The sequence below is a fragment of the Hippoglossus hippoglossus genome, chromosome 10 (assembly GCF_009819705.1).
Source record: "Hippoglossus hippoglossus isolate fHipHip1 chromosome 10, fHipHip1.pri, whole genome shotgun sequence".
NCBI classification, from domain to species: domain Eukaryota; kingdom Metazoa; phylum Chordata; class Actinopteri; order Pleuronectiformes; family Pleuronectidae; genus Hippoglossus; species Hippoglossus hippoglossus.
This window is the reverse complement of record NC_047160.1, coordinates 26,789,944-26,854,943: the sequence shown is the minus strand read 5'-3', so window position 1 is coordinate 26,854,943 and position 65,000 is coordinate 26,789,944. Positions and strand designations below refer to the sequence as shown.

Below are 65,000 nucleotides of genomic sequence, written 5' to 3'. Positions count from 1 at the left end.
TCGCTGCGGCGGCTGGATTCAGGTGCAGCTTGTTCTCAATGTGCTGTTAGTCAGCTGAGTGGTCAGAGCGTGTGCAGGCCTGGATGCACTGCACCTGCTAATGCACTAAACATGCACTGCCCCCCCCCCGTTCAGGTGCTCCAGCAAAGCACCGGGTCACTTGCTTTGTTCTCTGCTGGAACATCGTGTCCTTGTGCGAGCACTGAGAGCGCCACTGCCTGTGAACCGCTGCGTGACCATCGACCCGCCACCTACTCACGCCACGCAGCAGCGAAAACAAACACCCCCCCCCGAGCTTCAGCTACATGGAAACTGACTGGAGCTGAGTCCATGGACCCGAGTATAAACAGGGAAGAGGCAATGAATACGATGCAAACCCAGTTGCATTGTGGGACTTCAAGTGACGCAGCCTGACTGACTTTTATTATTCTTATGCTCTTGTGTTTGACTGTTTTGTTTGCTACTCGATGCCTAAATTTCCCTCTGGATCAATAAAGTATCAATTTATCCATCTTATGAAAAAGAAGAATTAGTATTTCATTGGAAAACTATTTTAAAAAACATGTTTCTGTGGCACAAGCGAAAATAAAAAAGTGCTTCTTGTCAGAACGTCTTGTTGATGATAGAGAACGTGCTGGAGGTTTATATCAACCCTCCGTGACGTCACCTGCTGGTTTGTGAGCTGCTGTTTTAAAGCCTCACTTTGACAGTTTGTCCGGCGCCATCTTGGTTTCTTGTCACCAGAAGTAACCATATTTGGAGGAGTTGGGGGTGGAGCCTAACTGAGAGGTTAAGGTCACCTGCACGCCCACCTGAACCTATTGGATGATACTCGCTGTCAGTCACACTCTGTCCACGCCCCATTGCACACAAAGGTTTATCACGGTGCTGATCTGCGTCATGGTTACTTTCATAGAATCACTTCCTCTTTAGCTAGTTGTTTTCAAAGTAAAAGCACGATGTTTGTTTTGTTACTGTTTCATATCGAGAGGAATTACAGAGCTTTTATTTTGAAAAGCTGGGTCTGAAGAATGTGTCAGTTGCTTGAACAGAAAACTTCAACAGGGACGAAACATTTTATATTAAACAGAGGAGGAGAAACTAATGTAAGAAACAGCTCAGAAGTCAGGATGGAGACAGATGTGGATGCAACTTAACTCCAGATGTTACATTCTTCATAAAACAGACATTTAGACCCACTAACAAAAAATAAATAACACAGCAACAATATTCCAGTGATTGTTTAAAGGGAGTTCACATCAGTGACAGTGTAAAGCACTAAAACACGAATGTGATTTCCCTCCAAGCGTTTCTGTGCTGACGCCTCACACATCCTCTGCCTGAGTGCCTCGGTGTTGTGATCCAGGTGGTGTGAGCGTCTCTCCCCTGTCGCCTCCATGTTGCACGACACGCCGCCGCTGAGAACCAGGAGGCTTCTGAGGCCCAGAGAGCTTCAGCAAGTTCCAGCGAAATGAAGAAACACATTAGTAAGCAACATTATGAAAATATATCAGGCGTGTGAAACGTGTCAGTTAGAGGAAAGTGGGAGGAAAGAATGTGGAAAGCTTCCTCGAGTGGAGCTGTGGCACTTAGGCCCAATTAGAATGCATATTTTAAGTGGAGTTAAACCTGGTGAAATATTCATGATGTGTCCCGTTGCTGCTGGAGGAGGAGGAGGAGGAGGAGGAGGAGGTGGAGGAGGTGGAGGGATTGGCCTCTGGGGGGCGCCATGCTCCCATTGAGTGGCGTGAAGAGGAGAGCGACACCGGTGCTGCTGCTGCCCACACATCCTGCTGCAGAGAGAGAGGGATGAGAGGATGGAGAGAGGGGAGGCAGGTATGTGATGGACAGACGGAGGAGGAGGAAGAGGAGGAGGAGGAAGAGGAGGAAGAGGAGGAGGAGGAGGAAGAGGAGGAGGAGGAGGAGGGCTCTGCTGACGCTCTGATACTCTGGATTTATTGTGAAGAGCAGCAGCAGCTTCAGCTCCTCCATCCTCTGGTCACTACGTCCTACTGTAACAAGACGGAGTCAGAGACCAGACCAGACACCAGACCAGAGACTAGAGACCAGACCAGAGACTAGAGACCAGACCAGAGACCAGAGACCAGAGACCAGACCAGAGACCAGACCAGAGACCAGACACCAGACCAGAGACTAGAGACCAGACCAGAGACCAGAGACCAGACCAGAGACTAGAGACCAGACCAGAGACCAGAGACCAGAGACCATATCTAAAAATGATTCCACCTCCTTCCACTTCCACAGTTTATCACTTACTCATTTATACTTATTCAAACCTTCGGATCAGCACAATAACTTCTTTCACACGAATGTTCGCAGGGAAACAGTTTTTTTGAAACGTGGGTAAACCTGCTGATTAAAGGTGATTGACTCCTTTCCCATTGTTGAGGAGTTTGCCTCCCTGGAGGAAGAGCGTGTCGTCCTGTAACCAGAAGGTTGGTGGTTCAATCCCCGTCCAACCGATTCCACAAGGTGGAGACCGAATGCTGAAGTGTCCTCGGACCAGATACTGAATATATGAATGTGTGTGATAGAGAAGGTGCTGCACACAGAAGCACAGTCTGAATGTGTGTGAATGGTGAAACTGTAAAGTGGCTGGAGTGATTTAATTAAGACCATTTACAAACAAACTGAGAAGCTCTCTCAGATTCTGCTGGGATATAAATGTGAGGTCGTCATCCGCTGCAGGAAGTAGCAGCAGCTTTTCATTGTGTTAGCATCGTGTTCATTATCATTTAAAATACAGTTAAACTGCTGCTGAGCTGCAGATACACATGAAGTTTATATTAATACATAAGAGATTCAATTCTAATGTCTCTTTAAACGTGCACTGAGCGCTCTCTGACCAGACCTGGACACGTGCACTCTTTAAACGTGCACTGCGCGCTCTCTCAGCCTCTTCGTGTTTCTGCTTGAGGGTGTTAGTGGCGTGGAGGCTTCGGGGCGCTGACCTCGCTGTGGCAGGTGTCTTCTGCAGCGAGGAGCAGACTCGGCTCAGACAAGGACACAAACTCTAAAAAGCTGCTTGTTTGCTGAGAACTTTTCAAGGTTCCTTGTGAAGAGAGTTTACGTTGCCATCGGAGTGACGGCACATCGCTCCCACATTAAGACGACTAACCAACTCGTCCTTGGACGCCTTCTGTGCAGGAAACGGGAACCTGCAAAGAAATCTCACGACTGTCGGAGCACGAAGCGTCGGACGTGACTTTGCTCTGATCCTCGTTAAGGACTTTTTTTTACCAGCTGTGCAGCATGTGGGAATTTATTTAAAATGTTCCTGTCACAGAACAATTAGGATGAGATGTTGTTCAGGGACGTGTTGTTCCCTTCATCGTGTCTCTGGTGGCAAACATCGAACATCACTGACGTCACACGGTCATAATTCAGGAGGTTTCAGGATCATCTGATCTCAGCAGCAGGAGAAAGAACCAATCAGCTGAAGGTTGAAGGTGCTTCAGGATTTCCCTCCTGCTCTCATCAACTTCTCATTCATACTAACGATGAACACAAAGAGATCAATTCTATGTTTCCCGTCACATTACGATGAAACACAGCAGTAACTGTTGAGTTTGCATTTCCTGTGTCTCCTTCACAATAACAGTGTTTCACCAGTTAAATGCTCTTAATGTGAAGCTGCTGCAGGAGGAAATGTTCAGTGTTCATCAGCAGGAGTCTCTGAATGCATCAGCGTGCAAGTATCTGAATATACAGATGATATTTGAGAGACTTTGTGTCAGGGAGCATTGAGTGACCTCAGTCCTCGATGGATCACGACTCCACAGATAAATCTCTGGCAGCTTTAACCTGAACATGATTAATATCTCTGAAACCTGTAATTACCATGATTCCAGTCTGACGTGCAGCAGGAATCCTGATGTTCTGTGAGTCTGATCTTTATCTGTTCATTTTTCTGAGTCATAATTTGCTGCTGTCTTTTGAAAGGATTTCTTTCCACACACATTCTCTCTGCTCATAAAATCTTCCACTTTCCCTTTGACAACGTCCTTAAAGAGACGGTGCAGAAGAGATCTCTTCATCCTCCATGTTCAAATAAGACGAATCGAGTCGAGCTGCTGCAGGAATGAAGTCGAGTGAAGTGGAAACTTCAATGTTGGACACATTCATCACAAATGTAGATTTTTAACCATAAACTCAAATCTTTCCCGATCACTTTATATCCTGTCGTCATCGTGTTCTGCAGAAAAACAGAAATTATAAAATGTTGGACATAATGTGCTAATGTCAAATCTGTTGCCTCCACTCAGCATCCATCAGAGTTTACCCAGAACGAGTCGGTGCTTCATCTCTGACCTGGTGCACCTCATGTAGGTGGAGGAATTATTACTGACATTTCATGCTTTTATTTTTACATCCATATCAAGTGGTTTGGATCATTTTGTGAAGTTTGTTTGTCTGAGTGATATAACACCACAAGAACAGGATTCCTGCAGGGTTTCAACATTTAAGATTTATTTCACATCTGTTCTTGGTTCCATGTTGTTTTTGTACTTTTGTTACAGTAACTTCAACTTTAAGATCAACTTTTAAACTTTAATCCTCACAGACGAACAAACGCCTGGACACAGATTCTGATTCTTTCAGTCGGTATCGAGTGTTTTTCATGATTCAGTGGAACCTGTTGTTTCTTTCTGCTGAACTGTAAAGTCACAATCATTCATTAGCTTTGTGTGAACAACCATATTTTAATATCTGAGAAAAAAAACACAGAGTCAGAAAAGCTGGATTTCTTAGTTTTTGCTAAATTGTTGAACAAACTTGTTTCGTTTTAACTCCATCGTCAAACAGGGAATGTTTATTTTCTGTGTGATTGAGGAAACTGGTTTCTGTTCCACGTTTCTGCACAAACCATCGACTGTAAATACAGAAAACACGTCTCTTGTTCTTCCTGTCGACAAAAATAAAGCCACATTATCTTGGATACGCGTGCCGCCATCTTGTGCTGATGACATCATTTGGACTCTGAGTCTGACCAGGAGGTGTTTTCATGTTTTTCTCTGCAGAACATTTTAAACTGAACAAAACTTTTCCTCTTTTCTCTTGTCATAACAGAAGGAATTAAGACTCTGTAGAAAACACATTAGAAAAAAGCTGTTAATTAGAAGGAGACTATAATAACTACATGAAAACCTGCGTGTACATATATTTCCTGTCAAAGCTGAGGTAAACGTGCTAAAGCTCCTCTGACCCCGACACTTTGCATCAGGACGTGTTCTCGCCTCGTACGCAGGGAAGCGGCGTCTCTGTAAAGTCCTCGCAGGCTGCGAGCGCAGTCAGCTGCCAAGAACACAGAGACGCTCTGCAGGTGAAACAGCAGACAGTTTAAGAAGCGAGCGCGTGGAGCTGCAGAGAGCAGGAACAGGCCAGTTAGAACAAATGGAGACATGTTGTGTTCTGAGGAACGACCGAGACCTTTACACTCAAACACCGGGAGCTGCTGCAGGCGGAGAGAGAGACGGGAGGAAGAGAGTCTCCACGAAAACACACAGACAGGTCGGCCTGAGACGGACAGAGAGACTTCTATTCTGAAACACAGAGCTGCTGCACGACCGAGAGACAGACAGAGAGACAGAGAGACAGACAGAGAGACAGACAGACAGACAGACAGAGAGAGAGAGACAGACAGACAGACAGACAGACAGACAGAGAGACAGACAGACAGACAGACAGACAGAGAGAGACAGACAGACAGACAGACAGACAGACAGACAGACAGAGAGACAGACAGACAGACAGAGAGAGACAGACAGACAGACAGACAGACAGACAGACAGACAGACTGAGAGACAGACAGACAGACAGACAGACAGACAGACTGAGAGACAGATAGACAGACAGACAGACAGACAGACAGACAGAGAGACAGACAGACAGACAGACAGACAGACAGACAGACAGACAGACAGACAGACAGACTGAGAGACAGACAGACAGACAGACAGACAGAGAGAGACAGACAGACAGACAGACAGACAGACAGACAGACAGAGAGACAGACAGACAGACCGACCGACAGACAGACAACAGACCGGCTGCTGAGGCAGGAAGACACACTGAACTTAATTCTGCATATAATATTTAATATAAACATATTTTATACTTTGTGCATCTGCGTAGCGAGACTCCACTGTCAAACTTGACATGGTTGTAACCGTGCCAACTGCCCATGGACACGTATGTTTTCTTCCAGTTTGCACACACATAGAAACAAACACATCTACAGAAGACACACGCGTGGTCAGATACTCATTCCTCCAGATTTAATACGATCATGATACTGATACAGCTCAGATTCAATATTATGATTTATTGGGATTTTGTTGAAAAGTTGAATCATACGTGAAGACACTGTATATTTAGTTATTTGTCCCAAGACAACGCTCATCACACGTCAGTCAGTGTTTTATTTCAGCAGCTTTTCGTTGCTATTAACTCCTGGAGTGGAGAGGTCAAAGGTCATATCAGTCCTCTCCCTGTTAGTTAGACAGGACGTTTATACATTAAGAGATGTTGGAATATTTGTTCTCGACTGAGAAAATGTAAATCTTCAGAACCATCTCCAGTCGGAAACAACAACTCGGGAAGTCGGTGAAACTTATAAACCAATGAACATAAGTTTCTAATCTGCTCTCGGCAGGAAGACGCCCGGGCCGAACTGGATGTGTGAGCGTTTCCTGTGAAGTCTGGTGAAAAGACAGCGAAGAAGAAGGAGTGCAGAGGAGCAGAGAGACAGGCGGTCAGACAGACAGGCAGCAGCCATGGCGGCTCCACATGTTAGCTGGAAGAGGCCATTTAATCATGTTTCAGCAGCAGTTGGTGGCGAGCGAGCAGCAGATGCCTCGCCATCCGACGGCGATTAATCCTCCCACCGGCCGTCAGCCGGCGGGCCACGAGCCTCCACCGTCACCACGACGACGGGAGACGAGAACACACGGACAAGGTGAAGGTGGGGACGGAGGAGACGGGGACGGACGATTCACCGGAGGGCGTCTCCCTCTGTTTCCTCCACCGCTCGTAGGCCGTCTGTTTTCCTACAGACGGCAGGAGAACCAGCTGGGTTCCTCAGTTAGTGTGTGTGTGTGTGTGTGTGTGTGTGTGTGTGTGTGTGTGTGTGTGTGTGTGTGTGTGTGTGTGTGTGTGTGTGTGGCTGTGTGTGTGTGTCTTTACTCAGCACTAAAGTCAGAGACTCAACATTTATGAAGAAATTAAATTCTGTGAGGCTGCATCTCAGATTGAGTTTGATTGTTGATGTGAGGGAGGAAACACGAGTTGTTTCCAGACGTGAACTGAAGCAGGAAGTGTCGAGCGTCTCACTCCGACATTTACATTCACACATGATCCTCTAAAGACAATGAGGAGGAGTCATGTCTGAAAGAAGCTGCAGAGACTTAAAGGGGACATATCATGCAAATTCCACTTTGTTAGTGCTTCTACAGGTTAATGTGGGTATCTGGCTCATGTCTACCAACCCAAACACTCTGGGAAAAAACACTCACGCGTTTTGTTATAGTTCCTCTAAGTCAGAAACGTCATGCTTGAGTGACTCGAATGAGCTTCCTGGGTTTTGTGTCGTAACAAGGAACTGGAAGTCTCCCTACGATTTCCTGTGACACTGTCTCTCAGGTGATCAGCTGAAGTTACGTCTTCCTCCTCGTCTTCCTCCTCGTCTTCCTTCTCGTCTTCCTCCTCGTCTTCCTCCTCGTCTTCCTCCTCGTCTTCCTTCTCGTCTTCCTCCTCGTCTTCCTCCTCGTCTTCCTCCTCGTCTTCCTCCTCGTCTTCCTTCTCGTCTTCCTCCTCGTCTTCCTTCTCGTCTTCCTCCTCGTCTTCCTCCTCGTCTTCCTCCTCGTCTTCCTTCTCGTCTTCCTCCTCGTCTTCCTCCTCGTCTTCCTCCTCGTCTTCCTTCTCGTCTTCCTCCTCGTCTTCCTCCTCGTCTTCCTCCTCGTCTTCCTCCTCCTCCAGCGTTTCTGTGTTGCAGCCAGCAGTTAGCACCCTGTGGCTCAGCTGGATGCTAACTGTGTCCTGGCAGCAGCGCGGCTCCTTACCCTGTCAGTCAGGTGATGCATGTTCTGCATGGCTGCTTCATAATGCGATGCCGAGCGCGGCTGCGTACCGAGGCCTGATAGACGAATACACTCGGTCGATCACGTCGCTTGTCATTGCGGCGGCGGCGGCATCTGGAGGGCTGCAGAGGTGGTAATCTGTCAGCATACATATGTATGGAGGGATATTCATAATGTTTCTGTGCCGGGGAGAAGCAGCTGCCGTCTGATGTTGCTGTTAATTCACTTCATCGATGCCAGAGAACAAACACTGTGCTCGCCCCATCCAGGAGGTCAGAGAGGAGCATGCTGGGACATTTTGATTGAGTTTCAGGCCGTGCTCACACCTCACCTGTGCGGTGGGGGTGAGTGAACTCTGGTGTGTTCGTCCATTCAGTTCGGTTCATTTAGGAGAAGCTGCGTTCACTCGGGTCATTAACAGAATAAACCTGAGATCTGGATTTTAAAAGAACACGAGAAACATTCACACGTTCGACAGAAGCTGACGTTTCGCTGCTGAAGCCTCATCACGCAATTCTTACATCGTTAGATACTGTGTGAAGTCTGATAAACGTCCTCAAGTGATGTCACTGGAGGCGGCGTGGGTTAGTCTGTGGGCGTGGCTTAAGACAGAAGTGACCCCGTCAGTGTGATGAGAAGGAAACCATCTTTGTATCTTTGTATGCAGTCGTGATCATGGAGTGGAGCCACACACAGACACACACACTCACACACACACACACACACACACACTCACACACTCACACACACACACTCACACACACACACACACACACACACACACACACACACACACACTCACAGTGAAAGTGATTCCACCTCCGGGCTCCTCGTGTGTTTTTAAAGACTCGATTACCCAGAGATCCTATTGGCTGTTAATCCCTGAAGCTTCATTCATTCAGTTTAGCATGAGAGCATCAAGAATCAATTCTGAACTTTAGAGTCTCGTCCTGCTCCCATTCAGCTCCGAGAGCAGGACTAACACTCATCTCACTGTGTGTGTGTGTGAGTGTGTGTGTGTGTGTGTGTGTGTGTGTGAGTGTGTGTGTGTGTGTGTGTTCTAAATCATGCTGCACATACACAACCTGCAGAACATGTCAAGTGTCCACATCCTTACGGCCATGAAAATAAAGATGGAGTTTTCCAAACATAAACGACAAAAGGAGGAAAATGTATTAGTTGAATGAATCATCTGCTGATGTATAAATGTTTAAATGCTCTGTGTGTGTGTGTGCTGGAGTGTTGTGTTATTGTCGAGCAGTGTGTGTTTGAGCTGAGTCTGCAGCCTCGTCCTCCTCCTCCTCCTCCTCCTCCTCCTCCTCCTCCTGCTCCTGCAGCACATTCAGCAGCTAACCAGGTTACGCCTGAATTGGATTATCAATTTCTGGGCTAAGTTGAAATCTACAGATTGCGGGCCGGAGCAGGAGTGACGGGCTAAGCAGCGCGCTGTCAGGAGGGATTGATGGAGCTGCTCATTCACAGCGACACCGGGTCCATTTATAAAGCCGTAATTGCTGCTGTGATATCGACACTCTTCCTGCTTTCGACCTTAACCCTGCTGCCCTCCTCCTCCTCCTCCTCCTCCTCCTCCTCCTCCTCCTCCTCCTCCTCTTCCTCCTCCTCTTCCTCCACTCATGCATCTCACATCGCGGCCTCATCTCGTCCCACAGCTTCCTTCTGTAAATCAAACGGGGGATTTCTCTTGTTAGCTCTGCACCGCTACATACTAACTACGTATTGTGTCCGTTATATTGAACCTTTAAAAACATAACTTTGAAAAACTATCTTGGATAAAAAGTCACATGACTAAACTAGAACAGAGACATATTAACGTAGCTTTTGATTGGATGATGATGAGACCCCTAGTGGCTGAAGTTACATATTGTGCATTTAACCAAAAAACAACAACATTTAGTTTAATTATTTTCAATATTCAAAATGATAATATTTTAAAATGGAATAAATGATTTACTCCGTGTGTGATGCAGAACGTTTCCTTTGCATCAGCTAACCAGCTTTAACACGACATGATTATATTTCACTGTTATTCTCTCTCATTATATTTGATATTTAGATATTTATCTAATCTGACTCAGTTTCAACTGATTTTCTTCCTCCTGTATTTTTAAATGTTGCAGTTTTTCACTTCACTGATAAATGTGAAGCTCCTGTTTTGTTTTGTATAATAAAAATCATAAATACCAAAATGTTCTACGATTCAGACAAAAACCATGTTGGGTTTAAAAAGCAGAAAACAAACTCGTCCCCTCTTCCTCTTCTATCCTCACTTCATCACCACGTCTCCTTTATCTCGGCCACTAATGATCTCTGCTGATGAGATAATGGAGCTTTTTACAACTCAATAATATCCTGAATGGTTCAAATGGTCAGCGGAGGGGAGGGGGAGGAGGACCGGGGGGGGGGGGGGGGGGGGGGAGATTACCGAGCATGGCGGCGCTCGGCTGTTCCTCAGAGCGACACTCACACGTTTAGTGCTCTGACTCCACGCCGGCTCTGATCAGATGTGTTATCAGACGCTGGAGTGAGGGAGATGTGATGCTAATTTAAACCTGCAGGGGGGCGGGGGGGGAGCCATTAGGACGAGTCGACAGAATGAAAAGAAGAAATAAATCACCAGCAGTTTCCAGATCAGATTTGGCTCTAAAACCTAAAACCACATCTCCTCAGTGTTTGCACTGCAGCGCCCCCTACAGTAATGTAGCCTCCATTAAAGTACCAGGTGTAATTTATTTCACATCAGTTTATAACTTATAAACCTCAGACTCTAAATAAAAGATGGACGATATGACGGCTCCTAAAAGTGAAGCCAGAATACCTCAATCCCCCCCTGGTGGCTGACTGCAGTATGGACCAGAGACTGTAAATAAAGATGGAGACACATCTTCCAGAAGAGAAGCTAAACGAGCTCAGATACAAACGCTGCCATCTTGTGGTGCAGTACTGATCGTGGAGCCGCGCTATCGAGGTGTTAAATAAAGATCATTAGACTTTTAAAGGATCCTGAATAAAACAGGAAGTTCCTCAAAAGGTGAGAAGATGATGTGGCTTCACTTCTGGTGGCTGACATGTCGTCCATCTTAATTTACAGTCTGTGGTTTGACCTGTTTTGTTGTTGTGTGTTGTTGTGTGTAGTTGTGTTGTTGTGTGTAGTTGTGTGTTGTTGTGTGTCGTTGTGTGTAGTTGTGTGTAGTTGTGTGTTGCTGTGTGTTGTTGTGTGTTGTTATGAGTTGTTGTGTGTTGTTGTGTGTTGTTGTGTGTTGCTGTGCGTTGTTGTGTGTTCATGTGCGTTGTTGTGTGTTCATGTGAACCATGTTTCCTTACGTGTGGAACACAACCTGAACAGAAGCTCTCTGATTTTATCTCCTTTCATTTTCTCGTCTTCAGCGAACAACTGATTCCGGGGACAGAACGTCGGACGAGTGAAGATCTGGACTGAACGTGGTCGTCATGGTGCAGAATTATAATAACTCTTCTAATTCTGTGTTCTCTGTCTCTTCCTGTCTCTTTTTCTTGCAGCGGTGCGCGTTGAGCCGAGCTGCCAGTTCTCATCCTCTTTCATTACTCCCTCCATTATTCCCTAATTTCCTTCCCCTCACTCTTCAGGCACCTTTTGCACAAAGCAATCAGCCGGCAGTAAATGGCCGGGACTATCCCGCTCTGAGTGTCTGCTCTTTATTCTTCTTCTGTTCTTTATCTCTCTTCTGAGGAAATGAGAGGAGACAAAAGCAGGAGCCGCCGTCGCCACCTTGGCCCTCGTCCTCGCCACGATCCTCAGAAATGAGTCTGTCGAGTGGATGGTTTCGTCGGAGTTGTTTTATCGGATTCGCAGAGTAATGAGTGTGTTTGTCTTTCTGGAGACGCTCGCCCCCACCCCCCCCCCCCTCAGTGTGTGAATCACTCAGATGACAACAGGAAGCAGCAGGTGTTCAGCAGCGCCATCTAGGGACGAGGACATGACGTGTGATTTATTTACATGTCAATGTATGAATGACATTTTAGTTTCATCTGAAAACATTTAGGGAACAGTAACTGCAGGTATCCATGGCAACAACAAAATGGATTCCGCAGGTATCACCATATCAGGCATCCTATGCTTTGGGGCGTGGATACCACAGTGTGATTGACAGCTTGTACCGTCCAATGGGTGCAGGTGGCAGGTGTAGGTGGGCGTGTAGTTCCCTCAAGCTCTCAGTCAGGCTCCACCCCCCCACTCCTCCAAATATGGTAACTTCTGGTTTCAGACAAATGTCAAACTGGATTAATGTCAAACGTGACGTCACGGTGAGAGACGGACAGAAATCAAACTGTTAATCAAACTATTGTTTTGTTATGTTTACCCTAACCCCCCCCCCCACGCACACACACCTTCATCTTCATCATCCCACATCATTAACCTGTGAGCGATCTTCCACATCACACCTGATCTAACGGTCACATGTGTCGTTATCGTCTCTTCACCCTCCTCCTCCTCCTCCTCCTCCTCCCCCCCCCCCCCCCCCCAGCCACTCGTAGGCCTCCTCTAATCCTCAGCGTTATTGTCGACACGTTTTCATTATCTTTGAGAGGCTCCGCGCTCACTGTGCTTTGATGAGTTTATGAACAGTGGCACCTCTAATCCGAGGGAAGATGCTCTGGAGAACGCCGTGATCAGCGCACATCACGGCGGCGGCGGCGGCGGCCGGGGGACGAGCTGATGTAATTTCACATTCGTAATAATAATCTGGGAAGTCTTTAATGCGATTCAAAGACAGGCCTGTCAAAAATAATATAATGCAGTTTATATGAGGTGAGGGGCTGTGGTGGTGGTGGTGGGGGGGGGGGGGTGCTGGTGGTAATTGAGGGCTTTGTTGTTGCCTTGTCCACAAATGGATTTCTCATTACAGCGAATGCAGCAGCATGTTCTCTGCAGTACACGGTTGCCATAGAAGCTGTAATAACACGTAATGCTGCGTGACCCCCGGCTGCTTGTTTCCAGAGATGTCAGAGCATGGACACAATTAGACGGCCATTTGCAATACAGAGAAAAATACATGCGTCTGAGCCCATGAAGAATAAACACAGGGTTTATTCCTGTTATCCACACGTCCACAGACTCTCACCACTTTAATCACGTCTCTCAGTTTCCTGCCAAATAAACGTTTTCCACACAATTACATTCATGGTTACAACTTTTTAATTTGTTTATTCAATGATTAAAATATATGCTAAATGCTGAACCGTTGAATTTCTGAGTCATAGAGGATTTTACAGGTTTCAAAAAGTTTCCTAAAATGCTGGTTTTAGAAAATCTTCATGTATTGTGAACTTCACATAAACACTGCTGATCTTTTCTCTGCTGCTGCGTCCGTCTCCGGCGCCGCAGCCGAACCCGGTCGTCAACACGTCCACAGACACGTCCCCGACGAGTCAACACTTTCATCAGCTCTTTCACTTTCCTGCCAAATAAACACTTTCCCCACAAATTGCTCTGCATAATCACAGGTGAGAGCAGCAATCAGAGCCGAGGAGCAGGAAGAGGAAGGCGTCCTCGCTCCTGGTCAGCGCGCAGGTCTTATCTGTCCATGTTCAGGGCTCTAATCTGCTCTCGCTCTGTTATTGTTCGTACGAGGAGTCAAACTGCTGAGGCCCACACTCCCGCCTGTCTGCCATGTGCTGTTTGTGTTGCCATCTGTCCTCTTAACATTTCATGAGCGATGCTGTTTCTGGAGCCGGAGAGCACATGGAAGCACAGAGAGCAGGAGCTCCAGGAAATCTATAATTCACATCTTCGCAATTTGTCCCGACGAGCTGCCGTAGCTTGTTCTCCCCTCCTCCCGCTTCCTCTCACAATTAGAGAACAAACGCTCTTTGAATGGTCTCTGGTTGATAATTCATCCCTCCGGTTTGTTCTTCCTCCTTTTTGTTTCTCTGCTGGGTGCAGCTGTTCCCGCTGACTGTTGGTGGGCCGACTACAGTAATTAAGCACCAATTTTCCCACCTTCAGAGCTGTATTAACGAGGCTCGACAGCCCGCGGCTGGGGCAGCAGGCTATAATCACCCAGCGGCCCCTCGGCAGGATAATGGTACTTACCCACTCGAGTCAGCGCCGCATCAGATGAGCTGCGTGACTTTCAGCACGCTGTTGATCTTCTTACCTCCAGTGAGTCTGCTGAAGTGCGCTGACTCCTCCGTAAATAAGCTCTTTCATCCTCCTTCCATTGTGTGCTCGCACTTCTTTTTATTTCCTTCCTCTGGCGACCCATAATTAGTGCTGTAAAAACGCTGTGATGATGCAAACAGCTCGTTCCCTCCAGAGTCCAGAGTCTGCAGCTTCTCTGTCCGAGCCAACGCAGCAACATCTCCCATCACTTGTTGCTGAGAAGCTCATGATTCATTCTGCTGCTGTTAATGGGAACGTGTGGAAAACATCTCGAAAACAACAGGAGCCGACTGGTTGAGGCTGTTTTTTATTCTCCCAACAAACTTCATCCCAAAATCCAACTCCGAGTCCGATAGTCTCATATTAACAGATACATCTAAAACAATAAAAGCACAATCTCAAGCTCCTCAGAGGATGAACACTCCACAATCGTCTCTTTTATATATTTAGCTCTGCTGAATCACATGTAAATAATATTATATATTCATATAATTTATACTGTAGACACAGTGTGAATGTGTTGGAAACCGTTTCCTCTGGATCTGCCTGAAGGACGTTGAACTGTTGTTTTAAAAGTTCCTCAACATTTCATTTAAAGGATCATTAATCTTGTGGCCTCAGATATTTGTGGATGAAACCTGTTCGGTCTGTTCGTCACCTCGGGCGCTGTGACACACAGATTTGGTCCTGGTGAAAAGTGTGAGGAGGTCGAGCCTGTGGCGGTGGCGGCGGCGGCGGCGGCGCTGGAACGGCGAGCGCTCCACCTGCTCCAGTCATCGGGCGGGAAACCGACAGCTCCAACCGACAGAGGCTTTCATCCGCTCGGAGGCGCAGGTGACCGAGGTCCACCCCCTGACAGCCAGGAGGCGTCTGTTTATGGAAGCTTCCACCTCTGACCTCACAGATTGCTGCTTTCGGGGAGTGATTATTTGCCGATAGAGACGTGCCTTTACATCCCTCCTGCCCCTGTCAGCCCGGAGGACAGGTGGCGGCTGACAGACGGGGTCGACCCCTGGCGCTCAAATGATGCAGACCTGGAGAGATAATTGGTGAGCAGCGAGGTCATGTTTGATGGAAACACACTTTGCAAATTGATCTGGTGAGAGCGGTGTCAGAGCAGCAGCAGTGCTGCAGTCAAGCTGTGTTTAGAGCTTCCTGTTCTCTCCTCTTCCTCCTCTTCCTCCTCTTCCTCCTCTTCTCTGCTGAGACTTCTTAGTTTGGTCCATGTCTCATCTGCTAACATGGAGGAGGCGGGTTTATGGGGGAGATGCTTTGGATTTGCTTTCATTCAAATTTCTTGTTCTGTAAAATTCTCATTTCAGAAAATTCTCAACGGTTAAATTGTTTTTTTTATAAAAATATCTTTGTTATTCAATTTTTTTTAAATTGTCATTTGTAAAGTTCCTGTTTCAGAAAATTCTTGTTATGTAAAATGTTTGTTTCGTTAAATAATTTTTTCGTAAAGATCTTTTTTCACGGAACAAAATAAAGCTTGATGTGAAAGTTCAGGTCCAAACATCTCGATGATTAGTGATCTCGAACGCTCCATCATCCCGACGCCCTCGTCACTGTTACTGTTTTAACATTAAACTTATCACCTGCTTTGAAATGTCCGAGAGTAAAGTCGTGTAATTTGTTCGCTGAAGAATTTGATCCCATCACATGTTCTTCATTCATTTTAATTTTCCTCACAGACACAGATTCCTGAATGAAGCTTCTTATTCACGTATATAAATATAATTATTACGTGTATTTCTCATTAGATTGTCTCTCTTTACTGTCCCAACACAGTTCCCTGCTGTGTCAGATTCTCCTTGCCGGCCCCCGGGGGCCACGGCCTCCTGATCCCCGCTCGGTGTTCTCCAGTGACGAAACGTGGCTCCAATCTTTCACATCTTTTTGTGCATCCGAAATTATCTTCGTCATTATTTCACCCCCCGGAATTTCCGCTGAATATAAAAACAAACATTTTTACCAAACTGATTTTTAAACTGTTCTTTAATTGTGTTATAAAACGTCAACATGAGTGATTGGCCCCTTAAAGCTGTTAAATCTGCGGCTCCTGTCCTGCTCCAGCTGCTGCCTCCGGTTAAATATCTTATCTCCTCATTTCCATTCACACTCTGTGGTTTCCATTGAAGAGGGGAATCCATTCCCATACTGGGCTATTGTGTCATTCTGCTAGATGAATATAAATTGCATCAGTTTCCAGTGATAAATGCAGAGACATTGTGCTGTGGATGCAGCATTAGTGAATAATTGGGAGGAAATGTCAGGAGCACATTACAATATGCAGCAGGATACTAATGTGTTTACGTGTTGGTCGTCTGTCGGAGGCTGAAGCTGTGATTCAGGGAAACTGCATCAGGACATGTTCTCATTATACTGGAGCTGAGATGATTGACAGCTGTCGGCATCTGTTAAAGAATCAGGTTCAGCTGCTTCGTTTTAACAGGTAGTTTGAAAACTGCAGACTGTAAATCAAGATGGACGACGTGACGGCTCCCAAAATGAGGCCAAAACCTGTCGTAGCCCCCTGGTGGCTGCCTGCAGTATAGGTCACAAACATGGCCTCCTCCACGTTAGCAGATCGGACGTGAAACAAAGATAAATGTTTGCCAAAGGTGGTTTCTGTCCTTTTAGGTCGTTTTCATCACACTGATGTTTGTTCAAGTGTTTCTCATCAGTTTGGTTTTAATTAGTTATTTGACGTCATGATTGACACATGAGACTCGTTATTGGTTGGGTGTGTGTGGGGGCGGGACCTTGATAATGTGGCTCCACTCCACGACTGCAAATGACGTCATTGACACAAGATGGCGTCCACACAACTACAGAGTTTGAGATTCTTGTGAACGCTGCTGGTCTCGTTTAGTTTGAACTTTTCTGTCCAAACCATCCGAGACAAAGAGGAAACCCACTGAGCTAAATATTGTTTAAACTATTCTTCCAGTCATATTTGTGGAAGTTAATCCAGCACAGATCAGTGAGATTTGATCTGACCTCCTCCTCCTCCTCCTCCTCTTCCTCCTCCTCCTCCTCCTCCTCCTCCTCTGTTCACACGTGACTCTGCTCTACAGCAGCAGCAGCGTTCAGGCTGGTGAACGTCTCGTCTCCATGTTGCAGGTCCGTCCGTGGTTTCTGCTCCAGCTGACTCCACTCGGTCCGCTCCGCACTCAGAGGGATTAAAACCATTAACACGATTTATATCAAACATCCCCCCCCCCCCCCCCCCCGTCCCTCCAGCTCTTCCTGCGTCCACAGATAATCTAATTGAGGCCGTGGCTGTGGGCTGCGGATCGTTACGGCTCGGATGCTCCTGAACGCAGAGAAATCAGAGCTTCATTAGAATAAGATGGATTGACATCAGGGTAAAAAAAAGAAAATTAAAAAAATTAAAGAGGAGGTAGCGATGGGGGGGTGGAACAAATCAGCTTTGATTGGGTGGGTGGTCGGTGAACTGTTTGCCAGCGGTCTGAGTGCGGGGGGGGGGGTCATGCATGAACTGAACCAAATCAAGTTCGAGATCCTCGAGCCGCTCATTAAAATTAAAGCGCTCATTAAAGCTGATGGCCAATTTAAGGAATCTGGAGAATTTATCCTGCTCGCACCTCGCTCTCGATCTCACCGCCTGTCAATCACAAGAAGCGGAAAAAAGGACCCCGCCCCCCCCTCTACCAAACACCTCCTGGAAACGCCCCCACTTAGACTTTTATTTTGAAATTCAAGCTGGAAAACCCCCTAATTTTCTTTGTGACGCAGCAAAATATGTTTTTTCATCAGAGACGTCTGGAAACACGAGGAGGTTCCAGATCTTCTGGTGATGAGGGCCGACGCCGGTGTGGATGAGCTGTAAACAACAACACTGATCTTTCCACAGCAGAGTTTATACGTCATGTCCCGCCTCCTGCTGCTCTACAGGCTCCGCCTCCTGCTGCTCTACAGGCTCCGCCTCCTGCTGCTCTACAGGCTCCGCCTCCTGCTGCTCTACAGGCTCCGCCCCTCGCCCGGATGTTCCCACATGTTCCTGTGTGAACGAGTCGGGACCCAACAACCTGCTGCTGCTGCTTCACAGACACCAACACATTCACTTCATTTTTACGACACAGCTCATTTCACAGTTTTCGTGAATGGAAGACGAACCAGCAGGAGGTGACACGACCCTTCGCTCTTTCTCTTCCTACCTGTTGTATATCAGCGATAGCAGCTTCGGCCTTGTGCCGGTTTCGACAGGCCAGGGTCACTCTGGCTCCCTTCCTGGCCAGGTGCAGCGCCGTGGCTTTACCGATGCCGGTGTTTCCTCCTGCAGGAAACAAACTGTTACCAAACATCCAAGTTGTTCTATGTTTGATCGATGGATAAAAGTTTAAATCAGACTGTAAATAAAGATGAACAACATGTGAGGCCAACACATCTTCTTCGCCCCCTGGTGCAGCACAGGTAAGAAACCCTGAAACACTCTTCAGAGGCCTGAACTACGAATCAGGATTTGCTGTATCGAGGTAAAACTTCAGGTTTAGTTCAGAGTTTTCAGTCCTACGAAGCTCGTTCACTTCCTATTCCTAAATCGCCATGGTAACTTATGCTGCACAGCTAACCTGCTCCAGGTTAGGTTGGAGAAAAGAGATCAAGCAGGATAGAAGCTCCGCCCACTGACCAATCTATTCCTGTGAAACATGACATCATCGTTCTTAGAGGATCCGTGTGGCAAATAACGTCTCTGTAACTTACACATTGTCACAATCAGAGGTTTTACCAGATGTTCGTCCTGCGTTTAGCAGCTGTGACTGTTTCTTTTATTCTGGATCAGCTGTTTGTACTTATATTGTTATTACACAACAGTTTGACTTAGCCTGGAGCAGGTGAGCTGTTCAAGTTACCATGGTGATTTACCGATAAGTGCAAACCCAGCTTCGTAGCACAGACCCCTCAGGTGGATGAAAAGATCCTTCTAGAAGACAGAGGGTGACTCGTGATACGAGTGAATGAAAGTGTGCGTGTGGTCGACACTCACGGGAAAAGGCCACTGAACTGAGAGATGAACTTCTTCTTCCTCCCGCAGGAAGTGAACCGTCCTCCTGCAGCTCCTGACGTAACAGCGACACACGCCCCCTTCTTCTTACAGCTGCAGCAAGTCTGAACCACACACAGTGACACACACAGTGAACACACACAGTGAACACACACACACAGTGAACACACACAGTGAACACACACACACAGTGACACGCACAGTGACACGCACAGTGAACACACACAGTGAACACACACAGTGAACACACACACACAGTGAACACACACAGTGAACACACACAGTGAACACACACACACAGATTCAGATACATTTGTTTCAGGTTTTACAGGTTTTATCATCCAGCATCTCAAGCTCCACCCTCTCCTGACTCACCTGAGAAACCAGGACGCATCTGTTCCTCCCTGAAGAGACGCAGGCTGAAAACCAGACGATCACATTCACCTTCCAAACCAAACTGAACCAAACCAGACCAAACTGAACCAAACCAGACCAGACGTCCTGAGTGAGTCCAGCTACAGGAGAGAAGAGTCAAACTACAACCTGCCGACGCTCCACACACTGACCGTGAGTTTAACAAACACCTCGACTCAGAGAGGAAGTAAACCTCAGTGAAGTTCGTGGAGCTGTGACTGACTGACTGTCTGTTTTCAGCTTCACCTGGAGACTCGATGGCTTCCAGATCAGAAGAGGATCTCTGCTGTCCCGTCTGCCAAGATGTCTTCAGAGATCCTGTCCTTCTGTCATGTAGCCACAGCTTCTGTAAAGACTGTGTGAAGAGCTGGTGGAAAGACAAAGAAGTAAAAGAGTGTCCACTTTGTAAGAGAAGATCTTCAATGCCTGAACCACCTTGTAACCTGGCGTTAAAGAACCTGTGTGAGACCTTCTTACAGGAGAGAGATCAGAGCTCTTCACATGCTCTCTGCAGTCTGCACTCAGAGAAACTCAGACTCTTCTGTCTGGACCATCAGCAGCCAGTGTGTCTCGTCTGCAGAGATTCAGAAAAACACAGCGACCACAGATTCAGACCCATCGATGAAGCTGCACCACAACACAAGAAGCAGCTTCAGGAAACTCTGGAGCCCTTGAAGGAGAAGTTACAGTGTTTTGAACGTGTTAAAGTAAAGTTTGAACAAACAGCAGAACACATTAAGGTCCAGGCCGGACTCACAGAGACGCAGATCAAGGAGCAGTTTAAAAAGCTTCATCAGTTTCTGGAGGAGGAAGAGGAGGCCAGGATGGCTGCACTGAGGGAGGAAGAGGAGCAGAAGAGTCGGGTGATGAAGGAGAAGATCGAGTCTCTGAGCAGAGACATAACGGCTCTTTCAGACACAATCAGAACCACAGAGGACGAGCTGAGAGCTGAAGACGTCTCGTTCCTGCTCAACTACAAGGCTGCAGTGGAACGAGTCGAGCAGCGCCCCCTGCTGGATGATCCACAGCTGGCCTCAGGAGCTCTGATAGACGAGGCCAAACATCTGGGCAACCTGAGCTTCAACATCTGGAACAAGATGAAGGACGTGGTCTCCTACAGTCCTGTGGTTCTGGACCCAAACTCTGCTCATCCATGGCTCGTCCTGTCTGAAGATCTGACCAGTTTGAGAGAAGGAGAGAGACAGAAGCTTCCTGACAATCCAGAGAGGTTTGATCATTACCCATCAGTCCTGGGATCTGAGGGTTTTAACTCAGGGACTCACAGCTGGGACGTCCTGGTTGGAGACAGTACTTACTGGTCACTGGGTGTAAGAGCAGAGTCTGTCCAGAGGAAGGGAATCAAATTGTCTGGAACATGGAGAATATGGTTCGATGAAGGTAAATACAAAGCAGTGTCACCATCAGGATCATCTGATCTCTCTGTGCAGAAGATCCAGAGGATCAGAGTGAAACTGGACTGGAACAGAGGAGAACTGTCGTTCTCTGATCTTGATACTAACAAACACATTCACACCTTCACACACACTTTCACTCAGAAGATGTTTCCATGGTTTTACACTAGAGATCACTTGAAGCTGTTACCTGTGAATGTCTCTGTGACGCTGGATCAGAGCAGTTAGAGAGAAAGATTTTATTCATCATGTTTATTTCTTCAAGAGAAATCTGCTGAATTTAAAAGTTAAACTCGTTATTCTAAAGCTTTGTTTATTTCTCCTTTTACTTCTCACTCGTTTTTATTTCTCCTGTCAACTTTTCCACGTGTGTAAAAAGATTTCTTTATTTTCTGATCTTTATCTTTGGTTTGTTTTTTACTTTCATGGAAAATGTTTTCTATCATTTAGATTTTGTGTGGATCCATGAAGTCGAGCAAACTGATGAAGATCCACATAAAAACACATTTATCAATAACAGCTGATCATTGTTCACATTCAACAAACTTTATTAAAACTCACACATGAGACATGATTCATGTTTAATCACATAAAGTCTGTTCACATATGAAATAATCCAACATATATGAACATTTGTCTGTTTGATGTGATGAAGCCAAAATGATTCTGTCTGTAAAAGTGTTTATTCAACAGCAGCCTGGTGATGTGATGTTAATATTGTGATCAAAATAATAAAAACTATGAAACAGAAACAGAGTTCTGACCTTGTTTAAGTTGTAGATGCTGCTGTCACAAACCGCTGAAGATCAGAGTTTGAACTTGGTGTCGTCTGCCCCAGTTTCAGGTCAGTGGTAAATTAGACTGGTTTATAACCTGCTAATCACAGAGAAGCACACTGGAGCTCTGGACCTGCTCCGGATGTGACGCTGCCATCAGCTCCATCAGCTGCCGAGCGACAGCTCGAGGTATACAGACATACTCCTTCACAGTATACACAGTATACAGTAGTATATGTTTGTATTGGACCTGTGGTTATTGGTATTTACTGAATTTAAATGTATTGTTGCTCTTGTTGCACTGCTGAGCTGACCCGTCCTCCTCGTCCAACTCGTTCCACTGAACTGTTGATCCTGTGTGGAATCCTGCAGCAGCACAGCAGACACACACACACACAACCAGGCGATGGCGTGACGCTGAAACATGCAGGAAGGAGGAAGCACTTTCAAAAATAACAATAACAACAATGGGCCGCTGGAAAATCCCTGAATAAATGTTAAATGTTAATTTTACATTTAGCATTAACACTTGAAATCGTGTACAGTGCAGTCCGAGAATATGTACAGTGAATGTATCTGTGGCACCTGTTGAAAGATTTTTTGAATACATGTCCAATCCCTTTAATTCAACATGTTGTTTACTAACACACTGTAATACTTCTGGTGTCAATTCCACATTGTTGCACTTGCCTATAGGGGGCAGAGTAAGCTGACTGTGAGACATTACTGCAAGACACACAGAAGAAGACAAGTTGCAGAGATGAGTCGAAGCCCCTGGTCTGTTATAGGTGTGTGTTGTGTGCTCGGTGCTGCTGTTCCACCAGCTTCTAGGTTTTGCCAAGTCTTGCCACGTAGGTTATAAAAGTGAACGTTTTCTACACCACTAACTGTCACAGTGTGAATAGTAAACATATTGCACAGGCAGATGAATCAGGCACAGTGAAGAGTTAAAGTGTTAGAGAGCAGTCCATAAGGGGGGGGGGGGGGGGGGGGGGGGTGCATAGTTTGTACTGGGAGCAGAGCTGCTGGTACATTTGTTTCAGGTTTTACAGGTTTTATCATCCAGCATCTCAAGCTCCACCCTCTCCTGACTCACCTGAGAAACCAGGAAACATCTGTTCCTCCCTGAAGAGACGCAGGCTGAAAACCAGACGATCACATTCACCTTCCAAACCAAACTGAACCAAACCAGACCAGACGTCCTGAGTGAGTCCAGCTACAGGAGAGAAGAGTCAAACTACAACCTGCCGACGCTCCACACACTGACCGTGAGTTTAACAAACACCTCGACTCAGAGAGGAAGTAAACCTCAGTGAAGTTCGTGGAGCTGTGACTGACTGACTGTCTGTTTTCAGCTTCACCTGGAGACTCAATGGCTTCCAGATCAGAAGAGGATCTCTGCTGTCCCGTCTGCCAAGATGTCTTCAGAGATCCTGTCCTTCTGTCATGTAGCCACAGCTTCTGTAAAGACTGTGTGAAGAGCTGGTGGAAAGACAAAGAAGTAAAAGAGTGTCCACTTTGTAAGAGAAGATCTTCAAGGTCAGAACCACCTGTTAGCCTGGTGTTGAAGAACCTGTGTGAGACCTTCTTACAGGAGAGAGATCAGAGCTCTTCACATGCTCTCTGCAGTCTGCACTCAGAGAAACTCAGACTCTTCTGTCTGGACCATCAGCAGCCAGTGTGTGTCATCTGCAGAGATTCAAAAAAACACAGCGACCACAGATTCAGACCCATCGATGAAGCTGCACAACAACACAAGAAGCAGCTTCAGGAAACTCTGGAGCCCTTGAAGGAGAAGTTACAGTGTTTTGAACATGTTAAAGTAGAGTTTGAACTAACAGCAGAACACATTAAGATCCAGGCCGGACTCACAGAGACGCAGATCAAGGAGCAGTTTAAAAAGCTTCATCAGTTTCTGGAGGAGGAAGAGGAGGCCAGGATGGCTGCACTGAGGGAGGAAGAGGAGCAGAAGAGTCGGATGATGAAGGAGAAGATCGAGTCTCTGAGCAGAGACATCACGGCTCTTTCAGACACAATCAGAACCACAGAGGACGAGCTGAGAGCTGAAGACGTCTCGTTCCTGCTCAACTACAAGGCTGCAGTGGAACGAGTCCAGCAGCGCCCCCTGCTGGATGATCCACAGCTGGCCTCAGGAGCTCTGATAGACGAGGCCAAACATCTGGGCAACCTGAGCTTCAACATCTGGAACAAGATGAAGGACGTGGTCTCCTACAGTCCTGTGGTTCTGGACCCAAACTCTGCTCATCCATGGCTCGTCCTGTCTGAAGATCTGACCAGTTTGAGAGGAGGAAAGAGACAGAAGCTTCCTGACAATCCAGAGAGGTTTGATCATTACGTCTCAGTCCTGGGATCTGAGGGTTTTAACTCAGGGACTCACAGCTGGGACGTCCTGGTTGGAGACAGTACACGCGGGGCACTGGGTGTGTCAGAAGAGTCTGTCCAGAGGAAGGGAGACGATCTGTCTGGAACATGGAGAATAGGGTTCAATGAAGGTAAATACACAGCAGTGTCACCATCAGCATCATCTGATCTCTCTGTGCAGAAGATCCAGAGGATCAGAGTGAAACTGGACTGGAACAGAGGAGAACTGTCGTTCTCTGATCCTGATACTAACAAACACATTCACACCTTCACACACACTTTCACTCAGAAGATGTTTCCAATCTTTATCACTGGAGATCACTTGAAGCTGTTACCTGTGAATGTCTCTGTGACGCTGGATCAGAGCAGTTAGAGAGAAAGATTTTATTCATCATGTTTATTTCTTCAAGAGAAATCTGCTGAATTTAAATGTTAAACTCGTTATTCTAAAGCTTTGTTTATTTCTCCTTTTACTTCTCACTCGTTTTTATTTCTCCTGTTGACTTTTCCACGTGTGTAAAAAGATTTCATTATTTTCTGATCTTTATCTTTGGTTTGTTTTTTACTTTCATGGAAAATGTTTTCTATCATTTAGATTTTGTGTGGATCCATGAAGTCGAGCAAACTGATGAAGATCCACATAAAAACACATTTATCAATAACAGCTGATCATTGTTCACATTCAACAAACTTTATTAAAACTCACACATGAGACATGATTCATGTTTAATCACATAAAGTCTGTTCACATATGAAATAATCCAACATATATGAACAGTTGTCTGTTTGATGTGATGAAGCCAAAATGATTCTGTCTGTAAAAGTGTTTATTCAACAGCAGCCTAGTGATGTGATGTTAATATTGTGATCAAAGTAATAAAAACTATGAAACAGAAACAGAGTTCTGACCTTGTTTAAGTTGTAGATGCTGCTGTCACAAACCGCTGAAGATCAGAGTTTGAACTTTGTGTCGTCTGCCCCAGTTTCAGGTCAGTGGTAAATTAGACTGGTTTATAACCTGCTAATCACAGAGAAGCACACTGGAGCTCTGGACCTGCTCCGGATGTGACGCTGCCATCAGCTCCATCAGCTGCCGAGCGACAGCTCGAGGTATACAGACATACTCCTTCACAGTATACACAGTATACAGTAGTATATGTTTGTATTGGACCTGTGGTTATTGGTATTTACTGAATTTAAATGTATTGTTGCTCTTGTTGCACTGCTGAGCTGACCCGTCCTCCTCGTCCAACTCGTTCCACTGAACTGTTGATCCTGTGTGGAATCCTGCAGCAGCACGGCAGACACACACACACACAACCAGGCGATGGCGTGACGCTGAAACATGCAGGAAGGAGGAAGCACTTTCAAAAATAACATCAACAACAATGGGCCGCTGGAAAATCCCTGAATAAATGTTAAATGTTAATTTTACATTTAGCATTAACACTTGAAATCGTGTACAGTGCAGTGTGAGAATATGTACAGTGAATGTATCTGTGGCACCTGTTGAAAGATTTTTTTAATACATGTCCAATCCCTTTAATTCAACATGTTGTTTACTAACACACTGTAATACTTCTGGTGTCAATTCCACATTGTTGCACTTGCCTATAGGGGGCAGAGTAAGCTGACTGTGAGACATTACTGCAAGACACACAGAAGAAGACAAGTTGCAGAGATGAGTCGAAGCCCCTGGTCTGTTATAGGTGTGTGTTGTGTGCTCGGTGCTGCTGTTCCACCAGCTTCTAGGTTTTGCCAAGTCTTGCCACGTAGGTTATAAAAGTGAACGTTTTCTACACCACTAACTGTCACAGTGTGAATAGTAAACATATTGCACAGGCAGATGAATCAGGCACAGTGAAGAGTTAAAGTGTTAGAGAGCAGTCCATAAGAGGGGGGGGGGGGGGGGGGGGGGGGTGCATAGTTTGTACTGGCAGCAGAGCTGCTGGTACATTTGTTTCAGGTTTTACAGGTTTTATCATCCAGCATCTCAAGCTCCGCCCTCTCCTGACTCACCTGAGAAACCAGGAAACATCTGTTCCTCCCTGAAGAGACGCAGGCTGAAAACCAGACGATCACATTCACCTTCCAAACCAAACTGAACCAAACCAGACCAAACTGAACCAAACCAGACCAGACGTCCTGAGTGAGTCCAGCTACAGGAGAGAAGAGTCAAACTACAACCTGCCGACGCTCCACACACTGACCGTGAGTTTAACAAACACCTCGACTCAGAGAGGAAGTAAACCTCAGTGAAGTTCGTGGAGCTGTGACTGACTGACTGTCTGTTTTCAGCTTCACCTGGAGACTCAATGGCTTCCAGATCAGAAGAGGATCTCTGCTGTCCCGTCTGCCAAGAGGTCTTCAGAGATCCTGTCATTCTGTCATGTAGCCACAGCTTCTGTAAAGACTGTGTGAAGAGCTGGTGGAAAGACAAAGAAGTAAAAGAGTGTCCATTTTGTAAGAGAAGATCTTCAAGGTCAGAACCACCTTGTAACCTGGTGTTGAAGAACCTGTGTGAGACCTTCTTACAGGAGAGAGATCAGAGCTCTTCACATGCTCTCTGCAGTCTGCACTCAGAGAAACTCAGACTCTTCTGTCTGGACCATCAGCAGCCAGTGTGTGTCATCTGCAGAGATTCAAAAAAACACAGCGACCACAGATTCAGCCCCATCGATGAAGCTGCACAACAACACAAGGAGCAGCTTCAGGAAACTCTGGAGCCCTTGAAGGAGAAGTTACAGTGTTTTGAAGGTGTTAAAGTAGAGTTTGAACTAACAGCAGAACACATTAAGGTCCAGGCCGGACTCACAGAGACGCAGATCAAGGAGCAGTTTAAAAAGCTTCATCAGTTTCTGGAGGAGGAAGAGGAGGCCAGGATGGCTGCACTGAGGGAGGAAGAGGAGCAGAAGAGTCAGATGATGAAGGAGAAGATTGAGGCTCTGAGCAGAGACATATCGGCTCTTTCAGACACAATCAGAACCACAGAGGACGAGCTGAGAGCTGAAGACGTCTCGTTCCTGCTCAACTACAAGGCTGCAGTGGAACGAGTCCAGCAGCGCCCCCTGCTGGATGATCCACAGCTGGCCTCAGGAGCTCTGATAGACAAGGCCAAACATCTGGGCAACCTGAGCTTCAACATCTGGAACAAGATGAAGGACGTGGTCTCCTACAGTCCTGTGGTTCTGGACCCAAACTCCGCTAATCCATGGCTCGTCCTGTCTGAAGATCTGACCAGTTTGAGAGAAGGAGAGAGACAGAAGCTTCCTGACAATCCAGAGAGGTTTGATCATTACTCCTCAGTCCTGGGATCTGAGGGTTTTAACTCAGGGACTCACAGCTGGGACGTCCTGGTTGGAGACAGTACACGCTGGGCATTGGGTGTAAGAGCAGAGTCTGTCCAGAGGAAGGGAATCAAATTGTCTGGAACATGGAGAATAAGGTTCAATGAAGGTAAATACAAAGCAGTGTCACCATCAGGATCATCTGATCTCTCTGTGCAGAAGATCCAGAGGATCAGAGTGAAACTGGACTGGAACAGAGGAGAACTGTCGTTCTCTGATCCTGATACTAACAAACACATTCACACCTTCACAGACACTTTCACTCAGAAGATGTTTCCATGGTTTATCACTGGAGATCCCTTGAAGCTGTTACCTGTGAATGTCTCTGTGACGCTGGATCAGAGCAGTTAGAGAGAAAGATTTTATTCATCATGTTTATTTCTTCAAGAGAAATCTGCTGAATTTAAAAGTTAAACTCGTTATTCTAAAGCTTTGTTTATTTCTCCTTTTACTTCTCACTCGTTTTTATTTCTCCTGTCGACTTTTCCACGTGTGTAAAAAGATTTCATTATTTTCTGATCTTTATCTTTGGTTTGTTTTTTACTTTCATGGAAAATGTTTTCTATCATTTAGATTTTGTGTGGATCCATGAAGTCGAGCAAACTGATGAAGATCCACATAAAAACACATTTATCAATAACAGCTGATCATTGTTCACATTCAACAAACTTTATTAAAACTCACACATGAGACATGATTCATGTTTAATCACATAAAGTCTGTTCACATATGAAATAATCCAACATATATGAACATTTGTCTGTTTGATGTGATGAAGCCAAAATGATTCTGTCTGTAAAAGTGTTTATTCAACAGCAGCCTGGTGATGTGATGTTAATATTGTGATCAAAATAATAAAAACTATGAAACAGAAACAGAGTTCTGACCTTGTTTAAGTTGTAGATGCTGCTGTCACAAACCGCTGAAGATCAGAGTTTGAACTTGGTGTCGTCTGCCCCAGTTTCAGGTCAGTGGTAAATTAGACTGGTTTATAACCTGCTAATCACAGAGAAGCACACTGGAGCTCTGGACCTGCTCCGGATGTGACGCTGCCATCAGCTCCATCAGCTGCCGAGCGACAGCTCGAGGTATACAGACATACTCCTTCACAGTATACACAGTATACAGTAGTATATGTTTGTATTGGACCTGTGGTTATTGGTATTTACTGAATTTAAATGTATTGTTGCTCTTGTTGCACTGCTGAGCTGACCCGTCCTCCTCGTCCAACTCGTTCCACTGAACTGTTGATCCTGTGTGGAATCCTGCAGCAGCACAGCAGACACACACACACACAACCAGGCGATGGCGTGACGCTGAAACATGCAGGAAGGAGGAAGCACTTTCAAAAATAACATCAACAACAATGGGCCGCTGGAAAATCCCTGAATAAATGTTAAATGTTAATTTTACATTTAGCATTAACACTTGAAATCGTGTACAGTGCAGTGTGAGAATATGTACAGTGAATGTATCTGTGGCACCTGTTGAAAGATTTTTTTAATACATGTCCAATCCCTTTAATTCAACATGTTGTTTACTAACACACTGTAATACTTCTGGTGTCAATTCCACATTGTTGCACTTGCCTATAGGGGGCAGAGTAAGCTGACTGTGAGACATTACTGCAAGACACACAGAAGAAGACAAGTTGCAGAGATGAGTCGAAGCCCCTGGTCTGTTATAGGTGTGTGTTGTGTGCTCGGTGCTGCTGTTCCACCAGCTTCTAGGTTTTGCCAAGTCTTGCCACGTAGGTTATAAAAGTGAACGTTTTCTACACCACTAACTGTCACAGTGTGAATAGTAAACATATTGCACAGGCAGATGAATCTGGCACAGTGAAGAGTTAAAGTGTTAGAGTGCAGTCCATAAGGGGGGGTGCATAGTTTGTACTGGGAGCAGAGCTGCTGGTACATTTGTTTCAGGTTTTACAGGTTTTATCATCCAGCATCTCAAGCTCCACCCTCTCCTGACTCACCTGAGAAACCAGGAAACATCTGTTCCTCCCTGTGTGGAATCCTGCAGCAGCACAGCAGACACACACACACACAACCAGGCGATGGCGTGACGCTGAAACATGCAGGAAGGAGGAAGCACTTTCAAAAATAACAACAACAACAATGGGCCGCTGGAAAATCCCTTAATAAATGTTAAATGTTAATTTTACATTCAGCATTAACACTTGAAATCACAAACGTCCTCAGGTTGGTTTGTTCCGGCTCCTCCCTCGCTTCCCTCGTCTCGCCGCCATTTTTCTTGCTGTCAACGCAATGCATGATGGTACATTCTGCTCAGTGACCATCATGATGCATTGTGGGAAACACTGACTTCACTATTTAGGGTATAAAAACTTCACTAAATATTTGGATATTACTACAGAATGAGTGAGTGATTAAATTAAAAGTACTTGTAGAGTGATTAAACGATCTGCTGAGTCATGATGTAATACTTGTTGTGTATTACTTGATGTATTACTTGATGTATTACCTGATGTATTACTTGATGTATTACTTGATGTAATACTGTTGGTGTATTACTGTTGGTGTATTACTTGATGTACTACTTGATATAACCTGAAGTATTACTTGATGTAATACTTGATGTATAACCTGATGTATTACTTGATGTAATACTTGATGTATTGCTTGATGTATAATCTGATGTATTACTTGATGTAATACTTGATGTATTACTTGATGTATAACCTGATGTACTACTTGATGTAATACTTGATGTATTACTTGATGTGTTACCTGATGTATTACTTGATGTATTACTTGATGTATAACCTGATGTATTACTTGATGTATTACTTGATGTATAACCTGATGTACTACTTGATGTATTACTTGATGTATTACTTGATGTGTTACCTGATGTATTACTTGATGTATTACTTGATGTATAACCTGATGTACTACTTGATGTAATACTTGATGTATTACTTGATGTGTTACTTGATGTATTACTTGATGTATAACCTGATGTATTACTGTTGATGTATTACTTGATGTATTACTTGAAGGAGGCGGGGCTTAATGTTACCTGCTCGCTCTGATTGGATCAGATGACAAATACCCATCAAATTACTAATCATCTTTATATATATAAAAAAACGTGTATTTGAGTAGAAAGTACATATAATTGATGATATATGTAGTGAAGTAAAAGTGAAAAGTACCTGAAGATAAATCTACTTCAGTACAGGAAGTAAGTAGATGTACTTCGTTACATGTGACAGTGAAACACGAGAGGAGTAGTGGAAATAAACGATGCAGACAGAAGGTTGTGATGAATGTATTCACAGTGGAACAGACACAGGAACAGTTCATGGTCACTGAACAGTCCAGACATTAAGAGAGTCCACTGAGCCTCTCGCTGACCTCCCACAGTTTACGGGCCACCGCGTCATCTCTGGCCCGGGCGCACACTTCCTGTACGTCCGCTCAGAGGTTCGATTCCCTCCTGCAGGGCGCAGTGCAGCGTGGTCTGAGCTCCGGCCTCCGGGTCGAGGAACAGCAGCCGAGCAATGGGCTCGATGAAAATCTTCTGCCACAGGCTGACGTATCTGGACAGCTCAGTGCGGACGACACCTGCAGGGGTCATGTGACATCAACGATTACACTCATCATTTAACACAACGTGACAGGCGTCACTCAGATTCACTTATCCATCATTTCAACACTCTCAACATCATTATTCATCCTTCCAACAATGACTCTGCAAACACTGACCATTGCGCTCTGACCTTCACCACCAGAGGCAGGTTTCACACATCGTGTCTCAACACAGCGGTGGACAGAAGCTTTTTACCGCCGACGCCACGGGTCAGCCTCAGGTACCCTCAAGTTCGGCTTGTATCATTGATCACAAGAACAAAACACTTGAAGACACTAAGATACACAACTGAAGTTATGTCTCTAACATCTGCTAACACCAGCTAACACCTGTTAACATCTGCTCACACCGGCTAACACCTGTTAACATCTGCTAACACCTGCTAACACCAGCTAACACCGGCTAACACCTGTTAACATCTGTTAACACCGGCTAACACCTGTTAACATCTGCTCACACCGGCTAACACCTGTTAACATCTGCTCACACCGGCTAACACCTGTTAACATCTGCTCACACCGGCTAACACCTGTTAACATCTGTTAACACCGGCTAACACCTGTTAACATCTGTTAACACCGGCTAACATCTGTTAACACCGGCTAACACCTGTTAACATCTGTTAACACCGGCTAACACCGGCTAACACCTGTTAACACCTTTTAACATCTGTTAACACCGGCTAACACCTGTTAACATCTGCTAACATGTGCTAACACAGGCTAACACCTGTTAACACCGGCTAACACCTGCTAACATCGGCTAACACCTGCTAACATCGGCTAACACCAGTTAACACCAGCTAACACCTGTTAACATCTGCTAACATGTGCTAACACCGGCTAACACCTGTTAACATCTGCTTTCTCAATGACTTCAGTATCTCTTCTCATCTAGTCCTAAATTCTAAGATGGCTCAGTATCGGTTTCGTCTTTGCCGATGTCTTCTTCATGTTTCTCTTTTTCATCCTAACATGTTTGTGTTCGTTTGAATTTTTCCGTTTTGCGTCCGGCACCTTTTAGAAGTGTCATCAACACGTCCAGTCGACTCCTCACACGGCTCATTCAGCCTTTACTCTCTGCCTCTACATGAAGGAGCTGCTTTATGACCATGAACTGAACCACAGACGTGTTCCTGACGTGTTCCTGACGTGAAACTGGAAGAACACAAACATCTCAGGATGAAGAAGAGGAGCCGTACACGTAGAAGACGAAGACGTCAACTTGGAAACACGAGGAGGTTCCAGATCTTCTGGTGATGAGGGCCGACGCCGGTGTGGATGAGCTGTAAACAACAACACTGATCTTTCCACAGCAGAGTTTATACGTCATGTCCGGCCTCCTGCTGCTCTACAGGCTCCGCCCCTGCTGCTCTACAGGCTCCGCCCCTCTACCCAGGCTCCGCCCCTCACCTGGATGTTCCCCACATGTTCCTGTTTGAACGAGTCGGACCCAACAACCTGCTGCTGCTGCTTCACAAACAATTGAAAGTCGCCCTCTGCTGCATTTACTTCACTTTATGGAAGCCTATAGTTCATAGTTATTTATTTTATTTGATTTATTTCTATTAAAAACATTTTGTGACTGTGTAACTGGATTCTCTTCATGTTTGGAAAAATGCTGCATATTTGGTTTTAAATTTTTCTTTTTTTTTTTTACAGTTTTATTGATATTTTTACTTAATTATCGTTATTTATCACAGAGGAAAACCAAACCAAAACCACAAAGTGCATCAACCACAATGTCACATAATATAATAATTGTATTCTAATAATATTAATCTTATTAAACAGGTTGAACACAACCAGGAAATGATGAATGTGATGTTTTGACCAATTATAAAAACATATTAATTCAAGGTTCACATATGAATTAAACATCAGGTCAGAGTCGACAGTTTCTGCTAAAATCACAAAAACAAAACACTCTCAGGCTACAGATTTAAAGCTTAAAATAAAACTTCACATTTTACATGTTTAGACTTTTTGTCATAAAGATGCTGACAGCTGTCACTCACACCGAGTTCTGACGTCTCTCCGCCCCCGGATGATCGCGGCTGAATTGCAGCCAGTTACCGTCGGTGATGCCAGATTTCAGTTCCTCTTCCTGGAAGCAGGTCGGCCCTCAACGCTGCCCCCTCCCTGCTAACAGGAGCGGTGCACCGGCCTCGCAGCAACGGGACCAGTCGACGGCCACGCCACCAGGAAGGGGGGGGGGGGAGGCGGCCTCCGGCATCCGCGGCAGAGAGTCATTAATTTCAGCAGAGCTGCTCCAGGCAAAGTATGAGTTTACACACAGAGGACACACTTATAGTACATACCACACACAGACACACACACACACACACACACACACACACACACACACACACACACACACACACACACACACACACACACACACCTGAGGCAGAGGCAGAATATCAATAACGTGTGAAGCGGCAGCAGCTAAGGTGAAACACACCTTGGATCAGTTTGGCTTTCAGCGAAAACAAGCCGCCGGCTGCTTGTGAACAAGCTTTCAAGCTCGTGTCAGCAAGGTCGACCCGCAGGAACAAACCGGCGTACACGTTTCCGCCGGCAACGCCACCGCCACCGCACATCGATCCAGAGAGCGCTCCGTCGATGGCTCGCTGGAGGTCACACCTGCCTTCCACACACAGTCAGATAGTGTGTGCAGAGAACAGACGGGAGTTGATGTGTGATTTATTTTCCAGCGTGGACGTGTGTTTATGATGAATGATGCGTGAGCAGCTACTCGCCACGACTGCCATGAAACACACTGTGAATATTTATGACCTCTGACCTCCCGCCGGCTGCAGCATCCGGTCAGAATTCACACGTGATTGATTCCACGCGTCAAAAACCACAGGATGGATTAAACTTTAACTTCCTCAATGGAACTTCCTGGAAACACCTGATTCCTGGTGACTGGTTCAATCTTCAGGTAGAAACATTCACCTGAGAATTGGTGAGAATCGAACCAACGGACAAACCTTTAAATAACCATATGATAAAATATATCATTTTAAATGCGCTCACGGCGTCAGGATCACACGTGTGATTCGTCTCGTTTATTTTAAAGATGGCCGCCGCCTTCAAGTCTCCACGGAGAGGTGTCGTTTATTGAAGCTGCTCTGCTGGAAATGTGAACGGCATTCTGGGAAACAAGTCAGCAAAACCTCATTGTTCACCTGCACACACACACACACACACACACACACACACACACACACACACACACACACACACACACACACACACACACACACACACACACACACACACACACACACACACACAGGCCCTAATAGACTTGGTGCATATTAACATGTATGTTTTGGGATCTTAATTACTCGTCGGCGTGCGAGGACGCTCGGTTTATAACGAGCTCCCGGCTGCGGCGCTTACCTCGGCGAGCTTCCACTAAACGGGATGATTACTCACTTGGGCCGGTGTAAACATGACGAGCAATAATTGGCTCTTGCAGATTTCACTTATTAGTATGATGTATCGATCCGTCTGAGCCCTGAGCCGCTGAAATCTATAACCGCCACTTCCTGTTTGTTATCCACAGTTAAAGGTCAGAGAGCAAGAGAGAGCAAGAGAGAGCGAGAGAGCGAGAGAGGGAGAGAGTGAGCGAGAGAGAGAGAGAGGGAGAGGCAGAGACAGAGCGAGAGAGAGAGGGAGAGAGCGAGAGAGAGAGAGAGAGAGAGGGAGGGAGAGAGAGAGAGAGAGAGAGAGAGAGAGAGAGAGAGAGAGAGAGAGAGAGAGAGAGGGAGAGACAGAGAGAGAGAGGGAGGGAGAGAGAGAGAGAGAGAGAGAGGGAGAGAGACAGACAGAGAGAGAGAGAGAGAGAGAGAGAGGGAGAGACAGGAGTTTGTAGGTCAGGTTTTTATTACTTCTTCACGTTCCACACAAATCCAGGAGGTTAAAACAACATAAGATGATGAAAATCTTTTCTGGTAATTTAGACGACAGCGAGCTCATCGTGTCGGGGTCGTGATGGGCGGGGCCTCCTCCTGAGGGGCGGGACTTCCTGCCCTGTGTTTTGACATTCACACCTGATCACAGGACGACGCTCCTGCTCCTCTTCCCTCCGCTCTTCCTCAGGAAGAGTGATGAGAGACGAAGGAGGGAGCGAAGGAAGTGGCGGCGAGCGCTGGGACAGGTGGCAGCTTCGATTAAATGTTAAATGATGAAGAGGTGGGGGGGCCACGCTCAAGCAGCACCTGTCAGCCCCCCCCGGTGGCCCCTGCAGTCGGCGGCAGGAGCGGCGGACAGGCTGATTCATGACCTCGCCGGCAGGAGACTCTCCAAACAATTTGGGGATAAAGTATCGTCATTTTTAAAGCCCCCGTCGCTCCGTTCTGCTCGTTTAACGCCCGACACCACATGTCTTCTTCTCCTCTCGCCTCAGCGCCGCTCTTCTTCTGTGGTTAAAGACTGGCTGCGCTGGTGACCTGATCATTTTGTCACAGGAGGAAGTGAAGCAGGAAGTTTCCCTCTGACGCTGGACTCAGTTTGTCTTCACAGACAGAAGAACAAAAACTCTTGTTTGAGGAAGTTATTCACGACCGACGCAGGTTTTTCTTTTCTTCTTTTCTGTCTCTGATGATCCTGAATCCAAATGTGATGCTGCGGAGATTATTCAGTTTGTATGAAGATGAAAAATAATGGTTTTAATTCACCTGGAAATGACGTCATGACATTTTGTCGTTAACGGTGAAGCAGAGCACAAAATCACCATCTTTGTTTTCTTAAAAGACTCAAGGAGGATGTTTCCATCATCGTTTATTCACACATCTCTGATCCCCAGAGGATGAACCCCACTGACTGTGGTGATGCTCTTTCCACAAGGGATTCATGTTCCCCTCAGGATGAACTGTGAAAACTTCATGATAACTGATGACGTCCCATCAGCCTCAGCTGGACTCACTAATCTCTGAACGACACATCTGTCACCAGAGTTTCCTGCTCGTTAATGATGAAACAGATGTTGGTTATAATTTGGTGAAAGTTTGGATTAGATTCTTTAAAAAACTTCTACATCTCATATCTCATATCTGTATTGTCCTGCAGGTTCAGATTATGATCTGGAGTAGAAACGATCCAGCGGTGGAAATATATGATAAAAGATTTTAACTTGTTTATTATAGAAGTTCAAAACAGAAGGATTATAATTTGATCATTTGTTGACATGTGGGATCTTCATTAGTTGACATTTTATTTTGTGAATATCAAACCCATTAGTCAACAGGAAGTGGGTGAATGTGAACACAGGACGTGGATGTGGGATGTGTGTTGAGTAATGAGCCTCTGCAGCTTTCATCTTAATGAGAGAAGAGGAAAAGAGCCATTCGAGTGTCGGCGGAGAAGAGACTGTGCTTCTCATGTGAATGTGAAACAGAGGAAAAGGTTTCCAGGTCGTTTGTGAGGTCACGATATGAACCAATGAGCCGCAGCTGAATCCACACGGGATTAGAGACGACGCCTCTGGATTTAAAATCAGGTGAAGGACAGTTCACTGTGGTTAATCTCACATTATTTAAAATGAGAAACTGAAAATTAAGAATAAGACTTTGAATGAAAGGTCAAATCAAATAAATTGTTCATGTGAAGGGAAACTGGTTTTGGATTTGGTTCATTTTTATTCTCGGAAAATAAAAAGACTACTTTAGAGTCTGGAGAGATTTGTCATAAAGGATCTGATATAAACAGTTAGAGAATAAAAACAGTAAAAGCTGAGACTTTGTTTAAGTGGAGCAGCAGTGAGGGATCATGGGAGTTGTAGTCACGAGAACTGGAGAGAGAGAACTCTCTCAGTCCACGTTTCTTCTTTTAAACGCTGGAAACAGAAAACAATGTTCGTAATAGACTTTGTGAGCAGCGTCACACTCAGGAGTTGTGGAGAGAAGCTGTGAAACTCGACCACGACTGAGCTAATTCACTCTTTTATTTAGACGACACACACAGAAACACACAGGAAATGGACTAATTACAGTGATTCTTCACAGTGAATCGTGTTTAATCTGCTCACTTCTCTTCTCCATGCTGCAGGTTCTGAAGCTGCTGCCTCCTCGTGATAACCAGTCTGAGCTCGGCCCGGCACCAGAGAGTCGTCCTGTGATTTGTGAGGAAACATGTGAACGTCATGCAGAAGAAGAACAAGATTCATTCTGTGAAAAATACACAAATACGAATTTCACAGGAAGAAGAAAGTTTCTTTGTCTGACGGCAACAGGTTTGATTCCTCAACTGATGTCAACGTGTTCCTCAGGATGCATCAGGTCATTGTGACATCATGGTGGGTAGGTGTGTGTGTTTGTGTGTGTGTGGGTGAGGGGGGGAGGGGGGGGGGGGGGGTAACGAGTTGCCACCATAGCAATGGGCTGTTGCCCCTCCCTCACTGCACGCCGCCCGCCAAGAGGGCGGAGGACGAGGTCGCTGTCAGAGAGCTCCTCCATGTCAGCAAGCTCACATCAGAGAGCAGCTGAAAGGCATGCTGGGAGAGCGAGGGGAACACACACACAGACACACACAGACACACACACACAGACACACACAGACACACACAGACCAAACGGGCATGTGTCAATACATCCTGTAGGTTACAGTGTCATGATGTAGTGTCAGCTGCAGTGCACACACACACACACACACACACACACACACACACACACACACACACACACACACACACACACACACACACACACACACACACACACACACACACACACACACACACTCTCTCTGCCGCCCGCGGTGGTGTCACGGTCGCTCTGGTTCACTCTGCAGGAGAAGCCTCATTAGATCCGCGTTCAGTGTCGGTCACGCGGCTCTGACGGGCTCAGCAGGCACATCACGGGCCTGCAGCGCCCCCTGGCTCCACCACTTACATCACAGCTGCAGGCAGAGTCTGAAGTGGTGTCGCTTTAAGACCATGAACCATGCGACTTTACTTGAGCTCCAGGAAATAAAAAGTTTTTACTCCTCGTTAAACTGGACAAAGTGACGTGATGGATTTTAAATGCACAGATACAGTAGCTAGCTTTATTTATACAGCAGGAAAAACCTGAATATGATAGAATCTGCACTCGTTCACTCTCTGGATTCACGTCTGTCCATAGATCCTGTGAACAGACACTAGAGCTCAGATCTGCAGATACGTTCTTCACTCATGCCTTGACACAGTGAGGTTCAGAACAGCTTAAGTCATATTGTACAACAGAGGCTTTGTTTAAAATGAAAATACCAGATACCAGCAGGTGCATCTTCATATGCTCTAATGCTCGTCACGGCAACGCACACACCGACAGCTGAAGCTATGACGAGGTAGGACATTCTGTGAGGACGGTAAAGATCTATCTCCTGGTGCTGCCGATGGAGAGAGAGAGAGGAAGAGAGACAAAGACGAGAGAAGCCGAGTTCAGGTCTTTGTTTTGGCCTCAGTCGGACGATAAGAGCAGCGGAGATGTTTCTGCATCTTGTCGTCAGTCTAGTGATTTGAATCTTCAGTGTCATCAGCGTTTCTTTGTGGCCGGAGACTTTCAGTCATGTTAAAATCTCTGGTGTCGTTTCTGCAGGATTCCAGAGGTCAGAGTTCAAACTAAACAGAATCTAAGTTCAGCAGAGAGAAAGTTGTTGTTCCTGCAGCAGCTGATTGACTGTGTAATTATGAAAGGAAGTCAGTCAGTACTAACAGAGATTTAAAGCTAATGAGAAGACAAATGGAGCGGAGGTGAATTTTCTTCCCCTGAAGCATAATCAAAACATGTTGACTCATTAAACACATATAATTACCAAGTCATACTCATGTGTAACAGGAAACTTTGCTTAGTTTTCTATCCAAACCGTGCATTTGACTTCACTTTCAGAACGATACCTTACTTCCTCCTCTCCCTGCTCTGCATTGTATTCTGCCATTAGTCTAATACTATATAATTGCATTTTAAAGAGGTGATAGATTATAAATTCGCATAATGAGGACTGCCACTTTATTCACGGCATAAATCTCTGTCAGCGTAATGTGTGTCCTTAATAATGCTTGTTCACAGGCTGCCGAATTAATTAAAATCAATTTAACCTGTCTCATGAAATAAGGTAATAAATTATTAAATTATATTATGCTTCGCTTCGTGTCGACAAAAGCTGCTATTTATCAAGTGTTTGTGAACGAGCTCCACGGCGCAGGTGGAGGAAGAGATGAACGCTGGATGAGGTGGTGAAATGAGGGGGGTCGCTCTTTCAAACAGTAAAAATAACAAAAGAGGAACCTGAAGAAGAACTAGAACCTCCTCATGATCAATAAATCATCTAAAACATCCACGTTAACTCCATTAAGTTTTCTTTATAACCTTTAGAATTTGCAAAAGACCCATAGAAACTCTTAGAGAACCTTTAGAACCTTAGAATACTCCTTTAGAACCTTGTAATTGTCCTTTAGAACCTTGGGATTGACCACTGAAACTTCTAAAGCTAAATGCAGAACATTCTCGATTACTGATAGGGCCCATCACTTGGACCTCTAGATGCTCCTCGCTGATATGACAAGATCCTAAAGATCCTCTACAACTGTCTCTAGGATCAATGAAACTTACAATTGAAACTTTACACCAAACTTGCTCAATTACCTTTAGAACCTCAATTTCCTAGAGAAGCTCTTGGACCTTGTCATTATCTTTCAAACCGTTTTCTCTTCTTCTTACTCCGTATCGTCCAACAGATCGAGAACCTTCTTAATGACCTTTAAAACATCCACCAGACTACTATGGCTTCTTGGGGGATCACTAAAACATATTTTATTACTAAAAGCCCTTAAAATGATTTCTAGAACATCTTCAATGATCTCTTACACCTTCTGGAATAACCCAAAGGACCTCGAGAGCCTTTTTACTGACACTAAACAACTGGAACTTTATTTGTATAACTCTTTTCTAAACACATTTACTAAATGAAGTGATTCAGAGAGAGAAAAAAAACTGACTTAAAAAAACATTTCATAAAAGCTTATTTAATAGATGCATAGATTGGGTAAACGACGTACTGAAATAGAAGTTTAATTTCTTTGAATTCCCGTTTTCTTTATGTTTCTTTTCTGTTCCTCGGGTTGAAACCAGCAGCTTCTCCTCTTTCCTCCGACTCCAAACCCTCTTTCATCCCTTTTCTGGAACTAATCGATGTGGTGCTAACGACATCACTATAATGTGTGTGTCAATGTGATGCATTAAGGCGGCTGAGTGTCCTCTGGCTGTGACAAGCCGCCAGGTACCATCACACGTGCCGTCCCAGAAGCTCCTGCACAGTGTGAACCGATGCGGCTGTAATCTGGTTTTCGCGGCATTAAGGGATATCAAAAACTCAATATGTGGAGAGGAGAGCGGCTCGTGTTGAGTGCCAGAGGTCGGCCTTTAACACCTCGGAGGGAGCGGCCGACCTGCGTTAATGTACAGGAAGCGGTTTTATCAACAGCAGCAGGATCAGAAGCAAACAGGGAGGAGCCCCGGTGGGCAGGGATAAGTTGATTTGTGGAGCAGGATTGATTACAGTATAATGTCTCTTTCTCTGCTCAACACATTAATGTCCCCGGCTCCTCGAGTGGCTCCTCTTCAAGGCGAGCACTTGTGTATTGATTTATTACGTTGTCTCCGTCTCATTTCTGGGAGGGGGGGGGGGGGGGGGGGGGGGGGGGGGGGGGGGGGGGGTGCTGCAGGAAGACGGAGCGGAAGAAGAAGCTGTTTTGAGAACAGATTCAATTTTGACTCTGTGTACTCGGAACTGATGAAACCACAGGGACGAATAATATAAACTTGTTTCCGTCTGTTAGCTTTGTGGCGAGCGTCGGGAAACGATGACAGTAATGGAGAGAAGAGATTTACAGGGTATCGTTAGCTTAGCGTAGCACAGAGACTGGACGTTGGGGGGGGGGGTGTTTGTTAAGTTTGTTAACATCAATGGAGCCGTGGTATCAAGGTCCCGCCCATACACCTGCACGACCAATCAGGAGTGAGTCTCAGCTGTCAATCATGACGTGTCCACCTGTTTTTATATCATCAAATAACTGATTCATACCAAACTGATCAGAAACACGAACATCAGAGAGATAAGAACGACCTGAAATGAATGAAACCGTCTCTGACTAAAGTTTGGTCCATGTCCCATCTGCTAACATGGAGGCACTACACTGCAGCCAGCCAATAGGGGGCGATCAAGATGGTTTGGCTTCACTTTTGGGAGCTGTCATGTCGTCCATCTTTATTTACATCCTTTAAATATCCCAAAATCGAAGAAACAACAGAATTAACATATTTAAATGTCCTGTTTCTTCCAGTTAATCCTGTAACTTGATTTATTTCTTCCATGTGCTGCATCAAAGGAGAGAAAGTATTGGATGTGGTGGTCACATGTTAAACTCTCCGTGTTTCACTCGTCTCGTTCTTCTCGCCTGAAACATCGTCAGAGCCGCTGATGTCGGTTTGTTGTTGAATCCACTTTAAAAGACCCCTCGGTCTGGAGTCTCTACACAAGCAGTGATAATCTCCTTTTAGCATGAAGATAATCTCTGAGTACTTGTCTGTAATCTGCCAGACATCTTGTCCTCCGCCGACCCAGAGGCCTCGTTCCTCTTCTTCTCTGAGCTCGGAGGTGAAATCACAGTGAGACACATCAGATCGACTGAGGCCTGTAGCAGCGTATCAGTGACTAAATCCCCCTGAAAGAGACCAGAAGAAGAAAAACACTTTATTTATTTATTTGTGGGAGCGAACGCCGTCTGAATAGAAGAGAAATAAAAAAAGCTGCTCCTGAGAAACAATGACACATTAATTGTTTCCTCAGGGATTTAGCTTGAGCTGCGGATTTTCTCTCGGCCCCCGCTAATGCACCCCCACCTCCTAAAAGCCAGTGCTGGCACCTGTTGGATGTGGCACCGAGCCTCCACCTCCTCCTCCTCCACCTCCTCCTCCCACCACCTTTCAATCCCTCTCTCTCTGCCTCTCGCAGCGGGGCTCGCTCGCTCGGCTTGGCACAGATGGGTGAATCCAGCAGATGTTTTATCAGGACGTTTCTCTCCCTCCCTCCACTCCCGTCTTCCTCCTTTTCTTCGGCGGGTTCTCGCGTCCTTCCCGCTGCAGAATGGATTCAGGTTGTGGAGTTAATGAGGTGATTTGCATCAGTCTAAAGCTGTTTGCTGTTGATTGTTTTGAGGGAAGAACAACAGGCGGAGACAGGGAAACTACTTTAACTGCCTGAACACACAAAAAACTAACTTCACTAAAGTCTCCTACTCTTTAAAACCTGGTTTTATCAGACAAAATACACGGTTTTGTTTTTTAATTATAATCTTATCTGTGGACATTTTCACTGTTACTTTTGGTTTCACATTGTAATTTAGGGACAAAAGAATTTAGTCTGACATACGTACGACCTGTGGTCATCACCTACGTGGGCGGAGTCTACCTGTACTGGACTCTGATAGGTTTGTAGACGGCGTCTGACGTGGGCGTGTTGTCAGTTTGGGGCATCATTTGGTTGCCATGGTACTCCACAGTACTACAGTACTCCATAGTACTACAGTACTACAGTACTACAGTACTTCACACTAGTTCAAATGCACCAAAGGAACGTCCTCGTCCATTATATATCGTCGGAGGTGAAGACTTTTAATTCTGTCTCTACTTCCTGTGATTGGTCCAAAAGTCCAAACTATCCAGAAAGTGTTTTCAGTGCAAACCAACAGAACCAGGTTCAGTTTGATCCTTGATACTTTTCTACTTCTTCCATCACTGGCGTAGTTTCTTTTACTTCATACTACAGAACACTGACATGTTCATAATCTGTCAGATTAATTCAAATTAAATCTACTTTAACGTTTACCAGTTGGATAAAAGCTTCATATCGTAAACACGGATCTTTACTAACTCCGCCTCCTGTGTATTCTGTCCTGTATTCAAAGTGGTTTGGTTGTTGGATTGTAAAAGTCGTGGTTGAGCAGGTGAAGCCGACAGCACCTGAGTGCAGATACGATGACAAAGTACCAGCTCGTTCTCTTTCTACTCACGTCACCACAGCTCCTCTGCTCTTTGGGGTTTTTCTTCAGTTTCTATCTCTCGGTCAGAATATCTGCTGGACGCCGGAGGCATTTTCCCCATTTTTCACAATTCTTGCATCCATGGCGGTGTAATTAATCTGGCTGACAGGTGTCTGCTGCGCAGGTACAAACAGCCAAATAATAGGGTCTGTTCAGGATGTGATGGCTCCCACTGCGCTGAGCGGGAACAGAGAAAGAGACCAGCAGGTGTTCACTGAAACTGGAGCCCAGTGAAATCAGCAGTTTATTCAGCAGCAGCGATCACACACACGCTGATTATCCACAGTCGGTGTGCGAGTCTGTAAATTCACTGTGCTATCAACTTACAGAAAGAAACTTTGGTCTTTTTTAATTAAAAGAGAGGAAATTGTGAATAAAATAAAGATAATATCAAAAACAGAGTTGTCAGACGTTAATGAAATAATGATTCCTGCAAATATTTAATTTAAAGTCTGTGTGGGAATTTTAGTTTAACAGAAAAAGAAAAAACTTAATGAGTCAATGAAAAAGAGGTTTAATCTAATGGTTAGAACCCCCTCTGGTTCTCTAACGTCGTCTCTGGTTCTCTAACGTCGTCTCTGGTTCTTTAACATAGTCTCTGGTTCTCTAACATCGTCTCTGCTTCGTCTCTGGTTCTCTAACATCATCTCTGGTTCTCTAACGTCGTCTCTGGTTCTTTAACATCGTCTCTGGTTCTCTAACATCATCTCTGGTTCTCTAACATCATCTCTGGTTCTATAACATCCTCTCTGCTTCGTCTCTGGTTCTCTAACATCGTCTCTGCTTCGTCTCTGGTTCTCTTTGTCAGGAAGACACATGTGGTTCCTTCACGCTGATCGTGACCTGACAGACAAACAGCCTGAAGGACGAGTCCGTCTCCTCGTTTGTCTCATTTTCTTTTATTGCTGCTGCTCGATAACGTCAGAGACACGAACATCTGTTCATATAACTGATGTTTAACAGCTCTGTGGACAGATGAGGAACTCCATCAACAGTTTATGAAGGAAACTAAGACGTGTGTGTGTGTGTGTGTGTGTGTGTGTGTGTGAGGTCGACAGAGACCAGAGCAGCAGCTGTAAAAATAGTTTATAGGAGGAATTAGAGCTGATCATTATTAACCTGAACCCAACGGAGCCATTAGAGAAGACGTGGAGAATCTCGATCAGCTCCTGGACGTTAATGAACAGCAGGAATCTGAAGTGGAGAACGTTCACCTCTGCTGCTCCGAGTGTTTCATGAAGAACATTAACACAAATAGAACTTTGATAACCTTCTGTTGTTTGTCCACATTTATCAAAGTGTCAGAAAACACTGAATTATTCTTTATTCCTGTGAAGTATTCAGGGGGGTGGATACCACAGTGTGATTGACAGCTAGTACCGTCCAGTAGATACAGGTAGGAGGTGTAGGTGGGCGTGTCCTCGAGATCTCAGTCAGGCTCTGCCCCCCCCCCCCCGCTCCCGGTGACGTCCCGGTGGTTTGATTCCTGGTTCCAAAGAAGGAAACATGTTAAAAACAAGGCTGTTGTTTTTCTCACAGCGAAGGTTGATAATCATGATGAGGTGTAACGAGCCTGTTCTCTGCTGGACGTCTCTTTACCTGCGGGAGGAGAAATAGCTGATTAGTTTCCTTCCTGTTAATTCCAGCGACGCTGTATCTGGGTTATTTGCAGCAGCAGCTCAGACCTGCAGCGACTCGGCCTCACACAATGAGGAAGTGACATTTTAATGTGGAGGATAGATCAAAATGGCTGATGTTTTATTAGCGGCCTGTCGTCGGCTGTGGCTGAAAGCTGCTTTTATCGGAGCCCTTCGCTGCCCCAGCAGCATTCTGTGCAAAAATAAATGAAGGTATTAACATCAAGCACCTCTCCCATGGAGGCAGCGGGGCCTCACACCCGCTCTCATGTCCTCCGGTCAGAATCCAGCAGCAGCGCCGTCGCCACAGCTGCTGTTTCCACCGCCCTCAGCCAGGTGAGATAAATCACTCCTCAGCCGCCATTACAGCCGTGTGTGTTCTCAGCTGTGGAGTCTGTTGCTGTTAGAATGAATCTCAGGTGACGTTCGGGACGTGACGACTTGGCGCCGATCAGGCCGACAGCCGACAGCGCCGCTGCCCCCGCCGCCACTTGTGTGTTTTCAGGTGAGAACTGAGAGAACAAAACAAAGAGGATGAAGGACGAGAGTGAGAGCAGCAGGGGCCTCTTCACACACACTGCTGCTTTTCATGTTTCTGTATCACACACACACACACGCACACACACACACACACACACACACACACACACACACACACACACACACACACACACACACACACACACACACACACACACACACACACACACAGGTCTCGTTTTAGTTTGAAAACTCTGGGTTTGTGTTTTAGTCGGAACAGAAACTGAGACTTTAGTAAACGATGACGTTCTCTTCCTGATTGGTTCTTATCAGTCACATGACTCGACGACCAGCGGTGAACACAAAGCGTCGCTATCACTTCCTGTCAGCATCGCTGTTCCTCAAGTATTTTCTGTAACTAAGCAACCAACTGCAGAGGAGACGATCTACTTCCTGTTTACACCAGGGAACACTTGGTGAAGTCATTACATCAGAGACAGTTTTTATTTTTTCTGTTTCTCATAATAACGTGAACAAGACGTTGTTATTTATTATTATTCAGCAGCCGCACTGTGAGGACGAGTGTAAATATGTGAAGACTAATTATTCACGATAGACTCTAATCTGATCAATATCTCATCTAGAGTCTTATTTAGTCTTTTTTTTGTCTGATAATGAGCTAAAAGGTTTATTTTTAAAACAAGTGTCAGTATATTAAGATGAAGTTTCTCAGCTTTTGTGAGTTTCTATAAAGTCCAGTTTTATTCTTCAGGGTTGGAGTGTTACTCTTTAAGATAAAGACGGTCTTTTCCAGAAAACACTTTAAATGAGTATATTTTCGGTTGGGGATAGATTGAAGGAACAAGGCTTTGATTTACTGGTCGATCTACGATCCAACACAAGCCCTGGGCAGTGACTGAGAGAACGAGAACGAGATTACAAATAAAGGAAGCAGAAATGAGTTTTCTGCGGCGGGTCTCTGGGCTCGGTCTTGGAGGCAGGATGAGGAGTTTTGGCGTCCGGAGGGAGCTCGGCATAGAAGCGCTGCTCCTTCACATCAAATGGGGTCAGGTGAGGTGGTTCAGGACGCCTCCAGGGCGCCTTCTGCTGGAGGGTTACCAGACACATCCAATGAGACCCTGGGGTATACCCACAACTTGCTGGAGGGACTACATATCCCATCAGGCCTGGAAACGCCTCGGGATCCCACAGGAAGAGCTGGAGTGAGTTGTTCGGGGGGGGGGGGGGCATCTGGGATACTCCACTTGGCCAAGTTCCTCTGCCACCTGAGCTCAGATCAGCAGACAACAATGGATGGAATGGAATCAATGGAACAATGGATAAACTGAAGAGTTCGTCATGCAGCTCTTTCAGGAGAACGATGTTCCGAAGCTCAACTTTTCATTTGATTTGGTTTCTTCTTTGTAAAGAAAATGAAAAGAGAATATATTGAACATAAAATCTGATGCATAAAGAAAGGATTGACTGTAAATATCAAGGATATGATGGAGTGAGATTTCAGAAGCTCCTGTAAAGCAGCAGGGTCGTTGTGTTGGCCGACGGCCGAACGATCTGCGTTCGCTCCTGGAAGTAAAACTCGTAACGAGCGTCGACCTCGAGGGAAACGCAACGAGGCCTCGAGCTGCAGGAGCCTCCCACGTCTTTTTAAGATCTGACGCTGGAGGAAACAACACAACTGCATCACAATAATCCATCAGTCACAGGGCCTGAGCTCCAGTGTGTGTGTGTGTGTGTGTGTGTGTGTGTGTGTGTGTGTGTGTGTGTGTGTGTGTGTGTGTGTGTGTGTGTGTGTGTGTGTGTGTGTGTGTCTGCTGTGAAACAATGTGCAGTCGTCCAGGAGTCGTCCCACTGGATCAGATGCTTCATTTACATTAAGTTCAAGCTTCAATTGTCTCAATGCACAATTTAAATAATTAAGAATCTGTAGGTTAAATGGAGCATAATTAACTTAATGAGCTTCATGTTTATTCTTCTTCTTTACTGAACAAATATGAACATCATGTTTACATCAGCGACTGTGTATAGAGACGAGCAGTCACGTGTGCTGTGTAAAGATGAAGAAGATATACAGTATGTAAATGAATTTGTACCTATAATGATAAATCTGTCCCATAAACACAGAGCAGGGACTGAGACCTACACTGCATCCTGCCACCAGGGGGCGATATATACATTTTCTGTGCTGTTATGTCAAGCACGTGTACGATGTGTGAGACCTGAGCTGTTAAAATACAAAATGAAGAAATATTAGGTTCATCTGTTGATAAAAAACCTTTCATCTAAACATTTGTGTTGAACTTCTTCATATTCCGATTCTGAAACAGATTTATCTTTAACGTTAGACTCAGTCGACGCTCTGCAGCAGTTTATGAACGGACTGATCCAGATGTGACGAGCGGCCGAGTCTCCTCCTGTTGTCGCCTCCTCACTCGGCTCAGCAGGAGCTCGGCACTTAACAATCTGCAGCTCGTGATGCACAGCGAGGAGCGGCGCTCGTCTCCCAGCATGCTCGCTGCTCCGGCCGGGGCCCTGGAGGGACGGGATAACGATTCACACAAAGAGTCGAGGTGTTATTTTATTTCTTTAATCTGCAGGAGTTGAACTGGTGCCTGATAATGTGTCGGTTACGTTTCTCTTCACGTTTCTTTCAGACGCGTGAAGGTGTCAGGAAGTTGTGTTTTTAACTGACAGAATGAAGACGAATAAAAAACGTCTAGAGCTGCAGCTGAATCGCTGAATAAGTCAGAAACTTTGATTACCACTCTCTCTGTGTTGTGCGGCGCAATCTCTTTGGTGTCTCAACGTTTTACAGTTTTTCTCCGGGCAGCGTGAGATGGCACATTTCATCTGCCAGGCTTTGTAAGAGCAGAGATGTGCTGAGGTTTGAGTTGCTCGAATGCACCCGGCAGAGGAGGGAAGAACCTGAAAGTGTCCTGCCTGTGAAAAGTTGATGACATGTTCGGCTCGCTTGTCTCCGAGAGTGGCAGCTCCGAATTTGAAGCTGTCGAGTTTTTCTTTGACGGCGAGTGGAAACTCTCTGCGAGGCCCGGTTTGATTTCCTAAGAGTTTAGATCACATCTCGTCTCGTTGCCACTTACAGGTGTCATCTCCTGTTTGGCTGCAGGTGGATAAAAGAGGAGGAAAACACACGAAACACAACCACTCGTCAGTGGGACTGTTGATGTGGACGTCCGGCTGAGACGCAGGAGTCTCACTCCTATAATGTTTATAGTCACCAGATCTCAGGAGAATGAGAATCACAACATCATAGAATATGTGTGTGTGTGTGTGTGTGTGTGTGTGTGTGTGTGTGTGTGTGTGTGTGTGTGTGTGTGTGTCCGTGCGCTCCACTGGTTTACACAAACACATCTGCTGTCACAGTGTTGCACAGGTTGACACACACACGCACACACACACTCACTGAAGCACAGAACGGGGATTAGTCCGCCACTGAAAGTAGTCCCCCTCGGGAAAATCAGTGAAATGTTCCTTCGACTCTGATACAGGTTAGAAAACATTACTCCTGGATAGATTAACTATGGAAACATCTGAAATATTCAAAACGACGGGGCCTCGAATGTGCGTCCGTCCGGATCCTGGTTATCATCATGCAGCACTAAACAAATGAACGTAGCAGAAAACCTGAGTGGATTATGTTCTGTCATCGCTGCAGAGTCGTCCACGTCCAGAGAACGCAGCCCTGGTGACCTCCTCAGCCTCGAGACCTGAATCCAGGGGGAAACTTCTGGGATCTGACAAATCAGGGAAACTGTGAATCTGCAGAAATCCTGTCACCATGGAGACGTGTGTCTTCATCGGATGTATTGATTATAAAGACTCTGCTTTTTTCTTGCACTTTATCTACTCTAAACTCTTTAAAGCACCGAAGTGAGATCTTTCTCGGAGTTGAGCGGCTCTTGTTCGTCATCCGTCCTCATCCTGAGACGACAGCTGGATTTTTACATAAAAATCTGGACGAGCTGAGCCGACTGGCGGAGCCGAAAGAATAAAAGTGTCAGAGCTGCCGGGGCCTGCCAGTACATTTACTGTGAACGCAGGTTCCACCAGCAGCTGCCGAGCCGGCGCGCGCCGCAGCGTCGGAGGCCAGCTTTTCCATTAGCGCTCGATGCTAGTCAGGCATTGCCGGCGGCGATGGCTGCTGTTGGTGTCGCCACGCGTCCACTCACCGATCCCCACATGTGCACACAGGAAAACAGGAAATGCAACAGAGAGTAATGTGGAACAGATTTGACTATTCCACAGCCAGCCACTGCGGTCTGCCAACCACAGCAGCCGAGCGACGGGCCGTGCAGGATATCTCTCCATCGAGGGGGGGGGGGGGGCGTCCAGCTGGATCCTGATGGAGCCAGAAACTCTGCGGGTGTTTTACAGAGACGCCGCCGACGCCGCCGGAGCTGCAGGAGGAACATTCAGGACAACACTGGAGAATCTGCCCAGTGACGCCACAGTGGCCTGAGAACGAGACGACATCAGAGCAGATCAATTAGGATCAACTGATAAAACCAATTAACACACGGAGATAAGAAGGAAGGAGAAGGTTTAAAAATGCACGACGACTCAGTCACAGGTAGTTAGACTGATGGATGCGTCGGGTAATGGATGTAATTCTTCACTTTGTCTCCAGGACGCAGGCGTTAATTGAAGCCGGACGTCTACGAGTCAGGAGCTGAGGATCGATACCTGCCTCACCGCCTCACACGGGGGCGAGCGAGGGCTGAACGAGGCAGGCGGCGAGCGGAGGAGAGAGAGTGAAAAGGAGGAGGGATGAATGTGACGTCAGTTATTGAGTTCACACGACGAGGAGCTGAGCTGAGGAGCTGAGGAGCTGAGGAGCTGAGGAGCTGAGCTGAGGAGCTGAGCTGAGGAGCTGAGCTGAGGAGCTGAGGAGCTGAGGAGCTGAGCTGAGGAGAACTCAGATCTTCTGTGTGACGCTCGTCTGTCAGACAGAAACCAAAACCAACAGATCAAAGGAAACTACGGAACAAACACATGAAGCTTGAGTCTGAATGAAAAATATATAATATATATAGAAATATTAATTACATCCATATACGTCCGGTCTCTCTCTCCCTCTCTCCCTCCCTCTCTCTCTCTCTCTCTCCCTCCCTCCCTCTCTCTCTCTCTCTCCCTCCCTCCCTCTCTCTCTCTCTCTCTCTCTCTCTCTCTCTCCCTCTCTCTCTCTCTCTCTCTCTCTCTCTCTCTCTCTCTCTCTCTCTCTCTCCCTCTCTCTCTCTCTCTCTCTCTCTCTCCCTCCCTCCCTCTCTCTCTCTCTCTCCCTCCCTCCCTCTCTCTCTCTCTCTCTCTCTCTCTCTCTCCCTCTCTCTCTCTCTCTCTCTCTCTCTCTCTCTCTCTCTCTCTCTCTCTCCCTCTCTCTCTCTCTCTCTCTCTCCCTCCCTCCCTCTCTCTCTCTCTCTCTCTCTCCCTCTCTCCCTCTCTCTCTCTCTCTCTCTCTCTCTCCCCCTCTCTCTCTCTCTCTCTCTCTCTCTGACTCTCACACTCACACTCTCTCTCTCACTCTCTCTCTCCCTCTCCCTCTCTCCCTCTCTCGCCCCCTGACAGCCGCCTCCATCTCTACTGATTTGAGGTTGTGAATAGAATCGAGCGAGGCGTGATCGTGCCTGTGATGCTTTGATTATCCGGTGGCCTGCAGCTGCCGCTCTGTCCAATTAGTGTTATGGATGAGCCTGGTCTCCGCTGCCGGGCCACCTCCCCGCACTGCCTCCGCGTCGGCCCCTGACCAGCCTGTTGGCCCTTCAGCGGGGGGGGGGGGGAGCCACCAGACCTCAGGACCTTATCGGAGAATTCATCCAGGAAAAGGCGGATCTTTGAAGGCAGCTTGTTTTCCATGTGACGCCTCAGAGGACTTTCACCATCAGAGGGTGGAGCTGTTGTTTTGAGCTGGAAAGATTTGAATTGACACTGAAACTATCGAGAGGCTCAGATGGAAACTCACGGTAATCAGGTGACCAGGTCACAAACACACTCCATTCACAATAACATGAAGCCACCATGACCTTTGACCTTTGACACTAATCAGTTCGTCATTGAGTCCAAGTGACAACTGATCAAAAAATGAAGAAATTCCCTGAAGACAGACTCAAGATTTCATGTTCACGAGGTCAAACTCCTGTCCTGTGATGTGAGGCCAGCGTGACCTTGGACCACCACGTGTTCCTAAGGAACAGGGAGAACCGGAGCAGGAAGTTGAAGAGGTGTTTCTCTCCCAGCAGGTGGAGTAATGAGTGATGTACGGAGGGAGCAGCAGGATCAATGGAAGCAGAAACAGGGAAGTGTATTAACTCCTCAGTTCGTCACAGTTGTATTATCGCTCTGCAGGTTTCCACACGACTCTCGTCCGAGGTGCATCTCCCCCGGGATCCAAGCCGCTGAGCACATTAACCAGCAGCTCAGCGTCTTCACACTGATTCCAGTCGCCAGGAAAAACATCTCAAAGTGAGAAAAGGGAGGAAAATGGAAAGTGTGGTATGAAGAAGGACGAGGCAGACGCCAAACAGTGTCACCGACATTAGCCCAGTTAGTGTGTGACAGCCTGTGGGCGACGCGTCCTGCAGCATTTCCTCCTTCTATCTGCAGGAATAATCCCAGGTCCAATCCACCTGTCACCCCCCCCCTTCATGTTTTATTTATGAGTGTTTCATGAATAGATGTCCTCTATGTTTGTGACACCCACAGATTGCAGGGTGTTCTGGGAGGCTCGGTGCAGCCGTCGTTAGAGGCAGGGTTTGGTTCAGAGGTCGTCACTCAGCTGCTGCTGCTCCGCTGCTACAGTGTGTGACATCAGAAATAGATGTGTAGAAGCAAACGTGCAAATATATGAAGAAAAGCTTCTGTTTCTTCTCTGACACATGTGTGACAGAGAAGAAACAGTCCTGGGCAGGAATGTGCCAAGTCAGCAGCGTCTCAGCGGAGCAGCGCGGCCGCTCGGAGAAATAGTCCTGGAGATGAACCGTCGGTTATTTAGCAGCAATAAGAAACTGCTCAGAAAATCAAAACACAAGAGATTCAAACTCTGATTAATATACTACGTGATATTATTCATGACTTATTACCTGTAAAACCACACAGACTCGTGTGCACTGATCCTATCAACGTGTTTCTGAGCTTTTAAAGCGGAGCTACCTTGAGCTGCTGTTGTTGCAGTTTGTGCTAAAGGCTCAAAACAACTCTCCCTATAAAGACATGAAATGTGGTGGATCTTCTTCTTCTAGTATTCAACAGGGAAATTATTTCCAGAATTAACAATCTGCACAAAGGTAATAGAGAACAGAGGAAACCCAGCTAAACCCCCCCTGGACGTAGATGTTAAACCGATAATCATCTTTTCATCGGACAATGGCGAACAAGAGAATTTCCCCAAATGACCAACTGGTCCTTTAAATATAAATCAAGCTTCCATACGCAGCAGGAGCAGGATGTTGGTGAAACGCAGACAGAACGAAGATGAATAAATCAAAACCCCGGTAGAAACCGTCCGAGGAGCAGAATAAAGTGTAATTACAGGAACTGCCAAGGTGTGTCTGAGGCATATGGCTGTGTCTCGCTGGGTGACTGTTGTTTCTCCGTTGGGTTTTAGGGAAGAACGATGCCCGACTTTGTTCTGGGATTTGTGACGACAACATGTGATTACTGCTGTTTTATTTATGACCGCCTGCTTTTGGTATTTTCCTGCCTCCTTGTGTCTCTCAGCCACTCGGGGGATTTCAGCTGTTGCCAAAGGCTTTGTTCTGGTCATTCATCATTTAAAGGTGCCAATCAATAAATTATATGAGTAAATGATTCATTCTGGCACTAAGTGCAAGCAAATACTGTGTAAGCTGCTGTTGGTGTTCATGTTCAGAAGAGGAGCTTCTTCTTTAATTCATCAGGACGATTCTCACTGAAAACTCTCTGGATTTCTCTGAATGCTCCTGATGCACTGGAAGAAGACACTGACGTGGACGATCACTCAGGTTCTCTCTCTGCTGACCCTCTGCTTCACATCATGGATGTGATGAATACATAAAGGAGGAGATGTTGTTTTTAAACCTATAAGATAAAAAATATAGATTCTCTGTCAGGGACATTTAGGGAAAGACAAAATGATTTAACCAAACGACTCAGTAACGAAGTGAAATGGTAGAATGACACATGATTTAGAGGGATAGTATCTCCACTAGTTTCAGTTCATATCTCCCCCTGGTGGCTGGCTGCAGTATAGGTCATGAACTCTGTCGCCTCCATGTGAGCAGATGGGACATGGACCAAACTAAGAAAGTAAAACTAAAAAATAAATGTTTGTCAAAGATGGTTTCTGTCATTTCAGCTCGTTCTTATCTCTTCTGATCAGTTTGGTTTGAATCAGTTATTTGATGATATAAAAACCGGCGGAGACGTGACGATTGACAGCTGACACTCACTCCTGATTGGTCAGACAGGTGCGTTAATTGTCAAAACTCAATTCACTACATTACTGGTCCGTGAGATGTTGGACATTAGAAGCTGCGTCCAGTCTCAATATTCTGGTGTAATTCTGTTTCCTGAACCTGTTTCAAAGATCAACAGAAGAGAAACACTTGTTTGTTTGGGGTCAAAGTCTAAACCTCAGTCGACATGAATCCAAGTTACTAAATGAAACATAGCTGCTGACAACTGGAACGATATAGTTTGGACAAATCTATTGACGGCTCAGAAAATAAAAATGTCAACTAAAACTTTGAGAAAGAAAAAATCGTGGTAATTTAAAAACATGAGAAAGTTGTTGGTTAAAAATCTAAGTTTAAATCTTCAAAAATCAGCCGTAAGTAATTTCCTGTAAAATGATGGAAATCAGCGGAACACTCAGTTCTGTACATGCTGCCTCCTTCACAGATGATAATATACAGAACACAGTAAAACCCAGAGAAGAGTCGTAGATCAGGGATCAGTGCAGTCAAGCCTGTATCTCCTCTTTCAGTTTGCTCGATGGTTTTCAGGCAGGAGCGTAAACCATAATCCTCTGTTGTCTCACTTTTTTAAGAGAGCAGCAATAGAAGATTCATTTTCCTCTGTCACGCTCTTAATATCTGCCGCCGAACGCTCAGCGGAGCGGCTTGGAGGCGCCGCTTGGCGACAAGAGCCGACTTTTTCCGGTTCAGTGTTTGTGGAATAAAAGCAACGTGAAGACAGACAGGCTCACGGCACCCGAGGCCATAATTATCCTGTTTGTTTCGAGGCTGGCGTTTTGTTTTATTCAAATCTCCGCAGGGCTGACGAGGCTCGGGAAAGGCTCATTTTACTGTCATGTCAGGTTTGTCAGCGCGAAGACGCAGCTTTGCATTAAATATCCTGAGTCTTTTGTTACAGAGCAGAATGAACTGCGGGAGACAGCGGCGCTTTAACAGCCACATTAAATCTCATGAAACCAGGAGCACATTCTTCACTGTAAACAGAAAGATTCAGATTAGCATTCGCTCCCCATGAGACGGAATCACACACAAACACCAAGTGACATCTTCACTCTCAGTGACAGGCAGCCCATCGTTTAGTCGCAGCAGCCGGGAGCACGAGAGGTCAGAGGGACGACCAGAGAGGGACGACCAGAGAGGGACGACCAGAGAGGGACGACCAGAGAGGGACGACCAGAGAGGGACGACCAGAGAGAGACGACCAGAGAGGGACGACCAGAGACAGAGACGACCAGAGAGGGACGACCAGAGAGGGACGACCAGAGAGGGACGACCAGAGAGAGACGACCAGAGGGCGACGACCAGAGGGAGACGACCAGAGAGGGACGACCAGAGAGGGACGACCAGAGAGGGACGACCAGAGAGGGACGACCAGAGACAGAGACGACCAGAGAGGGACGACCAGAGAGAGACGACCAGAGAGGGACGACCAGAGAGGGACGACCAGAGAGGGACGACCAGAGGGAGACGACTAGAGGGCGATGACGAGAGAGAGACAACCAGAGACAGAGACGACCAGAGAGAGACAACTAGAGCGAGACGACCAGAGAGAGACGACCAGAGAGGGACGACCAGAGAGGGACGACCAGAGAGGGACGACCAGAGACAGAGACGACCAGAGAGGGACGACCAGAGAGAGACGACCAGAGAGAGACGACCAGAGAGGGACGACTAGAGAGGGACGACCAGAGGGAGACGACTAGAAAGACAACCAGAGAGGGACGACCAGAGAGGGACGACCAGAGAGGGATGACCAGAGAGGGACGACTAGAGAGAGACGACCAGAGGGAGACGACTAGAAAGACGACCAGAGAGGGACGACTAGAGAGAGACGACCAGAGAGGGACGACCAGAGACAGACGACCAGAGAGAGACGACTAGAGAGAGACGACCAGAGAGGGACGACCAGAGAGAGACGACCAGAGAGAGACGACCAGAGAGAGACGACCAGAGAGGGATGACCAGAGAGAGACGACCAGAGAGAGACGACCAGAGAGAGACGACCAGAGAGAGACGACCAGAGAGGGACGACCAGAGAGGGACGACCAGAGAGGGACGACCAGAGACAGAGACGACCAGAGAGGGACGACCAGAGAGAGACGACCAGAGAGAGACGACCAGAGAGGGACGACTAGAGAGGGACGACCAGAGGGAGACGACTAGAAAGACAACCAGAGAGGGACGACCAGAGAGGGACGACCAGAGAGGGATGACCAGAGAGGGACGACTAGAGAGAGACGACCAGAGGGAGACGACTAGAAAGACGACCAGAGAGGGACGACTAGAGAGAGACGACCAGAGAGGGACGACCAGAGACAGACGACCAGAGAGAGACGACTAGAGAGAGACGACCAGAGAGGGACGACCAGAGAGAGACGACCAGAGAGAGACGACCAGAGAGAGACGACCAGAGAGGGACGACCAGAGAGAGACGACCAGAGAGAGACGACCAGAGAGAGACGACCAGAGAGGGACGACCAGAGAGGGACGACCAGAGAGAGAGGACCAGAGAGAGACGACCAGAGAGGGACGACCAGAGAGAGAGGAAGAGGTCGAGTTTAGGTCGACGGGCCTGAGTGAGGAAACTTCTTCTTTACAAACACAGTATTTGGACAAAAGCATGAATCTCTGAATCTCTGTTTTAATCTGGACGAACAGAATCGCAGACGCCCACGTTCTCTTCCTGCTGTGGATGTAGTCAGAGTGTAGTCACTGTTTGTTATCTTTAAATAACTAAAGGTGTTAATTAGCTTTACGAGTATAATACAGAATAGAGTAAATATAAGTAGTTTTGACGCCTGAGAGGAAAACGACTGACAGGATGTTCCTCAGTGTTTATTGGGTCACGTCAGCTTGTGATTGAAATGAGAGTAAAAATACTGAGTTGGTGGATGAAATAACCAGAAGTAATAACTTCTTCTTCCTCTTCCTGCCGCTGACATGATTATTTCATGTAATGACTTTTCTGTGGAGATGAATTTCCACAGAGCCCCTCACTCTCTCAACACCACCGTGAAATGACAAAAACATGTACTTTTAATAAGTAATGAGAGGAAAGAGTTTTGTGCAGCAGATGATGCTGCTGCTCGGAGCGGAATTCACAGAAATACAACTTTCAAAATCCAAAATAACGAGTAAAAGTAAATGGTAATCGGATGAACTTCAGAACTTTACAAGAATAACAGAACAGGTCGGTCTCTGTCTGCGTTTGAATCCACCACGGAACAAAGAGATGCTTGTGTACGAACCATCAGACTGTAAAGATGGACGTGAAATAAATGTTTGTCAAAGATGGTTTCAAATTAAAAGCTGATCACTGTGGATTTGTCTCTTTGTAAATTTAACTGAGGGAAATATCTGAAACAAAATGCATTAATGGAAACTGGATATTAAACATGAAGGAAAGAGAAAATACATCTAAAGCTGATGCCCCCCCCCCCCCCCCCCCCCCAGTTTAATCCAACTACTATTTTCAGCAGCTGATTAATCCACATCTTGTGCTATAGTGAGTATTTAGGGCAGCAGGACAGTGTGTGTGTGTGTGTGTGTGTGTGTGTGTGTGTGTGTGTGTGTGTGTGTGTGTGTGTGTGTGTGTGGCTGACTCAGAGTAAACTGCAGTGTGTGTGTTCATAGTGATGAAGGAACAAGATTCAAGAGGATTTATTGTCCAAACATGACGGAACAGAACCGACGTCCCGCTGAGCAGCAATGAAACAGAAACACAAGAATCTAAAAACAACGTGTGTCCATCAGGGTTTTAACAAAATCTTTATTTTAACAAACTTACTCTTTAAATTGTTTTTACTGTCTAAACTGTACCAGTCAGGACAAACCCTCGTCCTCCCTCCTGTCCCCGGGTGTCCCCGTCCTGAACGCAGCAGGTTGTCTCGTGGACAGGTGATCCATCAGCTCCAGCAGGGCGGGGCTTCGTCCTGCCTCTCGTGGTCCGAGGAGCCAATGGGCTGAGAGGGACGACTTCCCCCTCCCCCCCCAACCAAACAGCAGCTGTCCCGCTGCGGTGGGAGGGGCAAGGGCAGCGAGGAAGCCCCATCGAGGACCAGGGACGCTTTTAGAAACAGCCAGTGGACGGATATAGTGTCCAGGACGGGACGGGAGAGCTGAGGACGGTGAGAACATCGCGGTCAGGACCAAGCCGATGACAGCAAGGACACACCGGGCGGGACGGCGTGTTCCAGAGGACGAGTCAGCTGTGGCCCCGAGGAGGACGAGGAGCAGGTGCATGAAGAGGACGGAGAAAAGGGGGAATAGAAAGAGGAGAGAGGGAGAAAGAGAGTGAAAAGTGAAGAGATCTGTATGTGGTGTGTTCCTCCCTGGACAGAGATCGGAAATGAGCTGAGAACTTCACGTCTCGTCCGGCTACGAACTCAGAACGGCTGAGAACAGAAACTATCACGACTCAAGACAAAATGTCAGCTGAATTTCTAAAGTACAAACCAAACAAGAAGATGAGAGAGAAAAGTGATATAAAGACAAACATCTATTAAAACCAGTCCTCTGCTGGTCATTCAAGAGAATACAGGGTTCAGTCACCACATACAGTGTCTGTACAGCTGATCTCAGACCTGAACCTTTCTGCAGAGTTTCTCCTGTCGGTGAAAAATCCAGAAAACAGCAGCAGAAGCTCGGCAGGATTCAGCACAAGCAAAGTGTTGATGACAAAAGAAGGAAAGTGTCCCAGCGGAGCCACACATGAAGACGTACAGAGAGTTCTTGGTGATAAGAGTCGACTCTGGTGTTGAATCCGTCAGGTTTCATCCTGTCTGCTGCACCAACGCTCGCCTGAGCGCTGCAGAGACGTGTTCATGTCCGAGAGCGACGAAGGGAGAAGCTAATGTGCTGCAGAAGTGACAAAGACAATGTAAAAGAAAATTAAAACAAACTAAATGAAGAGATGTCTAAATCCTGGATCGTATCATTTCTGCAAATTGAGTTAGATTAGTTTGTAAAGCAGCCAGAAGTCTCCTTTGATTATATATTATAGTATTAAATAGAATATAGGATATTATATTATAGAGTAATGTTCCCCCTTTGAGCAAACTTTGTCCAGTATTCACTCTTTTAGCGGTGATGGCTTCTTTAATTTAAAAAAGGTCTCTCTAAGTTGTGGGTGAGTTCAGCACAAGAGGAAATGCTGACGTTTCTCTGGCAGAGCAGCGAAGCAGCTGAAGGCCTCGTTCTCCGGCCTGACGCTGAGGACTCCTCCCCTGTGGTCACTGTTTGTCTCGGCTACACCTGTAGCCACTGACAACAGCGTGTTAGCAAACAGGCTAATTGTGTTTGTGTGGCGGCGTTCGGACGGCGACTCTCCACCTGTCAGCCCGACGAGAGCAAACCGGCAGGGACGACTTGTTTGAAGAGAAAACAAAGCCGAATGGAACCTTGCGATGATGTCGCCAAACGTAATTAGCAAGCGCAGCAGCGGCAAGGCTTCCTGTCAGTGAGGAGCATTGTGGGAATTATCTGCCTGTGTAGTGCTCTATTAAACATTTAGAAGGTGCCGATTGCCTGGATACTCAGCGGCAGATTTGTTGTCGTGGAGATGAAAATGACAACGACAGGAAACTAAGTCGGGGCGTGGGAGGCGGCTGAGGTTCAAGCGGCGGCAGGAGGGAGGTTAGCTGAGCGTTCCATGGATGTTCACAGGAAACGTCCCCGGGGACGACAGACCCAATTAACAAATCCCATTAATTATCAGACTATCACAACTGATTAGGGCACGGACGTCTGCTCCCGGCTCGCCGCGGCCCACATTTTCTGCTTCACGGAAAAAAGAGCGACTGCCACGTAGGATCAGATGCTGCTCGAGTGGCCTCGCTAACAGGCACTCGTTAATACGGAGACACCACAGACTGTGACGAGGGAGAGGACGGCAGGAAGTTAACACACGAGGAAAGAGTCCATTTGTTCCCTCTGAAGCTCCCACTGTCTCCGTCTGGGAACCAGTCCCTAAAGGAATGTGTATTTGTTATCCTCCTCCAGATGCAGCGGTTTCAAAACTGAATTTAGTTGTTAAAACAGGAAGTTCGGCTCATTTTGTTGGAGTTTCAGGAGATGGATGAATTTATTGTCGAGACCAGATGCGTCTCGGTTGATGTGAGGACGTAAATGTCCAAGTGAGAACCTGCAGACTTTCTCTGACCAGCCCCTGATAACATATCTGCAGAAGGTCACTGAGTGTTGAAGACATTTCTAACAAATGTTTCAGGATAAAAAAGTGGAGCCACACACGTAGAAGACGCTGATGAAGAAGAGTTTGTGGTGACGAGACGGATGATGTGCATGTGATATAAAGAAGAACACGTGATCTCCGCAGTAGAATGAAGACGTGACGTCCTGCCTCTGCTCCACCTGCTGCATCGTTCCTGTGTGAAACGTAAACTCTGCAGAGTCAGTTCAGGTCTGGAAACAGCTTCAAAGTGATGCCACTCCTCTACACCTCTAGCGGAGCCGCTCCATTGGACGAACCAAATCATGTTCTCATCAAAAATGTCTAGAATATCAGAACACTGTGAAAGTGAGGATCCATAAACTGTCAGTTTAACAGTTGGAATAAAAACCGCCACATGTTCCAGCTCCTCTCGTCTCTGCAGGTCGCCCGGCAGCCAGCTGCTGGAGGCTGATGACCGTGATCCAATAGGAATCCCAGCAGCAGGTCTCAGCCGTCACGTTTCAAACGGAGCAGAGAGACGGAGGCAGGAGCGGCGTCCTTATAGAACACAACACACGCTAATTATCCCACCGGCGAGCCAACGACAACCAGACAGTTTCTTTACTGAATCTAAATCATTTTAATTATGAAGACAGTGGAAATCAATATGTTGTCTGTACATGTGCTCACACGCTGCGGGACGTCAGATATCCAATCAAGCTTATCTCATCAGGGTGATTAACGGTTTGACCACACAGGAGGCTGCTGCTCGTTCGCCGCCATCGAACCCCCCGTTAGCAGCCTCCGTCAATCATCTGCATATAAACAAAGAGGTCGTCATCAAGAACATGGACATATCTTTCATTTTCTAATTAACGAAGAGGCTGTTGTGGACCAATAGCTTCATGTAGTTTCACCCAAAGACTAAATAAAGATGGAAGACGCGTCTCCACTTCCTCCCTCTCCCCAGAAATGAAACCAAAACTGACTCGGACATTTGTCCTCACATACAGAACCTGCAGAACATGTGAGGAACATGTGAGGAACATGTGAGGAACATGTCAGAAACACATCAGGAACATGTGAGGAGCATGTCAGGAACATGTCAGGAACATGTCAGGAACATGTCAGAAACACATCAGGAACACGTCAGGAACATGTGAGGAACACGTCAGGAACATGTCAGGAACATGTCAGAAACACGTCAGGAACATGTGAAGAACACGTCAGGAACTTGTCCAGACTACAGTGCAGGTCTGAAGACTTTCCACTTCTCAGTTCAGGAACATTTCTAAGTTTCAGTTCACGTTTGCTGAACAGCTTTAGAGCGACCGAGCTTCTCGAAGGTGAATCTGAGCCTCAGCAGGTTGTTCAGCTGGGTTTTACTTTTCGGCGGTGACTCAGCTGTTCCTGCTCGGAGCTTCGTTTAACTCCACAAAGTGTCACTGCCTGACCTCCATTCACAGGCCCGAGGAGACTCTGCATTTCATTCAGCTGCTGACTCTACAGTGCGTGTGCATGTTTGACTAAACCGCCGGGCACAGTGCTGGATCGGGCTGCTGCTGGCAGACTCAGCGTGGAGGCGGTAACGCTCCACAGCAGAAAATAATGCTAATCACGCTGGCCTGGTTGACCGGCGCTCCGGCTGCTCGGGCCTAACAGGCAGAGAGGTAATACATTTTTAATTGCAAGTGTGATTATACGGCATGAGGAACCTGCACCGCCTGATTAAATGCATTTGGGTTAATATTAGAGGCCAATCATTCCCAGTGACAAAGCCTCTGGAGGAGGGAAGGTAATTGTGGGAGGACAATTATAATCCCTCTTATTGTAATAACGGAAAATAATGTCCTCCAGCTCCAGGAGGATTTTTTTTTCCCACCAAGCAGACAAAAGATAAATGATTGGATGGTGAGAACGCTGCCGGCAGAAAAAAGGTGAGATTCATCAGGAGCAATGATTGGATGCGTATGTCAGACGGCGACTGTACAGAAATATTAGTGATGATGGTTGTTATTTCTACAAATAGAGATGTGTGGTCGTTTCAAACCCCAGTGGTTGAGTGTCATGTTCGCTTGTTCCTCTGCCAGTCGGGATTCATTCTGTGGTTTCACCGTGTTTCAGATTTCATATTAACGACATTCAGAAGAAACATCCGGTCCAACTTTTCTTCTGACTCCAAACGACGTCACATGCACAAGATGGCTGCCTTCGTACATCCTGGATATTCAGGCTTCATTTCTGGATTTTGGGAGGAGAGATGCGTCGTCCATGTTAATTTACAGACACACACACAGTGAACTTTACTCTAAAAGAGTTTGGTGTTACAAGTGGAAGGGAATACTTTCAACACATGTGTTTAACCTGAAGATAAGAAGTTTGTTTGTCTGTAGAACAGAAAGACAGAACTTGCTCTGCAGCTTGATGCTCTGGACGATCAGACACGAGCGCTGGTTCCTGGTGGATTAGTTTGTCGTCAGTGTTGACAACTGGAACGGGAGAATTATACCAGAATAAAAAAAACATCTACCTGATTAGAATTACAGAGGCTGTTTACTGTACGTCAGCAGAAACTGCAGAGTGGAGTCTTTACAACATTGTAATTCACATTATGAAAAAGACAAAACGCACTTAAGTCGTAAAGATAACGACAGCGTCAGCGTCGAGTCATGATTCTTCCTGCAGCAGCTGAAGGGTACAGGAGAGGTTAGAATCCTGACATCATCATCATCATCATCATCATCACTGAGAGACATCACGGAAACATACGTCTGCTCTGCTCCTGTAAACATGAGAATGCAAATGTAATAAAAAATCTCCATAACCTGACTTACTGCACGTTCACATCCTCCGTGTGTCGGCTCACAGAATCCATGACTCACCACAGTTTACAGTTTCTACATTTGCTCGTGTATAACAAGAGTCATTAACGGCTCCGTGTTGTTTTACAGCGTCTGCACATTCAAACGAGGTGTAAAATCTGCTCCAGGAGGAAAAGTGAACACTTGCACCGGCGGGTCAGAGGCTGACGATCCAAATATCAACCCTGTAAATCTCAAGGGTGAAGAACATCACGGGTCAATCCACACCAAACGACTTCTCCTCAACACAGGAAGCAAATGTTTTATTCGTCCCTTCGCTCGCACGGATCAGACGTGAAGAGGAGGTGAACAGGAGGTGAACAGGAGGTGAAGAGGAGGTGAATAGGAGGTGAACAGGAGGCGAAGGGTCCAACTGATACATGTGGACGTGTTTAATGAAGAGAAGTTTGGGTTTGGACTTTTTCCATGTGACAGGACTCCGTCATTAAGAAGTGATGATTGTGTCAGAGCTGGTTTGTGCTGCATCCTTCTCCTGCTTTCTGAAACGTACTCAAACCCTTTGCCACATAAACAGAATAGTTTAAAGTGATTGAGGTGGAGTCTGAGTATCACAGGCTGCAGTGCGACACAAGCTGACAGCGTCCACGTTGTCGCGAGCGTCCCCAGAGGCCAGAAGCCTGCTCGGCCTGTAGAGCAGCTCTGTGGACGGACAGGGGGAGAGAGGAGCGTCTGACACTGTGGAGCCGACCGAGCGTGACGCTCACACTGTTCATTTGGCCTCGGAGGGAATAATTGGACAAAGTCTTCATGTAAATTTCCCCCAGGACTCAGAATTTAAGGTGGGATCTGTGCATTCATGCAGATGACAAGTTGAGCCCCGGTTTCTCCGGACTCCCCCGTGAATAATCAGAGGGAGAAGAGAGGCGACCCTGGAAAACCAAAGAAACGGGAAGGTGACAGGAATTAAAGAGCCACATGTTCCACTGAAGTAAAAACAACAAGCAGGCGGCTTTAGAGGAGCTGCAGCTCCGAGACGAGCATGTCCAGCCCAATCCCTGCTCAGCCAATAGGAATCAGACGTGTCCCGATGTCGGGCTGACGGGCAGAACTGAGACAGATGCAGCCGCAGAGGAGAAGATGAAGGAGCAGTTGAATTAGATCTGCAAGAGAAATGAAAGGGAATAATTAGGGAATCATCAGAACGGCACAAGTTGTAAAAATCCTCCACACTAACGGTGATTGAAGCCGATTGTTTTCAAAGAGGCGAGAAACAGGAAGAGGAGGATGTTTGTAATGCTGAGACGGAGGCTGCCGTGTAGCTGTTGGTGATTCACTCCGTCAGAACCTCGGTCCACAGAACAGACGCAGTTTGAAAGGGAAACACATTAAATCCATTAAAACACCTGAAGACTGAAGCATAACCACAGGTTCCTACATCCTGAGTTCCTCCATCATTTCTACTCTCAGACTTATGAATGACGGCTGGAATCATGCGTCATGTTTCTGTGACGTCACCCGTTGGTTTGTGAGCTGCTGTTTTCAAGCCTCCAGTTTGAGCAGCGCCTTCTTGGTTTGTTTGAAACCAGTGAAACTGGAGATTGAGACATAAACTCCTTAATGTTTACTGACGTCATATAAAACATTTGTATTTACAGTCAAAGTAAAGACATGAAATGATCCAGTATTTAATCGTTACTATGCAGAAGGAGCAGCTGGAACTGACTCCTCCTGGCGTTGATGTGACAGATCACACACAGGAAGCTGATCGATCGGCCGAGTGACACATCGATCACCTGCCGCAGCCTCGTCCACTGTGGCACCTTATTAAGGTGATAGTGCATTAAGTGTTTACTCAGGGACGTGCCCGTGCTCGTCCTCTCCTCCCGCTCAGCGCCGCACGCCATTACAGAGTCGTGTGTTTGAGCCCATCATTTGTCTGGAGGCATAAGTGTGGAGGGAAGGACAAAGGGAAGGCCGCGGCCATTAGAGATAAAGGCGGAGATGGTTGGTTTTCCTCCGGTTCTCCTCGCGTCTTTGAAGGAGGAAAATCTACCGTTTGTCACAGACATTAAACGC

General features: G+C 46.3%; 2 protein-coding genes across 2 annotated transcripts; both read left to right on the top strand.

Moving 5' to 3' along the window:
* The first annotated feature begins 19,962 nt into the window (after positions 1 to 19,962).
* LOC117769098 (tripartite motif-containing protein 35-like) lies at positions 19,963 to 24,699 on the top strand. The gene is made up of 2 exons (XM_034597717.1): positions 19,963 to 21,330; positions 23,266 to 24,699. The coding sequence occupies exons 1-2, from the start codon at positions 19,963 to 19,965 to the stop codon at positions 24,646 to 24,648; spliced, it is 2,751 nt and encodes a 916-aa protein (XP_034453608.1). The 3' UTR covers positions 24,649 to 24,699.
* Positions 24,700 to 26,590: 1,891 nt separating this feature from the next.
* On the top strand, positions 26,591 to 27,973 carry LOC117769586 (nuclear factor 7, brain-like). Its single transcript, XM_034598579.1, has one exon. It carries the CDS (start codon positions 26,591 to 26,593, stop codon positions 27,971 to 27,973), a length of 1,383 nt encoding a protein of 460 aa, XP_034454470.1.
* Positions 27,974 to 65,000: the final 37,027 nt, after the last annotated feature.

What these genes read in the sequence shown, in the direction of transcription:
- LOC117769098 (XM_034597717.1), top strand. Translation starts at nt 19,963, where the DNA reads ATGGCTTCCAGATCAGAAGAGGATCTCTGCTGTCCCGTCTGCCAAGAT. An exon ending in TGAATGTCTCTGTGACGCTG is followed by an intron (nt 21,331 to 23,265) that starts GATCAGAGCAGT and finishes CCTGGAGACTCA; the next exon opens with ATGGCTTCCAGATCAGAAGA.
- LOC117769586 (XM_034598579.1), top strand. Translation starts at nt 26,591, where the DNA reads ATGGCTTCCAGATCAGAAGAGGATCTCTGCTGTCCCGTCTGCCAAGAG.